Genomic DNA, 72089 nt, shown 5'->3' with positions numbered 1-72089 from the left:
TAATCTATTGTTAATGGGAAGCAAATATGCCAAAAATGGCTACAACACCAAGAGTATCTATTCTCCTGTTCTCAGATCTGACCCCCCTCTTCCTTAAAAAAATAGTAAAATGTTCTATTTATACTAGACTGGAAAAACTGGAAAAAATACCCCTGTGGGGTCAGTGCGGGCCGCACAAAATGGACCGCGGCCGCACTAGCTCTTAGGTTTCAGTTGTTTGATGACTTGAACTGGGGGATGCGGACCGCGTGGGAGTGTACCGCGGCCGCGAAGGAAACTTGCACGGTCCGTGCAGACGTGACTGCGGACCGCATGAGGACAAATGCCCCTTTGCTGAACCCTATGAACGCGGACCGCACAGAGCAGGAGTGCGACCACGAAGCTTCTCTGCGGGCCGCGTGAATCCTACCGCGGCCGCGTGACCTTATGCTCGAAAATGTCCAGTCTTTGAACCTCCTAGTGGGGCCGCGGTCATTGTTACGCGGTCCGCACTAGGCCCCTTTTTCTTCACTTCTCTTGGTCTTTGATACTTGAGCAGGTTTCACTCCTTTTGAGCCGATTTTTGACATTTCGTCACTTTGTCAATCAACCTTGCAATCAAGCACAACTTGTGAGCATTTTGGGACTGTTTTTGTATCAATTTATACTCAAAGCATAGGCAAGTAGGGACATAAACACTTTAAAATCCTAACTTATCAGTTGTCCGAAATCACCGTTTAACACCTCGTGCACCTACCCGTGCTACCACAACTCAGTCGAGCACATTAGCTCGATCAATCTGAAGATATTCTCTTTCATTCAAGCAAATAAGCTTAGAGCTCAATTCCAACATCCAGAATTCTCTGCCAGGACTGTTTCCAACATACAATCACCATATAAATCACCACACGCTGTACCCAAACATGACTGCACATTTTTTGCTGAATTCACACCTTGCACCATTTTACTCGCAAGACCATAATAACATTTTCTGATCGAATTAGTCGAAATTCCACGAATCTGATGCTCCCATTACACCTCATGACATACATAGGTCTTGCTCTAACTATTACAATGCCGCCACAACGGGTCTATACTAACTACCGAATCAACAATTCATTGGGTCTATACTCCTGACAGGAACCATCACCTCATTTTGAACCAAATAATGGTCTTTGCTCCTTAATACACTTCATATAATCAGATTGCAATGATCCGAAATCCATGATATCGTCTCACCCAGTACGAACTGCTCAGGCAACAAGCCACACCGGACATGATCAAAAAGTCTCATATGCTATCCCAATGTGCCAATAGGCTACCAATTCGAACATGATACATAAAGGAAATGACCTCTGAAAAGGAAATCCAATCACCCCGCTCACGAATCATACATGCGACGCGGTCACAATAATTGAACAGACACCCCGCTCGCGAATCATACATGCGACGCAGACACACAACTAATATGAGCTTTCCTAAGTAAAATAGGAAACAAAACACATAAAAATAGATGCGGGGAAGTGTACTCAACATCACACTGTTGCGGCGTGCAACCCGATCCAAACAATCATACCCATGGCGGCGTGCCACCCGATCCACACATAAAATTCACATAAAGAGATACACACCGAGCAAGGTTGCTCATTACATCAAAATACCGAATGTCAGTCACCAATATGTCAAGTACATAATACCATCCCTGGGGATACATATAGCGCTACAAGCTACGAACTCAAGCGCAACTGAGGTGCGATATACGATCTGAATCTCAAGAGCCATTCCGTTCATATAACATCATCACTACGTGGAACCTCAACACATAATAAATTCACCAAGCCGTATCATAACTCACACAGTGCAATTTATCATTACATGAAATAGTTGACTACGAAATAACACCCCGACTACTCTTACAAAAGGAGCGAATGGCTGAAATGAACACATCTGGCCTGATATAGAGCCTATATTCACATTTAAATCCATCCACAGACCTCAAGCTGATTCTGATCACACCAAACTAGGCCAATAACCTTTCATGGGTCCATAAGCATCCCCTTTTTCTCATAACACACAAGAACAACCGTCATAACCGGAGTGATCCTCCCCAGTCCACAACCCAATAAATCGAGTGCCCTCCAGACATCAATTCTCAATGTAGCGACATCGCTACAATCTTCATACTTGGTTTAACTTCTTCAATCAATCCAGTGACTATATGCCACACTTATACAACCTTCCCGTGGGACACGCTCCCACAGCCTTCCGTAATAGATAACAGGTCTGTAAATCCAAACCACCGGCTGCACTAACGCTGAAAAGCGATCAAGAATCCTTAACCAGGATGCAAAGCTTTTTTCACAAAACACCGATATCAGGTGACACCGAAAACAATACCAACTTTCCTTAAATATCAAAACTCCTTTCCTGCTTATCCGAGCTCGTGACATCCTTGTCAACACCGAACTGCAACCTTGATCCTCACTTCAAATTCCATACCACTCACTGCACCCAACATGCCAATATACGATAGAACACGTTTTTCATCATAACTTCGGAACCACAAATATATTAACACTTCATCATATAAAAACTTTTCACTTAACTCACTTCAGCAGAACCATAGCAACACATAGGTGAATTCTCATAACCGTGGAATATGCAAATCTCTAAGTAGTGGTCTAAGCCACCATAGCCCTTCCGGGATCCGCCTACACAAAACAAGCCATAACAGTAGAATACTTCTAAATAATATCAATTACCGCGGCCGACCTGCCTCACATGTACCGTCACAAATCACTTGCATAACTTGGTCCCGCTGCAGAAACTGATCACTACCACCAATATGCCAATTCAACTATGACTAATCAATCTATCTTCTTCCAGTTTATCCTTGATTGCCTTAGAAATAATAATAACTCTATTTAACACATTACACACCCCAACTGCACTCATCCCGAGTGACCTTGAATCACGAGACCACGCTGTCTCCAATCCCACAAACTGTTTCATACCTCCCTTGTGCGCACATTCGCATCCTCAACTGGTACGCCCATTCTGATAATCTCTCTACGAGTCCGAAGTCCTTTCTCATTTTCCTCCAAAATGCAGCACTGCAAGTCAAAACATCATAGAACATTTGGGCCTCTTCTCATAAGCTGCTACAAAGCTTGATCCCTAACCGTACCTATAAGCTCGAAATCATTAGGTGCCACAATTTACCCCTTTGAATCCACTAGGACCGTTGTTGAGAGTCATCCGTTCTGACTTGGCCCTGAATATAATCCACTCCATGAATCTTCTAGCACATGAATACCCTCTCGACAAAGCACCCGGCAGAATCACTTCCCTTGAAATCCGCATCTATACAAGGCATAAATTCTGAATCCTTCCCCAAGTCTGAACATGAGCCAATAAGGCCAACCATAGTACACCTTTAAAAATCCCTTTGCTCAAATTACCACTTATATTCTTTTCCCATAGCTGAAATAACCCATCAATGTGCTAATAACCAGAAACCTCGCAAGTAGTTAACCATGCAACCCAATCATAGGCTATGGGACTCTCCCACTTAGCTTGATGCCATTATTACACACCTTGGAATTCACCAAGATTCTTTATCTCTTATTGACGTGACCTCACACAATTAAACCACCAGATTCCTTAAAATCCTTCCATTAGCACTTTATGAACACCCTAAATTTCCATCAACATTCACATATTCGACCTTTTATCGGAATGGCCAGTAAAATCCTCCGTAGAAGCTTTGCCAACCACGTGACCGCTAACCTGCTCACAGGGAATAACCTACCTGTGGAAATCACTTTCCGACACCTTCCAACGCTGCTGCATGGGGTACAATCACTACAACATTAATAACTCATCCTGAGTCCGAGCTCACTCTCTAGATGCACAAGTCCATTCACCCCTCGTGGACATCAATTAAATGTGCGACAATATCCTTCCAATTCAAAATTATGTTGTATCCTTCTTCATATCAAGAAACTCATTTCCGTTATATCAAATCTCCTGCCGCATAATAACCCATGCTCCAAATTAAATCCGTAGGCCCCAATCACCAATCTCTAAAATTCCCAAATCATTCCAAACTCTCCTCAAGGTGCGTGGTAGTCCTACCACAAAGCCCATATGCAACTCCGCCACTTTCCCACTTTGGCGGAACTCACCCCTTTAATCGACTACTCGACCTTTGCTTCTTATACTTGGCCTTCTAGAAATTTTAACCACCGCTTGGCACTCCCCACATGTCCTTACTCATCCTTTGCCACTCAGTTGTTTCCTTGAATAAAAATCTATCTTCGTAACACTTGAACCCACAAATTGCTACTAACTTTAAATCTCCCTGAGGTCATCTTTCTTGGGCCATCGACACTAGATATACCGATTCAATCCTGAACCACCACACGTCGCAATCTCTAACAGTCGCCTTTCCGTTATTATTTCACAATATCCTACCCAAAGGCGAATTGAAGAAAACCATAACACCGGCGAACTCAACATATTCAATCGAGGACAACGATACCACGTCACAGATGAAAATTCCACCACGCTCAAAAATACCAAGTCTCGTTACTCCATCAAACAAAACTTGAACATTTATAGCCCGATTGCCTCTCTTCCGCCGGGAAATAAAATTTTGAATCTCTGAATCTTACATTGAGTAAACATCCTTCCAAGTCATTCACTGCTTCAATGCTAAGACAAACACTCTACCATTACACCAATATTGTGCGATAACAACGCACGAATTATCATAACAATTAGTACTAAATCTCAAAACCTTAGTAATATTGAAACTGAGCTGAAACGATAGAATGGCCTTCCATAAGGCGACGACAATAGCCCGATCAAATACGTAGGGAGGAACATCCCGCACAACATCTGTATTACCATTACATTTTCTCAATTTCCAATTTATAATAAGCGTTTCACATCATGTAAGATTGAGTAGGAAAGAAACAAAGGCATAAGGCTCAAAAGAATCAAACCGCACGATGAGGAATCAGGAAGGGAAGTGCTCCTAACAACCCTGTAGCCTCTTGAAGATAAGTACAGATGTCTCCGTACCGATCCGCAAGACTCTACTAGACTCGCTCATGACTCGTGAACCTAAGGGAACCTAATGCTCTGATACCATATTGTCACGACCCAAAATCCACTAAGGGTCGTGATAGTGCCGGACACCATTGTCAGGAAAGTCAACAACAAATAATTAGTAACTTCTTGTTTTAAATATTTCTGAAATCACTTCTTTTATACGTTTAAACAATAAGGAATAAATTTCCACTGAATAAATAATGATATCTTTAACAATTTCAAAATACTCACTACTTCCATAGACATCCCAGAACCTAGTGTCACAAGTGCATGAGCATTTACTAGGGAATGAAATAAAATACAGTAACTTCCAGAATATAAGTGGACAGAAATGAAAATACGGTACAATACTCTGAAGGGGAATCTGCTGGCTGCGGTCGTCTCGATAATTACAGCTCACCTATGTCTCCGTATCATGCATGCCGCTATGCCACTAAGCCACTAGCCACATATGAACCCATGCAACAAAAATGCACATCAAGTGTATTATGAGTAGGAAAACAATGTGTACCCAATGAGTATCCCGTCTAATCTCGAATAAGTAGAGACGAGAGGTCGACTTCGACACTTACTAGTGATCTAATGATAATATAGTAAAAATATGATGAGATCAGGGAATTTTATTAAAACAACAATTATAATTCATAAAGCCAGATAGCAGGTAAACAACTTTCCAAATAATAATTTCTATACCCAATGAATTGTTGATTCGGCAGTTAGTTATGAATTTCTATACTCCGAATCATCACCATTATTTAGTCATAACTAACTGCCAAATAAACAATTCATTGGGTCTATACTCCTAACAGGAACCATCACCTCATTCTGAACCAAATAATAGTCTTTGCTCCTTAAAACACTTCATATAATCATATTGCAATGATTCGAAATCCATGATCTCGTCTCACCCAGTACGAACTGCTCAGGCAACAAGTCACCGTGGACATGATGAAAAAGTCTCATATGCTATCCCAATGTGCCAATAGGCTACCAATTCGAACATGATACATAAAGGAAATGACCTCTGAAAAGGAAATCCAATTACCCCGCTCGCGAATCATACATGCGTTGCGGTCAACATAATTAAACAGACACCCCGCTCGCGAATCATACATGCGACGCAGACACACAGCTAATATGAGCTTTCCTCAGAAAAATAGGAAACAAAACACATAAAAATAGATACGGGGAACTGTACTCAACATCACACTGTTGCGGCGCGCAACCCGATCCAAACAATCATACCCATGGCGGCGTGCCACCCGATCCACACATAAAATTCACATAAAGAGATACACACCGAGCAAGGTTGCTCATTACATCAAAATACCGAATGTCAGTCACCAGCTTGTCAAGTACATAATACCATCCCTGGGGATACATATAGCGTTACAAGCTACGAACTCATGCGCAACTGAGGTGCGATATACGATCTGAATCTCAAGAGCCATTCCGTTCATATAACATCATCACTACGCGGAACCTCAACACATAATAAATTCACCAAGCCGTCTCATAACTCACATGGCGCAAGTTATCATTACCTGAAATAGCTGACTACAAAATAACACCCCGACTACTCTTCCGTAAGGAGCGCATGGCTGAAATGAACACATCTGGCCTGATATAGAGCCTATATTCACATTTAAATCCATCCACAGACCTCAAGCTGATTCTGATCACACTGAACTAGGCCAATAACCTTTCATGGGTCCATAAGCACCCCCTTTTTCTCATAACACACAAGAACAACCGTAATAACCGGAGTGATCCTCCCCAGTCCACAACCCAATAAATCGAGTCCCCTCCAGACATCAATTCTCAATGTAGCGACATCGCTACAATCTTCATACTTGGTTTAACTTCTTCAATCAATCCAGTGACTATATGCCACACTTATACAACCTTCCCGTGGGACACACTCCCTCTGTAAATCCAAACCACCGGCTGCACTAACGCTGAAAAGCGATCAAGAATCCTTAACCAGGATGCAAAGCCTTTTTCACAAAATACCGATCTCAGGTGACACCGAAAACAATACCAACTTTCCTTAAACATCAAAACTCCTTTCCTGCTTATCCGAGCTCGTGACATCCTTGTCAACACCGAACTGCAACCTTAATCCTCACTTCAAATTCCATACCACTCACTGCACCCAACATGCCAATATACGATAGAACACGTTTTTCATCATAACTTCGGAACCACTAATAAATTAACACTTCATCATATAAAAACTTTACACTTAACTCACTTCAGGAGAACCATAGCAACACATAGGTGAATTCTCATAACCGTGGAATATGCAAATCTCTAAGTATTGGTCTAAGCCACCATAGTCCTTCTGGGATCCGCCTACACATAACAAGTCATAACAGTAGAATACTTCTGAATAACATCAATTACCGCGGCCGACCGGCCTCACACGTACCGTCATAAATCACTTGCATAACTTGGTCCCGCTGCAGAAACTGATCACTACCACCAATATGCCAATTCAACTATGGCTAATCAATCTATCTTCTTCCAGTTTATCCTTGATTGCCTTAGAAATAATAATAACTCTATTTAACACATTACACACCCCAACCGCACTCATCCCGAGTGACCTTGAATCACGAGACCACGCTGTCTCCAATCCCACGAACTGTTTTATACCTCCCTTGTACGCACATTCGCATCCTCAATTGGTACGCCCATTCTGATAATCTCTCTACGAATCCGAAGTCCTTTCTCATTTTCCTCCCAAATGCAGCATTGCAAGTCAAAACATCATAGAATATTCTGGGCCTCTTCTCATAAGCTGCTACAAAGCTTGATCCTTAACCGTACCTATAAGCTCGAAATCATTAGGTGCCACAATTTACCCTTTTGAATCTACCAGGACCGTTGTTGAGAGCCACCCATTCTGACTTGGCCCCGAATATAATATACTCCATGAATCTTCTAGCACATGAATACCCTCTCGAAGAAGCACCCGGCAGAATCACTTCCCTTGAAACTCGTATCTATACAAGGCATAAATTATGAATCCTTCCCCAAGTCTGAACATGAGCCAATAAGGCCAATCATAGTACACCTTTAAAAATGCCTTTGCTCAAATTACCACTTATATTCTTTTCCCGTAGCTGAAATAACCCATCAATGTGCTAATAACTAGAAACCTCGCAAGTAGTTAACCATGCAACCCAATCATAGGCTGTGGGACTCTCCCACTTAGATTGAAGCCACTATGACACACCTTGGAATTCACCAAGATTCTTTATCTCTTATTGACGTGACCTCGCACAATTAAACCGCCAGATTCCTTAAAATCCTTCCATTAGCACTTCATGAACACCTTAAATTTCCATCAACATTCACATATTCAACCTTTTACCGGAATGGCCAGTAAAATCCTCTGTAAAAGCTTTGCCAACCACGCGACCGCTAACCTGCTCACAGGGAATAACCTACCTGTGGAAATCACTTTCCGACACCTTCCAACGCTGCTGTATGGGGTACAATCACTACGACATTAATAACCCATCCTGAGTCCAAGCTCACTCTATAGATGCACAAGTCCATTCACCCCTCGTGGATATCAATTAAATGTGCGACAATATCCTTTCAATTCAAAATTATGTTGTACCCTTCTTCATATCAAGAAACTCCTTTCCGTTATATCAAATCTCCTGCCGCATAATAACCCATGCTCCAAATTAAATCCGTAGGCCCCAATCACCAATCTCTAAAATTACCAAATAATTCCAAACTCTCCTCAAGGTGCGTGATCATCCTACCACCAAGCCCATATGCAACTCCGCCACTCTCCCACTTTGGCGGAACTCACCCCTTTAATCGACTACTTGACCTTTGCTTCTTATACTTGGCCTTCTAGAAATTTTATGTGACGACCCAAAGGGTCATCACCTGTTTCTAATTGAATTTTTTTGTCTTCGAGGCCTTGAAAACCTCATTTAGGGTTTCCGCGATTTACGTGCACAGTTCGGGCGCGTAGACAGAAAACTTAAATATGAAATTTTGTGAAAAAATGCTAAGTTTTGATATTAAAATGAGTAAATTTGACTTCGGTCAACGTTTTTGGGTAAACAGACCCGGACCGGTGATTCGACGGTCCCGGAGGGTCCGTAGGAAAATATGGGGCGTGGACGTATTCCCGGAATCAAATTCCGAGGTCCCAAGCTCTAGTTATGAAGTTTTAAGTGAAATTGTTTTATGAAAATGTTTAAAGAAAATTGAAATGAAATCTGATTGAAAGTAATAGTATCGGGCCCGTATTTTGGTTTCGGCACCCGGTACAAGTCTTATATATGTTTTTAATCACTCCTATACAGTTTGGTTAAAACCGGATGTCATTTGACGGGATCCGGGCCCTAATTGGGAAATTGATGTTTAAAAGGAAATATGAGGAATTTCATTGATTTCGAGGCTTAATTCAATGTTCATGATGTTATATTGATGATTTGATCACACGAATATGTTCGTAGAGTGTTTTTGAGGTAGTGTGCATACTGGGTTTAGGGTTCTGAGGGCTCGGGTGAGTTCCGAGTAGGTTCCGGATTGCTGTAGGCTTGAAAGATCAGATGTTGCAGGTTCAGAAAAATATTGCAGGCCTCTGAACCCTTTGGCGCGGCCCGCAAGGAAATGCGTGCGGCCACGGTCGCCTTTGCGTGGTCCGCGGTGGGTGCTGCACGACCGCGGTTGGCCTTGCACGGTCCGCGCGGGGCATAATTCCGCAGTCCTTCAGGAGGCCGGTGCGGCCGCGGTTCTTCTTGCGCGGTCCGCGGTGGGGACTTCGGAGGGGTATAAATACACGTGAATTTCAGTTATTTTACACTTTTCAAAACCCCAAAACATAAGAGGCGATTTTCCAAACAACTTTTCTTCTCCAAAACGATTGGTTAGTGATTTCTAACTTATTTTCCTCACTTCTTAACATCTTTTAACATGATTTCAACTTCAAATCAAAGATTTTCATGGGGAAATTGGGTGATTTGGGTAGAACCTAGGTTTTTCAAAAATTGGTGATTTGGACCTCAATTTGAGGTCCGATTTCGAAACAAACCATATATTTGAATTTGTGAGGGAATGGGTAATCGGGTTTTGGTCCGAACCTCGGGTTTCGACCACGTGGGCCCGGGGGTCATTTTTGACTTTTGGATAAAACTTTGGAAAACTCATTTTCATGCATTGGGGTTGATTCATTTAGCATTTATTAATGTGATTAAGTAACTTATGACTAGATTCGAGCGGATTGGTGGTGGAATCAAGAGGTAAAGCTATAATTGAGACTTGAGTGGTGTTCAAGGCATCGAGGTAAGTGTTTGGTTTAACCCTAGCTTGAGGGATTAGGAGTTGGGTCATAATTGCTACTTGCTTCTTGTTGAGTACGACGTATAGGCATGGTGACGAGTATCTATATGTTGGTGTCAAGCATGACCGTGGGTCTTAACTTGAAAATTGTTGTGTTTTTGAATGACACCTTGTATACTTCAATTAATGATCCTCTATGATCAAGTATATCCATTAATGAACTGAGTACTAGTAAAGTGAGATTTGGTTATAGCTGATTCTCCCTTGCCGGGAAGTTATTATATTATTTATGTTCCCTTGCCGGGATTTCTTGTGATTGTGTGGTGAATTGATATGGGAGCGGGTGGTACGCCTACCACAAAATATTATGAAATGGAAGCGGGTGGTACGCCTACCACGAGATATAATGAAATGGGAGCGGGTGGTATGCCTACCACAAGATATTATAAAATGGGAGCGGGTGGTACGCCTACCACAAGATATTATGAAATGGGAGCGGGTGGTACGCCTACCACAAGATTGATGAAATGGGAGCGGGTGGTACGCCTACCACGAGATAGAATGAAATGGGAGTGGGTGGTACGCCTACCACGAGATATGAGAAATGGGATCGGGTTGCACGCCTGCAACAAAAGGAAAACAGAAAGTGAAAGTTGCCTTTATTTTCTTCATTTGTGATAGAAGTTATAGTGCTAGCTTCCTTATTATTCCCTGTTATTCCCCTTAACTGCTATCCCTGAAGCATGTTCCCCTTCCCCAGCTTTAACTGCTTATTACTTGTTTACTTTTCTGCCATATATTATATAACTGTACAGGTTTATCTGGAGTCTAGTCCTAGCCTCGTCACTACCTCGCCGGGTTAGGCCAGACACTTACCAGCACATGGGGCCGGTTGTGCTGATACTACGCTTTGTGCTCTTTTGCACAGATACATGTATTGGATAGCAGCAGTAGCGTGGGAGCCAGTCTTCAGTCCAAAGAGACACTGAGGTAGCCCTACATGCATTCGTAGGCCCGGTGTCTCCTCTATCTTTTATTTCCGTCTGTTATCTCATATATTCGAGACAAACAATTTATATTTTCTTTCAAACAATTGTATTTAGCACTCTTAGAAGTTCGTGAGCAATGTGACACCAGTTCTTGGGTGGAGGCATATGTTGATTCTCGCATTATTCTTCAGTTTTCTTTAAATTTAAGTCTTCCGTATATTTATTTAATTCCGTTGCGTTCACGCTATCGCCGATAATTGTTAAAAGAAGTAATTGTTAACGATGTAAGCAGTTAAGGATTGGCTTGCCTAGCTCTCATTAGTAGGCACCATCACGACTCCCGAGGGTGGGAAATCCGGGTCGTGACAAGTTGGTATCAGAGCTCTAGGTTACATAGGTCTCACAACTCACGGACAAGCTCAGTAGAGTCTGAGGGATTGGTACGGAGACGTCTGTATTTATCCCCCAGAGGCTACAAAGTTAGGAAAATCTCACATTTGTTCTTTCTTATCGTGCAGATTTGTTCCTCAAATGCTAATTGAACTTCTACTTTGTTCTTTGCAGATGGCGAGAACACACGCTTCCTTATCTATCGCTCAGCAGCCCGAGCCCCCTGCAGTAGCTTCCACTAGGGGAAAAGGGCGAGGGCGAGGCCGTACTAGAGGCCGAGGTAGGGGCAGAGCTCAGCCCCGAGCAGTAGCACCAGTGGCGGAGCCTTAGGTTGATTTTGAGGAGGAGGTTCCAGCCCCAACAGTTCCGGTGGGTCCAGCTCAGGTCCCAGAGGGGTTTATCACTACCCCAGTTCTTCAGGATGCTCTAGTTCTATTGGTGGGCCTTATGGAGAGTGTCACCTGAGCAGGTTTGCTTTCAGTAGCACCAACTACTTCTCAGGCTGGAAAAGGGGCTCAGACTCCCGCTACTCGCACTCCGGAGCAGGTACTCCCCAGATTCAGGTTCCAGCGGTTCAAGCAGTGGTGGCAGTTCATCCGGGTGTAGTGGCTCAGACCGGCAATGGAGCGGCTATGTCCGCCGATGCTTTGTGGAGGCTGGACAGATTCACCAAGCTCTTCACTACTACTTTCAGCGGAGCTCCTTCTGAGGATCCCCAGGATTTCCTATACAGCTACCACGAGGTTCTCAGGAACATGGGCATTGTTGAGACCAATGGGGTCGATTTTGCTGCATTTTGCTTATCTGGATCCGCCAAGACTTTGTGGAGGGATTATTGCTTAGCGAGACCAGTCAGATCGCCATCCTTGACATGGGAGCAGTTTTTAGTGTTGTTTCTGGAGAAGTTTCTCCCCGTGACGCAGAGAGAAGCCTATCGGAGGCAGTTTGGGCGCCTTCAGCAGGGTTTCATGACGGTCACTCAGTATGAGACTAGGTTCATCGATCTAGCTCGCCATGCTCTTGTCATACTTCCTACCGAGAGAGAGAGGGTGAGGAGGTTTATCGATGGTCTTATTCAGCTGATTCGTCTTCAGATGGCCAAGGAGGCGGGGAGTGAGATTACATTTCAAGAGGCGGCCAATATGGCCCGCAGAGTTGAGATTGTTCTGTCACAGGGAGGTGGTCATGGGTCGGATAAGAGTCCCCGTCATTCGGGCAGATTCAGTGGTACCTCATTTGGAGGTAGAGATTCATATGGTGGAGGCCATCCTCCTAGGCCCTTTCAGTCAGCTCTTTAGGTCTCCCATGGTACTTCAGGTGGTCGTGGTTCTCAGACACACTATTCTGATCAGCAGCCTTACAGTGCACCATCAGCACCTATCAGTGCACCGCCGCTTCAGAGTTTCCAGGGTCGTCAGCCCCAGCAACCGAGGGCTTATTTTACTTGTGGCAACATGAGGCACATTGCTAGGTATTGACCTCGAGCTTCGAGCAGTTCTCTGCATCAGGGTTCTCGTGCTATGGTACAAGCGCCAGATGTCCCACAGCCTGCCCAGCCAGCTAGAGGCAGGGGAAGAGGTGTTAGAGGTGGAGCTCAAACCGCCAGAGGTGGAGGCGAACCAGCAGCAAGCCGTCCCAAAGAGGTAGTTCAGGGTGGTGGGGCCCAGCCCCGATGTTATGCACTTCCAGCCAGGCCCGAGGCTGAGTCTTCAGATGCAGTCATTACAGGTACTATACTGGTTTGTGATAGAGATGCTTAAGTGCTATTTGATCTAGGGTCTACGTATTCGTACAGGTCATCTTATTTTGCCCCGTAGCTGGTCATGCCGAGTGATTCATTGAGTATTCCTATTTATGTGTCTATACCGGTGGGTGATTCTATTATGGTCGATCGGGTTCATCGTTCTTGTATTGTAGTGTTTGGGGGTCTTGAGACCCGTGCCGATTTGTTGCTTTTAGACATGGTCGATTTCGATGTTATATTGGGAATGGATTTGTTATCCCTGTACCATGCTATCTTGGATTGTCATGCCAAGACCGTGACCTTAGTCCTGCCGGGTTTGCCCCGTTTAGAGTGGAGAGGGACCCCTGGTCATTCTACCCATAGTGTTATCTCTTATGTGAAGGCTCGGCATATGTTCGAGAAGGGGTGTTTGGCCTATTTGGCTTATGTTTGCAATTCTAGTGTGGAGGTCCCTTTTATTGATTTTGTACCCATTGTTCGGGAGTTTCCTGAGGTTTTTCCTTCAGACCTGCCGGGTATGCCGCCCGACAGGGATATCGACTTTTGCATTGATTTGACTCCGGACACCCAGCCCATTTCTATCCCGCCGTATCGTAAGGCTCTGCCGGAGTTGAAAGAGTTAAAGGAGCAGTTGCAGGATTTGCTTGAGAAGGATTTCATTAGACCCAGCGTTTCGCCTTAGGGTGCGCTGGTGTTGTTTGTGAACAAAAAGGATGGGTCGATGAGAATGTGCATTGATTACCGGCAATTAAATAAGGTTATCAAGAATAAGTATCCACTGCCGAGGATTGATGATCTGTTTGATCAGCTTCAGGGTGCCAAGGTATTTTCAAAGATCAACTTGAGATCTGGCAACCATCAGTTGAGGATTAGGGCATCCGACGTCCCTAAAATAGCTTTTCGCACTCGGTACGGGCATTATGAGTTCTTGGTGATGTCATTCGGGTTGACCAATGCCCCAGTAGCGTTTATGGAGTTGATGAACCGAGTGTTCAGGTCTTATTTGGACTTGTTCATAGTAGTCTTTATTGATGGCATCCTGATATATTCCCGCAGCCAGGAGGAGCACGAGCAACACCTCAGAATGGTTCTTCAGACTCTGAAGGATAGTTAGTTATATGCTAAGTTCTCTAAGTGTGAGTTCTGGTTGAGTTCGGTGGCATTCCTGGGTCACGTTGTATCAGCAGATGGTATTCAGGTTGATCCAAAGAAGATTGAGGCAGTCAAGAACTAGCCTAGACCAGCATCAGCTACAGAGATTCGGAGTTTCTTGGGATTGGCAGGCTACTATCGTCGGTTCGTGGAGGGGTTCTCATCTATTGCAGCCCCGATGACTAGGTTGACCCAGAAGGGTGCCTAGTTCAGATGGTCGGACGAGTGTGAGGCGAGCTTTCAGAGTCTCAAGACAGCCCTGACTACAGTGCCGATGTTAGTTTTGCCCACAGGTTCAGGGCCTTATACAGTCTATTGTGATGCATCTCGTATTGGACTTGGTGCAGTGTTGATGCAGGATGGCAAGGTCATTGCCTATGCTTCGAGACAGTTGAAGGTTCATGAGAAGAACTATCCAGTGCATGACTTGGAGCTGGCAGCCATTGTTCACGCATTGAAGATTTGGAGGCACTATCTGTATGGCGTGGCGTGTGAGGTGTTCACGGACCATAAGAGTCTTCAGTATTTGTTCAAGCAAAAGGAGTTGAATTTGAGGCAGAGGAGGTGGTTGGAGTTGTTGAAAGATTATGACATCACTATCATATATCACCCGGAAAAGGCCAACGTGGTGGCCGATGCTTTGAGTAGAAAGTCAGCCAGTATGGGCAGTCTTGCTTATATTCCAGTCGGTGAGAGGCCGCTTGCTTTAGATGTTCAGGCTTTGGACAATCGATTTGTGAGGTTGGATATTTCTGAGCCCAGTCGAGTATTAGCTTGCACGGTCGCTCGTTCTTCGTTATTGGAGCGTATCCGTGATCGGCAGTTTAATGATCCCCACTTGTGTGTCCTTAGAGATATGGTGTAGAGTGGGGGTGCCAAGCAGGTTACCTTAGGTGATGATGGAGTTCTGAGATTGTAGGGTCGAGTTTGCGTGCCTAATGTGGATGGGCTTCGAGAGTTGATTTTAGAGGAGGCCCATAGTTCCCGGTACTCTATCCATCCGGGCGCTGCGAAGATGTATCAGGATTTGCGGCAACATTATTGGTGGCGTAGAATGAAGAAGGATATCGTTGCCTATGTGGCTCGATGTTTGAATTGTCAGCAGGTTAAGTATGAGCATCAGAGGCGTGGTGGTTTATTTCAGAGGACTGAGCTTCCCGAGTGGAAGTGGGAGAGAATCACTATGGACTTCGTTACTGGACTTCCGTTGACCCGGAAGAAGTTTGATGCAGTTTGGGTCATTGTTGATAGGCTAACCAAGTCAGCGCATTTCATTCCTGTGGCAGTTTCCTATTCATCCGTGAGGTTAGCTGAGATCTATATCCGGGAGATCGTTCGCCTTCATGGTGTGTCGGTATCTATCATTTCGAACCGAGGTACGCAGTTTTCCTCGCATTTCTGGAGAGAAGTTCAGCGAGAGTTAGGCACCCAGGTTGAGTTGAGTACAACATTTTATCCTCAGACGGACGGACAGTCCGAGCGGACTATTCAGATATTGGAGGATATGCTCCGAGCTTGTGTCATTGACTTTGGAGGTTCGTGGGATCAGTCCTTGCCTTTAGCAGAGTTTGCCTACAACAATAGCTACCAGTCGAGTATCCAGATGGCTCCTTACGAGGCTTTGTATGGTAGGCGATGTCGATCTCCGGTTGGATGGTTTGAGCCGGGGGAGGCTCGGTTGTTGGGTACGGATCTGGTTTAGGAGGCCTTGGACAAGGTCATGATCATTCAGGATAGGTTTCGTACAGCTCAGTCCAGACAAAAGAGCTATGCAGATCGTAAGGTTCGAGATGTGGTTTTCATGGTTGGTGAGCGGGTATTGCTCCTGGTGTCGCCTATGAAGGGCGTGATGAGATTTGGGAAGAAGGGCAAGCTTAGCCCTAGGTTCATTGGTCCATTTGAGATTCTTGACCGAGTAGGAGAGGTGGCTTATAGACTTGCATTGCCGCCGAGCTTATCAGCCGTGCATCCAGTGTTCCATGTGTCCATGCTTTAAAAATATCACGATGATCCATCCCACGTGTTAGATTTCAACACTATCCAGTTGGACAAGGACTTATCTTATGAGGAGGAGCCGGTAGCTATTCTAGATCGGCAGGTTCGCCAGCTGAGGTCGAAGAGTTTTCCTTCGGTTCGTGTTCAGTGGAGAGGTCAGCCTCCTGAGGCATCGACCTGGGAGTCCGAGTCCGACATGCGGGACCGTTATCCCCAACTTTTCCCTGACTTAGGTACTTTATTCTTTTGTCCGTTCGAGGACGAACGGTTGTTTTAGAGGTGGAGAATATGACGACCCAAAGGGTCATCACTTGTTTCTAATTGAATTTTTGTGTCTCCGAGGCCTTGAAAATCTCATTTAGGGTTGTCTCGATTTGCGTGCACAGTCCGGGCACGTAGTCGAAAAACTTAAATATGAAATTCTGTGAAACGATGCTAAGTTTTGATATTAAAATGAGTAAATTTGACTTCGGTCAACTTTTTTGGGTAAACGGACCCAGACTTGTGATTCGACGGTCCCGGAGGGTCTGTAGGAAAATATGGGGCGTGGGCGTATGCCCGGAATCGAATTTCGAGGTCCCAAGCCCTAGTTATGAAGTGTTAAGTGAAATTATTTTCTGAAAATGTTTAAAGAAAATTGAAATGAAATCTGATGTGAAAGTAATGGTATCGGGCCCGTATTTTGGTTCCGGCGCCCGGTACAAGTCTTATATATGTTTTGAATCACTCTTGTAAAGTTTGGTTAAAAACGGATGTCATTTGACGGGATCCAGGCCCTAATTGGGAAATTGATGTTTAAAAGGAAATCTGAGGAATTTCATTGATTTCGAGGATTAATTCGATGTTCATGATGTTATATTGATGATTTGATCACACAAATATGTTTGTAGGGTGTTTTTGAGGTAGTGTGCGTACTGGGTTTAGAGTTCCGAGGGCTCGGGTGAGTTCCGAGTAGGTTCCGGATTGTTGTAGGCTTGAAAGATCAGATGTTATAGGTTCAGAAAAATATTGCAGGCCTCTGAACCCTTAGGCGCGGCCCGCGAGGAAATGTGTGCGGCCGCGGAGGGGCCAGCGCGACCGCGGTCGCCTTTGCGCGGTCCGCGGTGGGTGCTGCGCGGCCGCGGTCGGCCTTGCGCGGTCCACGCGGGGTATAGATCCGAAGGCCTTCAGGAGGCCTGTGCGGCCGCAGTCCTTCTTGCACGGTCCGCGGTGGGGACTTCGGAGGGGTATAAATACACGTGAATTTCAGTTATTTTACACTTTTCAAAACCCCAAAACATAAGAGGCGATTTTCCAAACAACTTTTCTTCTCCAAAACGATTGATAAGAGATTTCTAACTTATTTTCCTCACTTCTTAACATCTTTTAACATGATTTCAACTTCAAATCAAAGATTTTCATGGGGAAATTGGGTGATTTGGGTAGAACCTAAGTTTTTCAAAAATTGGGGATTTGGACCTCAATTTGAGGTCCGATTTTGAAACAAACCATATATTTGAATTTGTGGGGGAATGGGTAATCGAGTTTTGATCCGAACCTCGGGTTTCGACCACGTGGGCCCGGGGGTCATTTTTGAATTTTGGGTAAAACTTTGGAAAACTCATTTTCATGCATTGGGGTTGATTCATTTAGCATTTATTAATGTGATTAAGTAACTTATGACTAGATTCGAGCGGATTGGTGGTGGAATCAAGAGGTAAAGTTATAATTGAGACTTGAGTGGTGTTCAAGGCATCGAGGTGAGTGTTTGGTTTAACCCTAGCTTGAGGGATTAGGAGTTGGGTCATAATTTCTACTTGCTTCTTGTTGAGTACGACGTATAGGCATGGTGATGAGTATCTATACGTTGGTGTCAAGCATGACCGTGGGTCTTAACTTGAAAATTGTTGTGTTTTTGAATGATACCTTGTATACTTCAATTAATGATCCTCTATGATCAAGTATATCCATTTATTGAACTGAGTACTAGTAAAGTGAGATTTGGTTATAGCTTATGTCCCCTTGCCAGGAAGTTATTATATTACTTATGTTCCCTTGCCGGGATTTCTTGTGATTGTGTGGTGAATTGAAATGGGAGCGGGTGGTACGCCTACCACAAGATATTATGAAATGGGAGCGGGTGGTACGCCTACCACGATATATAATGAAATGGGAGCGGGTGGTACGCCTACCACAAGATATTATGAAATGGGAGCGGGTGGTACGCCTACCACGGATAGAATGAAATGGGAGCGGGTGGTACGCCTACCACGAGATATGAGAAATGGGATCGGGTTGCACGCCTGCAACAAGAGGAAAACTGAAAGTGAAAGTTGCCTTTATTTTCTTCATTTGTGATAGAAGTTATAGTGCTAGCTTCCTTATTATTCCCTGTTATTCCTCTTAACTGCTATCCCCGAAGCATGTTCCCCTTCCCCAACTTTAACTGCTTATTACTTGTTTACTTTTCCGCCATATATTATATAACTGTACAGGTTTATCTTGAGTCTGGTCCTAGCCTCGTCACTACCTCGTCGGGGATAGGCCAGGCACTTACCAGCACATGGGGCCGGTTGTGCTGATACTATGCTTTGTGCTCTTTTGCACAGATCTAGGTATTGGACAACAGCAGTAGTGCGGGAGCCATCCTTCAGTCCAGAGAGACACTGAGGTAGCCCTGCAGGCGTTCGCAGGCCCGGTGTCTCCTCTATCTTTTATTTCCGTCTGTTATCTCATATATTCGAGACAAACATTTTATATTTTCTTTCAAACGGTTGTATTTAGCACTCTTAGAAGTTTGTGAGCAATGTGACACCAGTTCTTGGGTGGAGGCATATGTTGATTCTCGCATTATTGTTCAGTTTTCTTTAAATTTAAGTCTTCCGCATATTTATTTAATTCCGTTGCGTTCACGCTATCGCCGATAATTGTTAAAAGAAGTAATTGTTAACGATGTAAGCAGTTAAGGATTGGCTTGCCTAGCTCTCATTAGTAGGCGCCATAACGACTCCCGAGGGTAGGAAATCCAGGTCGTGACATTTTAACCACCGCCTGGCACTCCCCACATGTCCTTCCTCATCCTTTGCCACTCAGTTGTTTCCTTGAATAAAAATCTATCTTCGTAACACTTGAACCCACAAATTGCTACTAACTTTAAATCTCCCCGAGGTCATCTTTCTTGGGCCATTGACACTAGATATACCGATTCAATCCTGAACCACCACACGTCGCAATCTCTAACAGTCGCCTTTCCATTATTATTTCACAATATCCTACCCCAAAGGCGAATTGAAGAAAACCATAACACCGGCGAACTCAACATATTCAATCGAGGACAACGATACCACGTCACAGATGAAAATTCCACCATGCTCGAAAATACCAAGTCTCGTTACTCCATCAAACAAACTTGAACATTTATAGCCCGATTGCCTCTTTTCCTCCGGGAAATAAAATTCTGAATCTCTGAATCTTGCATTGAGTAAACATCCTTCCAAGTCATTCACTGCTTCAATGCATAGACAAACACTCTACTATTACATCAATATTATGCGATAACAACGCACGAATTGTCATAACAATTAGTGCTAAATCTCAAAACCTTAGGTAATACTCAAACTGAGCTGAAATGACAGAACGACCTTCCATAAGGCGATGACAATAGCCCGATCAAATACGTAGGGAGGAACATCCCGCACAACATCTATATTACCATTACATTTTTCTCAATTCCTAATTTATAATAAGCATTTCACATCGCATAAGATTGAGTAGGAAAGAAACAAAGGCATAAGCCTCAAATGAATCAAACCACACGATGAGGAATCAGGAAGGGAAGTGCTCCTAACAGCCCTGTAGCCTCTCCGTACCGATCTGCAAGACTCTACTAGACTCGCTCATGACTCGTGAGACCTAAGGGAACCTAGTGCTCTGATACCATATTGTCACGACCCAAAATCCACTAAGGGTCGTGATAGTGCCGGACACCATTGTTAGGAAAGCCAACAACAAATAATTAGTAACTTCTTGTTTTAAATATTTCTGAAATTGCTTCTTTTATACGTTTAAACAATAAGGAATAAATTTTCACTGAATAAATAATGATATCTTTAACAATTTCAAAATACTGACTACTTCCATAGACATCCCAGAACCCGGTGTCACAAGTGCATGAGCATTTACTAGGGAATGAAATAAAATACAGTAACTGTCCGGAATACAAATGGACAGAAATGAAAATACGGTACAATACTCTGAAGGGGACTCTGCTGGCTGCGGTCGTCTCGATAATTGCAGCTCACCTATGTCTCCATATCAACCATGCCACTAAGCCACTAGCCATATATGAACCCATGCAACCAAAATGCACAACAAGTGTAATATGAGTACGAAAACAATGTGTACCAATGAGTATCCCGTCTAATCTAGAATAAGTAGAGACGAGAGGTCGACTTCGACACTTACTAGTGGTCCAATGATAATATAGTAAAAATGTGAGGAGATCAGGGAATTTTATTAAAACAACAATTATAATTCATAAAGCCAGATAACAGGTAAACAACTTCCCAAATAATAATAGATTTCCAAAGATTTACTTTTCATTATCTTTATCAATTTATCTCCAGCCAGGAAAAGCAAATGTCAACATTTATAAATCTCAAGCAACAATACAATCATGCGCATATCATGTCGAGGTCATACGGCCCGATCCAACATAAATGTAAAATGTGCACTGCCTAGGGTCGAACGATGCGAACCATAGATGCATCTATTACCCCGCTCGCGAATCATCCATGCGACACGGTCAACATAAAATAAACAAACACCCTGCTCGCGAATCATACATACGACGCATGTACACATAGAATCACATATTCAAACAATTAATCAAGACTTCATCAGGGAACAACTATCCAAGGAACATCCAATTCTCTTTTTTTTTTACAATTCAAGAAAATGAAGCTCAATCTTTTAGAAATTCACTTACTAATCTGATGTGATTTAAGCAATTCAAAATGTCAATAGGATTACAATTATTTCCAAGTACATCATGCTTTTGGGTCGTAGACTACCCGGACAATAGCATATTAGTAGCTACGCACGGACCCTCGTCACCTTGTGCGTACGTAGCCCCCACAAATAGGAGCACATAACCAATTAACTCACCTATGGAGACAATTCTCTTTTACAAGGTTAGAAAGGAGACTCACCTCGCTCCGAAGCTTATATTCCGATTGAAGAACGCGCTCAAACCTCCAATTCGGAGCCGAACGATCCAAAACTATTCAAATAGGGTAAGAACGAGTCAATACATGCCCAAAAGTTCATATTCTAATTATTAAACCAGTTTTCCAACCCTAGATGCAAGGTTCCTAAAATTCATCCCCGGGCCCACGTGCTCGGATTCCAAAAAATTTCGAAGAAAGTTATTCTTTATAACCCAAGGATCAATAATATATGATTTCTAATTCATTTCATGACAAATTTTGTAGTTAAATCTAACTTCTATCAAAACCCTAGGTTTTCACTCAAATCCCATGATTTTCACTAATTTTAATGTGTTAATCTACCCAAAACCCAAGTATTAAACTCACATTAAGTAGGAATAACTTACCTCACAATGCTAGGTTGGAATCTTCTCTTTGAAAGCTCCCAAATCTCCCAAGTAGGAATAACCAACATACGGGCCCGATACCAACATGATCAAGCATTATTCCTTTTCATTAAATCCATAGAATTTCAATTTAACAATTTTTAATAAATATTCATTGCTCGGACTAGGGACCTCGGAATTCGATTCCGGGCATACGCCTAGGTCCCATATTTTCCCACGGACCCTCCGGAACCATTGAAACACGAATCCGGGTCCGTTTACTAAAAATATTGACCAAAGTCAAATTTAGCCTTTTAAGAAAATCTTAAGGAATCAAATGAGCATATTTCAACCCAAACTTATGAGATTCTTCCAAAATGCTAACTTCCACAATAGGCGCCGCAACGTTCCTGGATCTTCCAAAACCCAATCCGGACATACGCCGAGTCCGAAATCATCATACGAACCTGCTGAAACCTTCGAATCCCGATTCCGAGGTTGTTTACTCAAAGATCCAATCTTAGTCCATTCTTTCAACTTAAAGCTTCCGAAATGAGAATTCTCTTTCTAAATCAACTTCGAACTTCCCGAATTCTAATTCCGGCGATGCGTACAAGTCATAATACCTAAAGTGAAGTTGTTCATGGCCTCAAATCGTCGAAGAACGCGCTAAAGCTCAAAACGACCGGTCGGGTCATTATATATCAAATGGTTTCATTCAATAGTTCCCAGTTTCCTTAGTCCTTGGATAAGTTCTGCTCAATTTTTATGAGTGAAACAGTTGACTGTACGGGCTCTTTATAAAAATAGCCGGAAATAATGATTAAAATATATAAACTTTATACAATTTATAAAGTTAATATTTTACTTTTCTTAATGTAGGTTACTCCATCAAATGAACACTTGTATACAGTCGTACATGATAGGAGGCGATTTGTGGTGTGCATGCGGGAAAGAAAATGTAGTTGCAGAAGGTTCCAACTGGATGTGATACCATGTGAGCATGCATTGGCGATTGTGGCAAAATACCACATGGATGAATACCAATATTGCTCGGCATACTGTAGCAAGGATTACATGATGAAGACCTATGAATTTTCGGTTTATCCAATTCCTGACGAAAGTCAATGAGAAATCCCTGGAGATGTATTAGGGGATGTGGTTAAGCCACCAAAAGTAAAAGTGAAGCCTGGAAGGCCAAAGAAGATGAGAATCAAAGGTGCCGGTGAGTCCGAGGCTAAAAGGTGTGACTGTACATGTGGTTTGTGTGGACAACAAGGTCACAACAGGAAAACCTGCAGGAATCCTCCAAAATAGTGTTTAGCTCTTATGCTAGTCTGCTTATGATATCTTTAAGGAAAAGCTTTGTTCAAGTTGAAACAGTAGTTTAATAAAAATGCATTATGTATTATGACAGATCTATTGGGTTCATATAAATGTTGTTATTTCCGTATTTACTTCTTATGTCTTTTGTCAGTTGATTGAATATTATTGAACATTGCCCTTGCGCAAAAAGTGAAATAGATGGCAAAGACTAAATTTGAGGGCACAAGCACATATTTCAATTTTATCCACATCAGTATTTTTTAGTTCTAGATACTGACTTCTCTGTATCATTAATTCTTGTTTATAGAAGTCTGAATGATATTTTTATAAATATACCTAACAAAAAACTTGCCTATTAGGTTTAGATCAAAAAGGAAAGAAAGATATAGATCGAAACTCAGCTGCAGTAGTGCAGGTTTCAAGAAGAAAAGTGGAGCAAATCATCCTAGGCCAGAAACAATAACTGGTTGTCCTGCAATGCTAGTAATTAAGCTTGTGGACTCAAAACTATGGAGAATTGTTGAAATTGAGCTTCAGCACAATAATCCAGTAAGCCCAAAGGTCAGGCGGTTCTATAAGGCGCATAAGAAAATGATTCTCGCTGACAAAAAGCAGAAGGAATCCATACCTATTACATAAGTACATACCATTAAGTTATACTGCACATCTATTGATGCTGCATGTAATGGATTGCAAGAATGGCAAGTTGTAGTTTGTTAAGGTTTATATGTTGATATATTTTCGAATACAGTATCAAGATTGAGTGGCATAAGCTGCCATGGGATTACAGTGGAATATGAGTGTGAGATAATTTTGAAAGAAATGCTTTTGTGTGACTGATCTTCCATGTATATATGGGGAGTAAGACACATTTGCTAACAAGTTAAATGGAAAAAATTGCCAGTGCATGAGGGGAAGAATGTACGAGGATTGTGAGTTCAAGGTTGATAATGTTTATTATTGTGATGTAAATCGTAGGTTTGTGGGACAACACAAGCTAAAAGGTTCACACATGCAACAGATGTAATAGAGTGAAGAGACAGCTTATCTGTTGGCAAAGACTTTTTTAACTTACTTCCGTCAAAGTGCTGCTGTTGTAGATTAACGATTCTACACGGTAGAATATCACTGATTTACTTCAAACAAAGCTCATATTAATGTATGTTTGAAAATTCTTTTTCATATATAGGCTTGTTTTTGTTTGGTATGAAGATTTGCAATATCTGCAATCAGGTGAAATTTGGTTTAGCTACAACATGTTATTGAGGGTATAATTTATCCGTAGATCTGTGAAATATTTCAAAAAGTTACACCATAAAAAAACACTCCTTATTAAGGGTATAAAATATACATGTTATACATCATACATAAGTATACATGAAAGAAATCTATATTACCATACCTATTGCTTTGTTGGTAGACAGAGTTATCACAATTTATCCAATACCATGTATCAGCATATACTCTAGATGCCAATAAGTGATTAATCTAATGGTTGGGAAGTGCTGTAGCACTAGCACAATATAAATCTTTATTTCATCAAGGATCCAAAGCTGCTAACACAAGTAAAAAGACATCATGAAAGTATCATATTCTTCTGCAATTACTAATACTAGTCTGTTATATGGATAAAACATAAATTCCAGTCATATCTTGACAGCATAATTGCACTTGTACATTATTCAACTTCCAAAAACGTAATACTTAAAGATAGTTATATCCAAAGTACAGCTCCACTTGTTTAGTAAAAGAAAACATTATATGAAATGCATCTGAAACAAACTAAAGCAGTACTACATAAGGTAGTAAAGCTACTAATTATTCATATCCACACGACCCTTTTATTTAATTTTCATAGGGACTTCTGCTTAGGTGACGACTAGCTATTCTTGCTTCATTCTTCCGTAACTCCACAACAACGATGCAAACCTTATGCGTTGAGCAGTTATATCACACACATTTTTGCTCGCGCTTTGACCACATATGAAGGACTCCGCAAAAATCGCCACAAGCACACCTGATTCTCTTCATTTTAAGCATACCAAATATTTTCTTTAAAAAATTTTATTGCACACTAAAATATTATGTTGTGCTCTAAAAGTATAATATACAAATATATTACTCATATGACTTACGTGTCTTGCTGCATTGGCAAACCATCAATCATAACAACATCAAATGGTTCTTCCTTTGTCTTATCCTTATATGATCCCTTCTTCAATTCAATATCATTCCTTTTGCCATAAAAGCCAAGAGCGCACAAAAAGTATGGGATAATAACAGCATATGCGTCTTCTGCTTTGCGAATTTTGGATTTGTGAGATGCATCTTCCTTTGAGTCAAAAAGAAATATACATTTTTCTTTGAAAGACATTACTGCCAGTACCCAGTAATCATTGTATACAACATTTATGGGGAATAAGATGTGGTCGACGATGTGCCACGGGCTGTCACAAAGCATTTCATCACCAAGAATGTAACGGGCAATATCGTGCTCATGTTTCAAAATAATGCTGTTATTATTGTGTGCAATGAACTTCTTATACAGAGCCTTAATCTTCAAATCAAATAAATAATCTGTACTCGTGAGCTTGATGTCAACATTAGGATCATATTTGCCCCTTTTCCTCAAATAGTAAAATAAGACGTCCGCATGCTGTCAATAATACAAAAAGAATGATTATAACATCATGTATAATCACAACATATACTTCATTTATGCGCCAAAAACAAAACTGTTGTTCTGTTACATTCATTCTATCCGGTTAATACTCCTAAATTGGGAACAATTATATCTAAATATTCGATGTATTTTACTTTAACGTACCGAATCACTTATAGATTGACTTTTATAGGCAAGCTTGTGGAACCACTCCTTCTTGCCAACATGCAATACACCAAATTCAAACATAGGTTGTAATGTATTATCCTTTTTGGCGTAAACACAAGTTCTGTAAAAATATCATGATTAACCAACGTCAACATAATAAACTTCAAAAGAAGAATATGTATCATAACTAAAACGAGTACTCACTTCCTTTTTGTCCTCAAACCTGGAGCAACCCGTGTCTTGAACTCGCTCGTAATCTTGTTGTAATCATCATCACTAGTAAAACATACAAATGGGTGCCCTCTAGTGACAATAGTCTTCATTGATGATCCTCGAACAGAACTAGCGCCTGACGAAAAATCAGTCAAGAAAGGTGACTTATAGACCGATGCAGGGCGCCTCTCTCTTTTAGAATATTCTGGGGTATGTTCAGATGCCACAGGATTTGTATATTTAAAAATCCGAGATTCGGGGACGTTAACATAACATTCATCCGTGGGATCTTTGGCTGAATATCAAGCACAATATTAGCATATTGATTAACTTAAAAAAAGTAATACACATTTTAGGGAATATTTCCACATGTTGAATGTGTATAATAAGTTACACGTATTCAGACAAAGTATAACATGGATATAATGTGTAGTAAAAAATACACCTGTGATTATAAGTAAAAATTTAACAAAATTGATACTACATAATTACTAAAATGTTACAATATATCAAGCATACTTACCAGCTATTGCAGGGTTTCTGTATTTAACGATTTGGGATTCGGGGACGTTAATATAATATGCCTCCATGGGATCTATTGCAGTTTCTCCGGCACCAAAATCAGCATCTTGATATACTTTACGTACATAATAAACAGTTAAAAAATCAAATAAATGCAAAAATTAGAACAATTAGCTATAACTATCACAAATAATGAAAAAGATAGCTCTGTATGTTCATGATATAGCTAAGATATATTAAATTATTATAAAGATAATTTATAGTAGTTGAAATAAAAAGTGGGGATATCAGTTAAATACTAACTTAAATGATTACTGTATAAGTGAATGTACAAATACAAGGTATATCATTGTGTATAAACATGTCAGTAATTAAGTTTCATTTGCTTATACTAGGAATATAACATTGATCTGCAAGTGTCAAATAAACAAAGTGTAAGAATACATGGTATGACCGAGACAAAGTGTAAAAAAATATGGTATAATCGTAAATTATATATTGTATAAACGTTGTTTTGGTTAAAATATAATTGATATAAAATGAAAAACATATATACATATGCAACCAATATATAAGACAGAGGAAATGTAATATTTATTACCACCAAGCTCATCGTTAGGAGCTTCATTCTTTTCAATATTGTTGTCGAAGCGATATGTTTCATTGTATCCACAATCCACATTTTCCTTGTCATGTAAACCATCAAAGTCACTGCCAACATACATGCCTCGTTTGCAAAGTCTTCCCTCATGCTAGTTTAAAAAAGAGTAATTAAAAATTTTAAACCAAAAATATGAAAGAATTAATAAAATATTTCCATCGTAGGTCAAACATTGACAAAATTAACAGTTGATGTGATAAATACCTCAGAAGCACTAGAAATATCCACTTTCTTTGACAATGACTCAACATCGTTAACTAATTTGGAATTAGATTCCACAATGAACACATTCAGCATCTGAAGTTCCTTTTTAATCTATTGAAGCAAACAAAAATATTAAAAGTATATTTGAAAATAATAATTTAAAGGTTAAACCAATCAGATGGACATACCATCTGAAATTCTTCCTTTAATTCCTTCTGACTGTTAGATAGACATTTGACCTCAGCTAACAAATCCATACTACCAGGTGCATCCTCTAAATTTGGTTTTATGTATACCTTAGGTGGTAGATGCGGAGGAGATTGGAAGTCATCGTCGCCACGTTCATGTACACAATCATCCCTAACTGTTGCATTTTCTTTCAATTTGTCGTAAAAAAACTCAAGGACATCCATACTTGATTTCTCAAGTGTAGTTGGGAAAATATTCCTCACCTTCAACTAAGAAGTAATGTAGATTAACATTTTAATCAATATACAAATGTTTAATGTTTATTAACATGAAAGCAGTATAACTCAAATTATCTTTTTGTCAGAAAGTAACTTTGACGCTTCACTTGAATTAGGATTACTGATCACTTTCCAGCTAAGTATGCGAAGAATTCTATGCTGAACAAACACAGCTATTTGATCCTTAGCTCGAGGATAGCATTCATAAAACCATATTTGTAATGACAATGGAAGTCCATATAACCTAGAATACTTTTTTGATCTCTTCCCTCGAAAAGCTCTTCTCAACGAGCTATATGTATCGTTAAAAACCAATTTACCTCATGGGTAATTCTCAAATTCACCGGACTCAACCAATTCAAAATGACCAATTGAGACGGGACTATCATGAAGTGATGAAAATAAAAAAGAAAGTATGAAGTACAACACAACAATCTTCACTGCATCATGATCAGATGACCATCTCTTTCCTTCAAAACAATCGATTATAGCTTGACTATTAAGCTTCTTATATCCTTGAAAACAACGATCAATCAAACTACAACTTTTGTTGTCATCATAATGTTTATGCGCTACACGGTACATTTTAGACCGGTAACGAGTGCAAACTCACCAATACCAAACGTATTTTACTACCATTCAAGGAGAGCCACAGTTTATCTCCATTATCATGAACAACCTCCCTCAACAATAGAGAGTGAATCAAACGGGGTTGCATACCTACAATTGAAAAATCAAGGAAGTACCCAAAACAAGTTTCTCTGCACATTGCAAATTGTCTCGAATTCAGATGTTTCATCAATGTTTGAATAATGCAAATATTACTGTTGGCACCAATCTTCAATTTATAATGATCTTGTTGTTTGAAATAAAATTCCAAACCTGAAATCAATAATAATATAAAATTATTGATTTAATAAGCATATAAGTGTTTTATAGGTTAAACAAATATATATTAGAGAAACTATTATACCGAATTATAGGCATAACAAATGAATATCCAACGTGAAATTCACTAAGATATGCTTATATCCAATGTTTTGGTTTAAATTGGGTTTAGTATGAAGGTTTCTAATATCTGTAGTCATGTGAAATATATGTAAAGCTGTTATACAATGTTTTTAAGTGTATCATTTATCTGCATTCATATGAAATGTAGGTAAAGCTGTTATACCATCAAAATAATCTGATTATTTAGGGTGTAATTTATAAATGTTATAAATCATGTATAAATTATACATGAAATAAATCTATATTACCATACTTATTTCTATGTTGGTAGACAGAGTAATCAAAATCTAACCAAAAACATGTACCAACATATACTCTAGATGCCAATAAGTGATTACTCTCTGTGGTTGTGAACAACATAGAAGTACAACCAATATACAAGCATGCCAAGTGCGAACCTACTAGAAATTCGTTTGATAAATATAACAAGTATAAAAAATATTTTGTCACGACCCAAGTTCGTCCTCCGTGAACTGTCATGACGGCACCTAGTCTCTATGACTAGGTAAGCCTAATAATTGCAGAAAAAGGGAAAACAACAGAATCAACAAATAAAAATTGCGGAATAAACAAAATGAAGGTTTAAAGATGCCGCTCGACATATACAATATAACTCTCAAACTAAACAACTTCCCAAAACCCAGAATCTCATGAAATCACAAGCTGTTGAATAACTACAAGTGTCTAACTCCAAAATGTCTAAACAAAAGTAAATACAGAAGGGCTAATACTATGAGAGAGAATAGATTTGGGCCATTTGGATTCGAAACACACTCGAGGCCCTCGGGACCTCAACCAAACATGCCAACAAATCCTAAAACATCATTCAAACTTGTTCCAACCTTCGGAACGCTCAAAACAATATCAAAACACCAAATTAACATCAGATTCAAGCCTAAGAACTCCAAAAACTCTCAAATTACGTTTACGATCAAAAATTCTATCAAACCTCGTCCGAATGACCTGAAATTTTGCAAGCACGTCACATTCAACACTACAGAGCTACTCCAACTTTTGAAATTCCATTCCGACCCCGATATCAAAATCTCACTATCGAACCGGAAACTTCAAAAATTCAATTTTCGGTATTTCAAGCCTAAATAAGCTATGGACCTCCAAAACACAATCCGAACATGCCTCTAAGCCCAAAATCACCCAACGGAGATAACAGAACCGAAGGAACTCCGTTCCGAGGCCGTCTTCATACTACTCCGACTACGGTCCAAGTTCTAAAGCTTAAGCTCTCTTTTAGGGACTAAGTGTTCCAAAACACTTTGAAACTCAAAACCAAATATCCTGGCAAATCAAAATAGCAGAAACAAATATGGGGAAAGCAGTTAATAGGGGATCGAGGCGTAAATTCTTAAAACGACCGGCCGGGTCGTTACATCCTCCTACACTTAAACATTCGTTCATCCTCGAACGAGCATAGAGACATAGATGAAGTAGTGAAAAGATGAGAGTAACGGTTGCGCAGATCCTGCTCGGTCTCCCAGGTTGCCTCATCGACCAGCTAACCCGCCACTGAACCTTCACTGATGCAATGTTCTTTGACCTCAACTTTCGAACCTTCCTGTCCAATATCGCCACTGGCTCCTCAACATAAGATAGGTCATTGTCCAACTGGACTGAACTGAAATCCAACAAGTGCGACAGATCACCGTAATACTTCCGGAGCATTGAAACATAAAACACCGGATGAACAACTGTCAACCTGGGAGGTAAGGCAAGCTCATAAGCAACCTCCCCAACACGTCTCAATATCTCAAACGGATTGGACTGAATTTCCCTTTCTTCCCAAATCTCATAACGCTCTTCATAGGCGAAACCCGAAGCAAAACCCGCTCTCCAACCATATAGGAAACATCATAAACCTTCCGGTCCGTGTAACTCTTCTGTCTGGACTGGGCTATACGGAGTCTATCCTGAATCACCTTAACCTTCTCCAAAGCATCCTGAACCAAGTCTATGCCCAATAATCTATCCTTACCCGGCTCAAACCAACCCACGTGGGATCTACATCTCCTACCATACAGGCCTCATACGTTGCCATCTGAATGCTGGACTGATAGTTGTTGTTGTAGGCAAACTCTGCCAGTGGCAAGAGCTGGTCCCAAAAACCTCGAAAATCTATCACACACGCATGAAGCATCTCCTCAAGAAGCTGAATAGTGCGCTCAGATTGTCTGTCCGTCTGGGGGTGAAATGTTGTACTCAACTCTACCCGAGTACCCAACTCATGTTGTACGGCCCTCCAAAACTGTGATGTGAACTGAGTACCTCTATCTGAGATGATGGAAACTAGAATACCATGCAGACGAACAATCTACCGGATATAAATCTCCGCTAATCGCTCTGAATATTAGGTAGTACACAGAGGAATGAAGTGCGCGGACTTGGTCAGCTGATCCACAATCACCCAAATGCCATCAAACTTTCTCAAAGTTCGTGGGAGCCCAACTACGAAGTCCATGGTAATCCGCTCCCACTTCTACTCCGAAATCTCTATCTGCTAAAGCAACCCACCCGGTCACTAGTGCTCGTACTTCACCTACTAGTAATTGAGGCACCGAGCTATACACCCAATTATATCTTTCTTCATCCGCGTCCACCAATAGTGCTGACTCAAATTCTAGTACATCTTCACAACATTCAGATGAATGGAAAACCGCGAACTATGGGCTTCTTCTAGAATCAACTCCCGAAGCCCATCAACATTGGGTACACATACCCGACCCTGCATCTTCAATACCCCGTCATCACCAATGGTCACATCTCTGGCATCACTATACAGAACCTTGTCCTTGAGGATAAGAAAATGAGGGTCATCAAACCGACACTCCCGGATATGATCAAACAAGGAAGACCGAGAAACTACGCAAGCTAGAACCCGACTAGGCTCTGAAAGATCTAATCTCACAAACTGGCTGGCTAAGGCCTGAACATCCATCTCTATAGGCCTCTCCGCTGCTGGTAAATAACCCAAACTCCCCAAACTCTCTGCCCGGCGACTCAAAGCATCGGCCACCACATTGGCCTTGCCCGAGTGATACAAGATAGTGATATCATAGTCCTTCAGCAACTCTAACCACCTCCTCTGACGCAAATTAAGGTCCTTCTGCTTGAACAGATGCTGCAAAATCCGGTGATCAGTATAAATCTCACAAAGCACACCGTACAAGTAATGACGCCAAATCTTCAAGGCGTGAACAATAGCAGCTAACTCGAGATCATGGACAGGATAATTCTTCTCATGTATCTTCAACTGTCTGGATGCGTAGGAAATTACCCTACCGTCCTGCATCAATACCGTTCCAAGGCCAATCCTCGAGGAATCACAATAGACAGTATAAAACCTCGAACCTGTAGGCAATATCAAAAATGGGGTTGTAGTCAAAGTTATCTTGAGCTTTTGAAAGCTCGCCTCACACTCTTCTGCCTATTGGAACGGAGCACCCTTTTGGGTCAACCTGGTCATAGGGGCTGCAATAGATGAAAATCCCTCAACAAATTGATGATAATAACCTGCCAAGCCAAGGAAACTACGGATCTCTGTAGCTGAGGACGGTCTGGACCAACTCTGCACTGTCTCCACTTTCTTCGGATCCACCTGAATACCCTTACTTGATACCACGTGGCTTAAGAATGCCACAAAATCCAACCAAAACTCACATTTCGAGAACTTTGCAGATAACTTCTTTTCCCTCAAAGTCTGAAGTACTGTCCTCAGATGCTGCTCATGATCTTCCTGACTACGGGAGTATACCGGAATATCATCAATAAAGACAATGGCGAACGAGTCAAGATATGACCAGAACACACTGTGCATTAAATGCATGAAGGCTGCTGGGGCATTAGTCAGCCCAAATGACATAACAAGGAACTCGTAATGACCACACCAAGTCCTGAAAGCAGTCTTCGGGATATCTGGCTCCAGAATCTTTAACAGATGGTAACCTGAACGCAAGTCAATCTTTGAAAACACTCGTGCACCCTATAGATGGCCAAACAAATCATCAATACGGGGCAAAAGATACTGGTTCTTTACTGTAACTTTGTTCAACTGGCGATAATCAATGCACATACGCATAGAACCATCCTTTTTATTCACAAACAAGATAGGAGCACCCCAAGGTGATACACTGGGCCGAATAAAACCCTTATCAAGAAATTCATGTAACCGATCCTTCAACTCCTTCAACTCATGAGGGGCCATACGACACGGAGGAATAGAAATGGGCTGAGTGCCCGGCAATAGATCAATGCCAAAATCAATATCTCTATCGGGCGGCAATCAACTGGGAACACATAAGAAAAATCCCGTACTACTGGGACTGAATAACCTATAGGGGTATCAATACCGACATCTCTCACATAAGCTAGATACGCGTCATACCCCTTCTCAACCATATGCTGAGCCTTAAGGAATGAAATAACTCTACCAAAAGTGTGATCTAAAGCACCCCTCCACTCAACTCGCGGTACACCTGGCATGGCCAGCGTCACGATTTTGGGTGTGACAATCAACAATAGCATAGTGGGGTGATAACTAGTTCATGCCCAAGATAACATCAAAATCTACCATGCTGAGCAATAATAAATTGGCTCTGGTCTCAAAACCACTAAGAGCAACCACACACAAGCGATAAACGAGGTCCACAACAAGAGAATCTCCCACATGAGTAGAAACATAAATAAGGGAACTCAAAGAATCCCGAGATACGCCTAAATACGGGGCAAAATAAGAAGACACATAAGAATAAGTGCAGTCTGGATCGAATAAACCGATGCATCTCTATGACAAACCAGGACAATACCTGTGATGACAGAATTGGAGGCGACAACCTCGGTATGGGCAGGAAGGGCATAATATCTGGCCTGGCCTCCCCCTCTAGGGCGACCTCTACCTTCCCAACCTCCACCTCTAGCTGGATGAGCAGGTGGGATAGCAACTGGAGTTGTAACCATAGCCTGAGAACTCTGCGGGGCACGCTGTGGCTGAGAAGTCTGTAGAGGTGCACCCCTCCTAAGTCTGGGTCAATCCCTCACCATATGGCGTGTGTCACCACACTCAAAACAACCTCATGGCTGATGTGGAAGTGGGAACTGTGCGGTACGGGTACTCTAAGACCCTTGAACACCTGAAACACTGTGTGGAGCCTGAGACGCAAACTGAGCTGGCTGACCCACAAAACCTCTACCATGCCGTACTCTTCCTCCAAAATAAGGACCAGTGGGTCTCTCCGGACTACGAGGTCATCTCGCTTCCCTATACTCTCTCTCTCTCCTGACCTTGTCTGTCCTCTCTCTCCTGGACCCACCTATCCTCTACTCGGTGAGAGATACTCACCACCTGTTGAACTAGGACCACAGGCTGTGTCGCCATGACACCTGGAACCTGACCAATGCGAACTCGCTGCTCTAGAGTGGGGGCGGCGGAAGTCTGGGTCCCTTCCCCAATCTGTGAAGTTGTTGGTACAACCTGAATTAATCCCGCCTGAACCAAAGTACCAAACATGCTCAGGAACTATTTTAAGGTCTCTTGAAGTGCTGGAGTAGTAGTAGCAGTAGGCGTATCTGAAGCCTGGGCTCTAGATGGAACTACTGGTGGCTCCTTTGTAGCAGCTCGCGTGGGTGCTCTGGCTGCACCGTGTGTGCGTTCTCGACCTCTACCCCGGCCCCCACCTCTGACGGCTCTCGCATGGGGCGCGGGTGTCTGGTCACCTCCAGTAGCACATGTCCTCACCATATGTGAGAAACTGGAACACAGAGATTTAGGATTGTGATGTCAAAAATCTCGCACGACAAGGAAATCAATTGAAGTGAAATTTTCCTAACAGTTACATAGCCTCTCGTAGATAAGTACAAACATCTCCTTACAGATCCGCAAGACTCTAATAAACCGGCTTGTGATTCATGACTCCTATGAACCTAGAGCTATGATACCAACTTGTCAAGACCCAAGTTTGCCCTCCGTGAACTGTCATGATGACACCTAGTCTCTACGACTAGGTAAGCCTAACAATTGCAGAAAAGTGAAAACAACAGAATCAACAAATAAAAACTACGGATAAACAAAATGAAGGTTTAAAGATGCCACCGAGTCTACGGACGCGGCAGATATACCTCGAAGTCTCTGGAGAATCGCCTCACCTTAAGGGTAGTAGGACTAAGTCAAAGTACCTGGATCTGCACATGAAAAGCATGCACAGAAAGGGCGAGAGTACACCACATCGGTACTCAGTAAGTGTCAAGCCTAAACTCGGTCGAGTAGTGACGAGGAAGGTCAGGGCCCTACTGATTATAGCTAAAAATGAGGTAAAACAGCATAGAATACGACAATATAATTAAATGCTAACAGTATGAAGTAACACAGGATAATAAGAATAACAATGACTATAACAGAGACAAAATAATCACAGAAGGAATACAACTCATCTCAGAGATAACAACCGGGGATCTCTCAGTATCCCGAGGATCTCTTAGTATCCTCAATATATGCGCTGGGGATCTCTCGATATCCCGAGGATCTCTTAGTATCCGCAATATATGCGTTGGGGATCTCTCGGTATCCCGAGGATCTCTTAGTATCCTCAATATACGTGCTGCGGATCTCCTGATATCCCGCACTACAGTCCAAATCAATATATATGTGCAGGGGATCTCCTGGAATACAAATCCGTAGTCCCAAAGTAAATAGGCACGGTGATATTTCCCAAAGTAAACACACAGCAGCAACACGAAGAATACTCAATTCAATTCAAATTTCATACCAAGGCAAAACAGGTATTTCTAACCTAGCATGCTACATATAATCCAAATAAGGAATTTGGAACAAGTAAAGAAATTAAGTCAATTAGACATGCTTCCATAAGCTAACAACAGGCTTAAATTGCAAGCAATATAAACAGGAAAGGAAACACAATTATAGCTACTTAATGAAAACATGATTTTCAACAATTAGCACAAGTATGCACTCGTCACCTCACGTACAAGACATTTCAAATATCAACAATACCAAATTCTAAGGGGAGTTCCTCCACACAAGGTTAGGCAAGCCACTTACCTCGAACCGGCTCAAAAATTAACCCGAAACCATGCTCTTGCCATGAGTACTCGACTTCAAATGGCCCAAATCTATTCAAATCAATTGCATAATGTAAATATAACTTCAAGCAACTGATTCCACTAATTAATTCAAAGCTAATATGCGAAATTAGGAAACATGGCCAAAATGCCCCCCGGGCCCATGTCTCGGAATTGGGTAAAAGTTACGTATTATGAACCCCCATTCACTCATGAGTCTAACCATATCAAAGTTATCCAAATCCGATGTCAAATCCCTAATCAAAACTCGAAAATTAGGTCTAAGAACTTTTTCAAATTTTCCCCCAATTTCTCACCCCAAATCCGAAATTAGATGATGAATTCACGTTTAGATTAATGGGTTATAAGCAAAAAGGAGTTAAAAATCATTAACCAATCAATATCTCTGAAAATCCCTCAAAATCTTGTTCAAATCCGAGCTCCCAAGCTCTAGTTTTGATAAAAATGGCTTAACCCTCAACTTTGAAATTTTATATTCTACCCAGATAAATCCTTCTTCGCGAATGCGGAAGGACCCTTGCATTCACGAAGCATAACTTCGCTTGGTCCAGTTTTCCTTCATCGCGAACGCGATGTCCCTGTTGCGAACGCGTTGACCATCTTCCCCCTCCTACAAGAATGTGATACCCCACTCGCGAACGCGAAGAAGGAAACCAACTGACCTGTTGCAATTTTCTACAAATTCTCTAAGTCCAAAAATGACCCGTTGAGCATCCGAAACACACCCGAGGCCTGCGGGACCTCAACCAAACATGCCAACCAATCCTAAAACATCATTCAAACTTGTTCCAACCTTCGAAAAGCTCAAAACAACATCAAAACACCAAATTAACATCAGATTCAAGCCTAAGAACTCCAAAAACTCTCAAATTACGCTTTCGATCAAAAAGTCTATCAAACTTCGTCCGAATGACCTGAAATTTTGCAAGCACGTCACATTCAACACTACGGAGTTATTTAAACTTTCGGAATTCCATTCCGACCCAGATATCAAAATCTCACTATCGAAACGGAAACTTCCAAAATTTAATTTTCGGCATTTCAGGCCTAAATAAGCTACGGACCTCCAAATCACAATCCGAACACGCCCCTAAGCCCAAAATCACCCAACGGAGCTAACGGAACTCCGTTCTGAGGCCGTCTTCACACTGCTCCGACTATGGTCTAAGTTCTAAAGCTTAAGCTCTTTTTTAGGGACTAAGTGTTCCAAAACACTCTGAAAATCAAAACCAAACATCCCGGAAAATCAAAATAGCAGAAAGAAATACGGGGAAAGCAGTTAATAGGGGGTCAGGGCGTAAATTCTTAAAACGACCAGTCGGATCATTACATATTTAATCAAATTGTAAAACAAACATACAATACCTTAAGATTCGCTGTTTGTTCTCTAGCCTCATCAACCTTTCTCCTTTTTTGTGCTTCACAGAATCGGATAGTATATCCTCAAATACATCTTCTACATCTTTTTCCCATTTTTTCTCCTTAAACTTTCTTATCCTTTTATGCTTCTTTGTATCCAATACAACAACATTTTCTTTTGCAACTTGATTATAATTTTTTGAAGTGAAATCTAGCACCTAATCCTCCCGTCTCTCAATAATTTTCTCAAATGAACACTCTGTTCGCAGCCGCCTCTGGTTCAGCCGCCTCTGGTTCGTATTCCTTGCAGGAGTATCATGCAACAACTCAAAAGTGGGATGAGTAAGAGGTATGATATTCTAAGATTCCCTAATTTCCAATGCCTTTTAGTCACCTTAAACTTTTGTTATTACCCTTTTCACCCCTAATTTCCGTGTTCCACTATATTTTAAACTCCCTTACCGTATTCCCTCTTTATTGGCCATTGACTGAAGCAAACTGGGCTAAAATTAACCTCAAGGTGATCATTCAAAAACCCAGAGAATGGCCGATTTCAAACAATAGGCAGCTTTAACCAATTAGCAATTGAACTATTAAATAGGCACATGCTAATCCTAAATCAAATTGATTATTTAAATAATAGAATCTGTTGTAAGAGGTAATGCAAAGTAATTTAAACACCTAATTCTCAAACTAAAATAAGAAAAAGAAAACAAGAACTAGAATCAAAAATGAAAGAGAAGAGGGGGGTGAATATGAAGAAAAAAACTGAAATTAAAGAGAAACAATGATGAGAGTTATACCTGCCGAATTGGAAAAAGAAACGGGTCGACCAACAAAACTCGAACGGATTCTGGTGGCTTTGAAATGAACCAAAACCAACATTAATCAATTGTTCTTGGTAAGAACAATTGACCAATGTAAGTTTTAGGTCAAAACATGTGAATTTGTCAAAGAAATCAGAAAAGGAAAAATTTGGGTTTCTAGGGTTTCTGAGGTTTAAACTTTAGGGAGTTCTAGTGAGGATTGGGGAATGAGGCTAGGATGTTTGGAAAGAGGAGAATATAGGGATTGTAGGGTGAAGTTTTGGGGTTATTTGGAGCGGTGTCGCCGTCGTATGGCGATTTTCGGCGACGGAAACGAAGAGAGGTAAGAAAGAGGGGTCTATGAAGGGTTTTGGGGGTTTGGGGGGGGGGTGTTCGGACATTTTTATGTGGGAGAGTTGAGGAGTTCCGAACCGTTAGATCATATATGATCAACAATGGAGATCATTGGTCGTCAAAATGGTATTGTCACTACAAGAAAACAGTTACTTTGTGGCAGTTTTTTGGTCAAATTGTGACGGTTTTTGACTCCCACAAAAAGAATTGTGGCGGTTTCTAGAAGTGCCACAGTTACCTTTGCCACGAGCATTATTGCGGCGGATTTTTAAAACCTCCATGACAACCGCCACAAAATGAATTTTTAATTTGTGGGGGGTTTGAAAGATAATTAATGTTAGTTTAAAACCCCCGCAATATGATTTTGATGTGCCAAAGAAAAAATATTGCGAGGGTTCATAAACCCCCTCTATATGATCATAGTGGTTCAAAAAAGATATTGTGGGGGTTTAAAAACCCCTAAAAATGATTTAAATATTTTTTTAAGAAAAAGTAATGAAGGGGTTTTGAAAGATAATTAGTGCTAGTTTAAAACCCTCGCAATATGATTTTGATGTGTCAAAAAAAAATACTGTGAGGGTTTATAAACCCCTCAATATGATCATAATGGTTCAAAAAAGATATTGTGGGGGGTTTATAAACCCCCAAAATATGATTCAAATATTTTTTTAAAAAAACATTATGTGGGGTTTATAACCTCTACAATATAATATTACTGTTTTTTTAAAAAAATAGTGGCAGTTTATTTCCGCCACAATATTTTGTTGTTGAAAACTCTTTTCTATTTGAATATTTTTATTTGTAGGATTAAAGAAACAATTCTATCCAATAAGTTACAACATAAATCAAATTTCATAAAAAAATAACCATAGTGACAAATATTACAAATTCAAATCCTCATGCAACTAAATAAATTTTTATCATGAGCAATGATATATGAAATAATCACCAACCAGCTAGGATAGTAAAAATGTATCCATTAAAAGATTGAGCTTTACTAATTTCATTCGCAATTATAATGGAGCACTTTTTTCTAGCTAAGTCTCCACAAACTCTGCCAAAATAACACTGTCATGCAAGGGCTAAACTTTCTACAGGCAACTAATTCTTGGCAAGTGCATGGTAAGGATACAAAAGGAAATTGATAGGTTGTTGTAAAAACCTGAACTTGACTGAAAACAGTGAGTTCTCATTGTTCTTGTAATAATCTGCTAAGAAATTCACCTATCTTGTGACCATATTCTCTATGTTGCTCTGCATCCATGGACTTCAAATGAGTAAAACAGCTAGCTTAATAAACCTTGAGGGTTCCACGGTAAGAGTAGGGAATCTCCATGTTTGAATCTTCATCACTATCATGGCAAATCCTACACTTTCATCTTCCTTGATGTAGGCTCTAGGAAAGAAATCTGTCTCAAATTCAAAAGAAATTCAATATGGAATAATCAAGGAAAGAGTATTCTTACATTCCCCATAAAGTGTCTCAATCCAAAACAGAGCAACAACTCAAATTTAAAACTACTTCAACGACAAAAGCTAGAACATTTAAAAGCTCAACAGACAGTTTTTGTGGACTCCTCTGAATACATTTATCTCATCTGGCTTCCGAGCATTGAATTCATTGAAAACCTGCAGTTTCGAGTAATTAGCATTTAGCAGTGGATTCAGCGATTAAATCTCAGTAGACAGGCAAATATCTAAAGCTAATGTGGCTCATTGCAAACAACAGTATGAAATTTCAGTTTCAGACTTTTTGCCCCCATTGCCCGAACAAAACCAAAAATGAGGAAAAGGTTAGGAACACAGGGAAATTGAAGGAGCTCAAGAGAAAAAGCTGCCTCATATTTAATTTGAGAATCATTTCCAAAAACACAACCAAGATCCTAAAAGAATGCAGAGATTACTACCGCCTCCATCCGAATTGGGTTGTCCACCCTTGATGGCACGATTAAGGGAAGATTTGAAACTATGAATTGTTTAATATTTGTTGAGAAAACACATGGATGCTTTGACTTTTTTATGGCCAATAAAGGAAAAATAACAAGGTGGAGAAGCGAGGCGGCTAAAAAATTTATGGTATTAAACGTATTAGACATTTAGATCTGCTGATTCAAGGAAAATGGACAATTTCTACAATCCAAAAATGTAACTAAGACAAAATTCCTAGGGGAGAGGAAGTGCTTGAATTAGCACTAGGTACAAACAAGATATCTTTCTTATGTAAGAAAGGAAAAATATACTATGGGGAGTGCAAAAGCCAATCATAGCATGTTTCTTTATCAGCTATTCTTACCTGACACAGGACAAAAGCATTGAAAATCAAGGTATTCTTCACTTTAACAGCATGCTCCCTCGTATCATGCTCCAAATGAAGAATTTGTTCACCTCGGAAATTGAGGATTAGGAGGACTGTAACTTGATACAGAGCCTGCAGATGTTCAAGCAGGAGATATCAACCTCGAAAACTAATGTAAAATGAATATTTCTCACTTTGGAACATCAGCCATCAAATTATTTTTACCTGTATTAATAGGTTTCTCCACATTATATTGGTGACGAGAGGTCCCCTAAGATAGAATTAAACAAAAAAATCAATTGATGCTGCGCACGAGGAACATTATAACTATGAGGACATAGGTTAGCAATACAGAAAGAAGCTGAAAATAAGTTGATACATTTGGGGAATCATTGGCTAGAGCTGCAACAGAACATATTCCACCACTAAATGTTATTAATACAAGTAGGATGCACATCAGTACCGAAGCATGAAAATGAATGGCAGAAGATATTGAGGCAATATGGAAGTCTCTATAATCTAGTAACATAAGTGGAAAGAGTCAGAAACGTATAGAATCCAGCTTACGGTATAATCACGTTAACATTAAGAATGTAGTGAGAATGTTCAAACCAACTAAAAGAATAATGTGCGGCTATGTTGCTCGGACTCTCCAACTGAAAGAATAATGTGCGGCTATAATAGGGGTAGATGTCTTATAAAAGTATCTCACGGCTTCAAAACAAGTTCACTTCCTACACATTATGCAAAATGACATGAAAGAAAAAAAATCTAACAGAGCAATAATACTTCCTTATAAGAAATCAACTGCACAGCCACATGATGGATTAGTTATCTCTAAAAGCCAACCCCATCTGTCAAACTACAAATACACAGAAATGGTAGTGCAGCCAAGCTAATGTTACTTGACGAAACAAACAATATCTTTGCCATTAAAATGTTGAAACAAGCTTCTTTTTTTTTCAGAGATTGATCTACAAACTAACCTTCGACCAACAGGAGCTCGACGTATTAGATGATCAGTTGGTGGTTCTGTGGCTAGTGCAAGCACACCCAAGGTGACCATAATAAGATTTACCCAAAGTAGCTGCACAGGTGAACGACAAAACCTAAATGATTAACATCAGAACATAGAGGTCGAACACATAAAGAGTACATCCACTAATCACACTGATCAATGATAAGAGAGCAGTGAAACTAAACCTGAATAGCATTCAATGGGACATCACCAGCAGAAACTGCAGCAACAACATTAATTATAAGAGCAGCAACGTTAACAGTTAGCTGAAACTGGATGAATTTCTGGATGTTAGCATATACGGATCTGCCCCATCGGACAACCTGTATTTGATGGGATAAAAAATCAATAAAAATAAGTATTGTCGTGCACTGGTCTGAAAAATATTGGAACTTCAGTCACTGCAACTAGAAAAGATACTAATTGGTTTGCAAAATATATCAGGTAAAATAGATCCGACTTCTGAGCTGCTGAAGGAAATTTAAACGTGACAAAACTTGCATTCTGAGATAGGAACTTGTTAGCAATAAAGAACTTTTCAGAAAGTAAGAGCCTATCCCAAGCATTTCAGTCACTCCAGAAGATTCAAAATTCCCAGCAGGAAAGTTCATTCCCCGCCATTAAAAAGTAATACTAAGCACCTTCTTTTAGGTTCCAAAATATATAAACACCACTGTTGGGATATCTTCAAGGAAATAAAATTAGAAAAAGATTGTTCATGTTCCGTAAGTCAAGCATGCAAGACAAGTTTGGCTTTACTAAGATAATAAGAGTGAGAACTTCCTGCTAAAGCTGTCAGCATGATAAACAGACTTTCACAACAGAAGCAAAATTGTCATCCAGGATGATGATATCTAAACTTTCTTTGGCAACTTCTGTTCCTTGAATACAAGAAAGTTTAACGAGCAAATAAAAGAGTAGAACGCAAGAGAAAGACTTCATTTCTCAATGGTTCAGCAAGTAACCATATAGCAATAGAAGGAAAATCCTCTCGGGCAGAAGGGACAGTGAACAGGATAAAACAATTCAACAAGAGAATACATAACTAACATGCAAGCAAGTCAATACTCCAATACTTTGAAAGTAGCTCATACTAACACCACCTGTAACTGCAACTTATCGCGGAGAGATCCAAAGACAGTAGAAGTAGGTACCATCTTGATTCACATGGTTTCTACTCACAATCTCATATGCTTTCATTTAGAAGAAGAAATGTACAACAGTGATGCACTAGAATTGTCCAAAAGGTAAGTAATAGAGATAGGAAGATTTAAAATGGAAAATGTGGTAGGACTTTGTGTAGATTTAAATTGCCAAACTTTGGTACAGACTATTGATATTCTAAATTGGGCGTGCAGCACACTTCAGAATCTTGATTGAGTTGACATAAAATAACAGAAATATATAACATAAAAAAGATGTCATGATGTTTAGCTTCTCATAGTGAACCATCATAACAGATATAATATGTGTTCCAGGCTTAACCATATAGCATAAGGAAAAGAACCTAAAAGGAAAAAACATAGTTAGAAGATACAGTAGAGGTAATACTAAAAGATTATTTCACTTACCTACTGGTTCTGGAATACTTAAAACTTTTTGCAAGCCATCAATCCCAGCCATAGTTAAAGAAGCAAAACCCAGGTACAGGTTTGCACATGCATCAAATGCTTTAATTTCAAACTGGCTTACAAGATCATCTACAACTCCAGGAGGGCTAGCAGTTCTCAATTGTGCCTCTGTATTTTCTTTCCTACAACAGAGGTAAGCTGCATTTCGTGTCTTAGGTAGGATTCGCTCATAAATAAGAGCATAGCAACACGAATCAAATATGATTATCACTTTTAAATATGCCTTCAAACCAAATATGAATACCATTTTTAAACTTACTTATACATCAAATAAATAAAATAAACACTACTTAGTTATGCAATACTATTACCTTCAGATAAAGCAACATATTAAACAAATTTTCTATTCAAACATGTATGTATCTGCTGCTAGTTAGTAGCAACATTTGTCTCTACTACATCATCAATTATATGATCCGTAGCTAGTTGTACATACTCATCACCATCACCAAAAAACTGTTCGAGTTCTTGCTCTTGGTATGGTTCATTCTCATATACTTCATCTTCCACTACTTCTTCTCCCATATCATACAGATCTCTTGGCTTTAGATGCATAGCAACACTCCACCCTTTATTGGCACCATCATCCACATAGTATACCATTTGTGCTTGAGATGCTTCGATGTAAGGCTCATTTTCTTCACGTTCACTGGTATGAATCAATCTATCAAAATTAACACAATTTAAGTTCCAACGATCCTTTTTATACCCTTTATCTAGAGCAGTATCGGCCCATCTAACATTTGAAAAGAACAACCTTGAATCGACCATAATAATTAATCTCAAGAATATCTTCTAACTTCCCATAATATGGTAACTCTGCTTGCCTTAAATTTTCGTCAATACTACTTGCAACACATGATGTTTTAGAGGTTAAAAAAACTCCACTATTCTGTGTTCTCAGACCTTCTTCTCGAGCCAAAGTTCGAAATTTGGACCTATTGATGTTATATGTAGTAAAACTTCTTGCAACTACTGATGGACCTCGTGCAAGAAACTTTAGATCAATAGACATTGTATCTATTGTGTCTGGATTCATAATCTAAATCAAAAAAATATTGTCTTAGTGAAGTTAGTTCATTCAAACCAAATGTAAACAATAACTAATGATTACTTACTCACCCTCTTTTGGAACCAATCAACAAACTCTTTATTAACTTTCCTCTCTATCTCTGTAGGTGAAGGTCTTTTTCTTGAACTCCTCCTTATGTACTGTCTAAATTCGCTATATGAAATAACTTCATTAATGTTAAAGAACAAAACTAGCCGGATCAAACATTACAATGATAAAGAATATAAAGATTATATGAGTTACTCACTCCACAAATGGCATGACTATTGCACAATTCAGAAGCACATATCGATGAGCTTGTAGTTTCTGCATATCAGTTAAAGGGAATATAATCGAAGCTGATGCAGGTTTACCAAATTGAGGAAATATAGAGGATGTTCCAGAAGGCTCAGTGACATTTGGTTCATCACGAACACGCCTAGGTCTATTGAATCTTGTCTCAATATCCTCAATATATCGAGAACAAAAGGTAAGAGACTCTTCAACTAAATAACCCTCAGCTATAGAACCCTCTGGTTGTGCTTTATTCTGTACAAAGGACTTAAAATGGCCTAATTCCCTATAAAAATAATAGGCCATAAGTGTACAAACAATTTCAAGAGACCAGAATACAAGTATCTTCAAATTAGAAATTACAATGTTTTACCTCTCAACGGGATACATGTTTCGATGATGCACTGGACCTCCGAGTTTTGCTTCCCCTGCTAGATGGACAGACAAATGTACCATTACTGTAAAGAATGCTAGAGGAAATAGTATCTCTAGGTGGAAAAGTGTGCTTTCAATGCGCTCTTGGAGCTTATCAAGCTCCGAAACATTCAAGGTTTTGCTAGAAAGGGCTCTGAAAAATGAGCAGAAATCCACCAAAACTGCAACTACATGGTCGGGCAACACATTGCGGATCGCCAATGGTAGCAATTGCTCTAAAATAATATGGCAATCAATGCTTTTCAACCCAAAAATCTTTTTTTGTACCAAATCAACACAGCTAGAAATGTTACTTGAGTAGCCATCTGGTACTTTAATATTCTTCAAAGTTGTAATGAACAACTTTTTAGTGTCCAGCTTCTTTTGTTATCAGTCATAAGTGAAAACACAGCAAGGTGATATTTCCCACTATCATCCGGTCAAAGATCACGCCATATGCCCATTTCTCTTAGATCCTTTCGGGCATTAATATTATCTTTTGATTTTGATTTATCATGGAGCAACGTATATATGATATTATCACATATATTTTTTCGATATGCATAAAGTCTAGATTATGACGCAACAAGTTAGATTTCCAATAAGGAAGTTCAAAGAATATACTTCTCTTGTTCCATTGCTTAGTTGCTCGTCTAGATATTTTCCCTGTACAATTCAACCCTGCTCCTCTACCTTCTTCGATTTGTCTCAAAATGGCAGACCCTGATAATTTTAATGGTGGATTCCGCTCCTCTGTACTTCTATTAAAGCGTACTCGATTCAACCTAAACCTGTGATTTCTTCTCAGAAAACTTCGATGACCCATAAAGCACCACTCTTTACTATGACAAAGACGATAAGGTTCTGTGTCAAAGTTACAAGTTGGGCAGGCAAAACCAGTATGAGTGTTCCAGCCAGATAGGATACCTAATCCCGGAAAGTCACTGATTGTCCACATAAGAGCTGCATGCATTCTAAAATTTTCTTTCAATGATGAGTCAAACGTTTCAACTCCATCATTCTATAACTCACATAATTCCTTAACGAGGGGTTGTAAGTACACGTCTATATTATTTCCAGGCATGTGCTTGCCTGGAATAATCATTGATAAGATGAAGGAGGTGTGCTTCATACACATCCAAGGAGGAAGATTATATGGAATCAAGAAGACTGGACAAATACTATAGGTAGTACTCATTGTTCCAAAAGGATTGAAATCATCACTAGCAAGGCCCAAGCGAATGTTTCGAGGATCCGAAACAAATCCAGAATGAGTCTGATCAAATGTCTTCCATGCTTCACCATCCCTTGGATGCCTCATCAACCCACCAGCATTATTGCCTGAAGCATGCCATCTCATATGTTCTGCAGTCTTACCACACATAAATAATCGTTGCAACCTTGGTTTCAGTGGAAAATAACGCAAAACCTTTGCAACTTGCTTTTTTTTCTTATTAGGATTCCATTTAGATGTACCACAATGCTTACATGCTTCCAATTCTGAATCGCCTTCCCAGTATAGCATACAATTATTTGGACATGCAGGTATCTTGATATAGTCAAGGCCAAGTTTGCTAATGGTTTTTTTGGCCTCATAAAAGGAAGGCGGTAACTTTGCATCTTCAAATGCATCTCTCAACAAATCTAGTATCATAGTCATAGCCTTGTCACTTAATCCACAATAGACCTTTATATGATACAATTTTATTAAAAACTCTAGCTTTGTATACTTGCTCCCTTCATGCAGTGTCTCACTTCCATCTTTGATTAAATCATGAAAGTCGCCAGTATCCTCCCTATGCGCCTCATTTGATATTTCATTTGAGTCCAATGGTTGAGATATCCCTCCATCAGCCGTTTGGTGCCTATCGTACCCAAATGCATCATTAAGCATTATTTCTATTGGATTTTCTGAGTGAAACATCTCTTGCATAACGTCTCTATCTCCAGAAGATGCTACTACCTTTTCTCACCGTGAAGATTCCAAATAACATAATTTTGAGGGAATGGCTTGCAAATCAAATGATCCTGCACTATCTCTCTAGTGTGCCACTTGCCAAAGCCACATTTAGGACATGGGCATCTAATTGTATCTTTCACAGCCGCATTCTTAAACGCAAAATCAAGAAATTTATCCAAACCAAACCAGTATTCGCTTGTGTTCCGTGGCTTTCCAATCCATGATTTATCCATTAAAAAATGATAAATAAATTAACATGAACCCTTTTAGAATATACCTCCAAAAGCAATCCTCCAGTCCACGGGTACCTTCAGATTTGACTATCCATCCAATCTACTCCAACAATTTCAAATGCTCTTTCAAACAAAGTTAATTCCAGAAACTGACAAAGGACAGAAAAAACCAATGAAGAATTCCCACAAAGGACTCCTTATGTATCATTTTGTTCATATAGCAAAGGATAACAAGCAGTAGAAAAAAGAGGGTCAGAACTACAAACAAAGAAAACCTAACAATTTCGATATTTCCCTGTTGCTTTCCTTGCTTAAAATAAACCGTAGGTTTTTTCTTTCATGTAAACTTTTAGAAATGGAAAATAACATTTAGGGTTAAGAAAGAATAACTTTGGGGCACTAAATAGCTTGTGCTCTATTCATTTATTTTAATTCTTACTAATTTTAGGAGTCTATATAATTAATTATAAAATTAAAATTAAATAATAGATTTAAATTATAACCTAAAAATTTTAAAAAAATATAAGCTCTTGAAAATAATTACTATTGATATATTTAGCAAGATCATAGGAAGAATCTTGTCAAATATCTCTAACAAATGAATGATTAAAGTTTTATTCATCTATATGAAGATTGAGAATAACTCAAAATAATGAGTCAAAGTATCACATATTTACTAATTGGGAACATAAAAAAATGAGTATCATTGGAATAGCCAAAATTTACATCTCTTAGGAACATCTAACATTTTTTTCATATTTTAGTTATATGTCTCTCAAAATTATCAAACTTTTATTATTTTGCTATTTGAAAGCAATTTTATATTTACTCATGAGGAGTAATATTTCGAATTACATTATTGATGGAGTTTATTGATTATTAATTTTTAGAGAGGTAAACCGTGCAATTTGATAATATTTTTAAAAAATATTATGTTCTTTTAATCGTTTGAAAGATAAAATGTTAAAGTTGAATTTTGTCTCATAGTAACTTTAATTGATAAGATTTTTAAATTTGAATTTGAATACTATCTAAATATTTAACAATACGTAAGCAAGTAGGAGCTATCAAGGGGGCACCAGGACATTGCAATCACACCTGAATGGAAAATTAAGTGCATATAAATATTGTTGGAATGTACTTCATAGATAAACTAAAACTGTATCTTTTCCTTTAAGATCAAATTATCTTATAACTTAATTTTTGAGGTATGTCACACCAATATGCTGCCGTTATTGGTTGCTTAAGGACTTTGAATATAAGATCCAATGAACCATCTTCTGGTATGATATTGAAGCAAGTTCAGCTTCAAGTGTCAATTTAACAGCATCCCTAAATGCAGTTGTTGACATATTGAGTGTCTGAATCAATCTGGTGATATCCATGGATATATCTACTGGAGATTTAATACCGCGGTTAACCTAGAAAGTTCAGATAACACACGCATGTTAGGTACACGGTTTGAACACAAAAGCATTAGTGATAATTTCTTATGTGACACAACAGGGAGAAAACAACAGTGAGAGCAGATTGAAAGCTCATATAACATTAGGTAAAAATAAAATGGACTGCATATTGAAGTGATTAGATGAAACTTTCACAATGCCCTGTGAGGCTGAAAGATACAGAAAATTAAAGTTCCTACCCTTTAACTCATAATCTTGGTTAGCTCATAACCAAATTAACTAGCAAAGAAAGGCATGAAATATACAGAGCAACTGGGAGGTTCATTGTGCGGCAACAAATTAAGGTATAATAACATGCTACCTGACTCACTGTACAGACAAAAATGTTGATTTAACACAAGGATCAAAAGAAACCATTTCGGATCAACAAGGGGAACACTAGAAGAAAATAGCATGTGTGTCGAGGATTAAGATTGCTAGTACCTTTTCTGTTGCAACCACAGCCATAAGGCGTCCAAGGATCTCTTGGTCAAATAATCTTGCAAATCGGACCAGGGCACATATACTTTGAATCAAACGCTCAATATACCTATCATCTGATGCATTTAGCTCCAAAACAGCCTCTTTATAGTTTGGTCCTAAAAGCTCATGAGCAAGAGCCAATATACTAGTGTTTTTCCGGTACCAGGAGGACCCTGCAGAAAGTTTTACATAGAACTGAATATCCCTTTGCCAATTCAATGTGACACTAAAGGGACAAATATTTCAGAGTCTGGAAATCCTAAATTAGATATGCATTTGAGTAAAAATGGTCAACTTCCAGGAAAACTACTTTGTTTTTATACATTCTCATCAATCAACACATTAAAACTCAATGTTACTCAAGGATACAACTCAGGAATCATAAAAAGATGGTATGTGAAACCAAAAGTCCATTCTTCCAAAAATAGAGTACGCACAAGAGGTAAAAGAATCAGTATCCAACTCTGGTATAACCTAACACAAAAGACCATAGTTCTTTGCAAATATGTGTACATATAACTTTGAAATTCCAAGTACTATTGAGCAAGGACCATCAAGATCTACACAAGAAAAGGAATAAGGAATGCTTCATATTTAGGACTTATTGACCTCAAGAGAATAAAATTGAGGTTGCAGTAGCAGAACTATAATCCAGAAAAGTCAAACACATTGTGTGGAGCTTTTGGGCAATGTATAAACTTCAATGGCCACTTCTGAAACACTAAATTTCCCACTGACAATTTCTTATAGCATGACCTACCGGAAAAAAGCCTCCTTTCCCGACAGGCTCCCAAGCAATAAACTCCTTTCAACGGTTTTACAACATTGTTGATATCTCAATCAGAACAACTTTGTTTGAGGATTAAACTCCAATTGTAACCAGATTTACATTGTAGAATAGTGACTTGCAGTAAGAGCAAAGATCTCAGAATTCTGCTTCTTAGAGGGATGTGCGCAAACAAAGTCAAGCCAAATTTTAATCTTTTCCCAATTTACCACTTTTTATTTGTACTGTTTCTGAGAAATCAGGCCAGTGATTCCTAATGCACTTACTGATCCTACACCATACATGGAACTTACTGATTGTGCACCAGAATGTCAGCTCCCTATACTTCACTTGTACCAGCTTTATCCAATGCTACTGTTCTTCTTTGAATATCTCCATAACCATTTCATTAGTAGAATTTCACTATAGTTCAAGCTTGTAAACAATAGCAGAACAAAAATTTATACAACGGGATACAAAAAAATCTACAACGTCATAGTTGGAATTTGAACCTAAGGCCTATAGTAATTTTGAACCTCCTTCACAACTACATTTGATTTTTTTTCATAACAGTGCACATATAACAAAAAGAAGACCGTTTTCATTCTTTTATATTGTGTAATTTTTCGATGAAGGGGGTTCGATCCCTTCACTCTACCTAGTATCCATAATAGTAAAAGTCAGAAATTGAAATATTGTACAATAAACTAAGCAATATAAACACAAGTCTAGATAGCAACAAAAACATTAAGCATTAGCTGAAGTAAAATGAACACAAGTCTAGACAACCATTACAAATTTAAATTCCTAGAAAGCAAAAGTAGTCCACAACGAAAACATTAAGCACTAACTAAATCAATATAAACACAAGTCTAGACAACCACTAATTTAAATTCCTAGAAAGAAAACATAGTCCACAACGAAAGCATTAAGCATTTGATTAGTGATTTGCGTTGTTATCTGCCGATGATCCTCTTACATCAACTGGTGAAGTAAGTTCATTCTCTGCATCATTAGGCTGAAACAATAAAAATGATATTTGGTGAGAAAGTTATATAGATTAATTCCAAACGAGATCGGGAAACAAGATTGAATCAAATGTATCCCTTATCCTAAAGCTTCGAATCAAAGCCTTAGCTTCTGCAAGGAGATGGAAATTCCTTGCCACCACCTCCATCTTTAGCAAAGTTAGCAACAAGTTTTACTAGAATTAGATGATACTGAACTGTATATTGTACTAACTTTAGATGATATTGGTCAATGAATCTGGTCAAAAAGACAAAAAGTATCTACTTATTAAAGAAAAATGAAAAACTTTGGATATAAGACATGCTTCTCAATTGAATCAGGAACACACTTATATTTCTGTTGTTAGGCCAATTTGAAAAAGCTGAAAATCAACCAAGAACTGCAGGTTTAACATTGGCGGTTACTAATGTATTGAGTGCATCTGGTAATCGACTTACTTATGTAGCTGTCAACACTACTGGTGCACAGGGTGTTCTAGCTGAAAAACAAACAGATTTAACATATAATGTTGTGCAAGATGAGGGTCAAGAAAATAAAGATTTTGCTGCTTTGGGGAGTGCAAATGGGTCAGAAGCATTAGCAGTAGTTGAACAACCTAATCACCAATGGCAACGTGCATCTGCACAAGCAGAACATAGGGCTTGGACAGTTGTAAATCACTCACCTAACAATAGAAATTCTCAAGGTTCTAAAAACCAGACTACAGCATCAATGAACACCATTATTTCAAACTCATTTGATGTATTGGTTGAGGATCATGTTAGTGTTGCGAAGAAGGATGACGAGAATGTGCAACAAATGGTGGATGAGACAACATCAACAACTGGGACATCTAAAAATACTAAAGAATCAGCAGTATGTTCATTGTGAGAGCAATATTTAGACATAGTGAATCTCTTCCACAAAAGAGCTTGATCTAATAAACTATGTTTAACAATTTTTGTTGATTTCATGTTTTTATCACATAAAAGTACAATGCTATATATTGAACTGATCAGAAGTTGTAACAGAAGAAATACAAGCTATATTTACTCCTTACCTGTGGTTGAAGAGCAAACATACCCGCAAATTCTTCTGGAACCGAACCTTCCTTTGACATCACGTAAACCTTCAGCGCATTTAAGGTGCCTTCTAGTTGGGATTCCACACGCATAAGCTTTTGTTGAAAATGGTTATATGTTGCAGATGATGCACTGTAGCTAGATGAAGAAGCACTCGGATCACTAAGTCGTCCTTTGCTATTCCTGAATGTGTTTGAAGGAGCAACTCTCATACCCATACATCGTACTCTCCCGGAGTGCTCTGCCCCTAACATCGTGCCAATAACATCATTTGGGGAAACTTCACACTCATTAGTATCGCATTGAGTCATATTCAATTCAATTTGTTCCTACAAGCAGATAAAATATCAATTAGTAGTACAAGATAGTGAAAGTTGAGATGCAAAATGTTATACAAAAATAATAAAAATAATGTTATAAAAATGCACCAAAGCTATGCTTACCCCTATAATCCTTGCCGCATCATTTACAAACGATCCATTGCTTCTCTTATGAGTTTCAATAAATATTTTTCCGCGACTAGGAGTTTTTCCAGTTTCCAAAAACTAAGAAAGAGTATTAAAAAGTTATTACAAAACATTTTAATTAGAGAAATAGTAAAATTATTAAGTTAATGTGCATACCAGCTCATGTCATCTTCTCGAGATAGCTTTTGATCCACCAGTATGCGGCATTTTTTGCTTCTTTTGATTTTCTTTATTTCTTCTACAAAGCTCCTATCAACAAAACAAATACAAATTAAAAAAATTCATCTTCATTTAATTATGATGAAACTTGTTAAAATAATTTGAATCTTACCATTGTTGATGATTTTTGGCGGTAAGCAACAAAACTAGCCCATTGATCTTTATTTATACCTGCTGGTACATTACTTAGAATTTCATTTTTGCTTTTGGCTGGGTCAAAATATTCATTCCACAACTTCTGCCTATATGTAGCCCACTTCTTTGAAAGACTAGCATTGCAGTATCTATATGCAATGGACTCACTTACCCGAAAATCAAATCGAGGCTTCAAACAAAAAATGAAAGTTAGTTTTTTCATGTGTATAAAAATATAGGTGCAATAAGTACATATATTTGTATAACACTTGTACCTTCAATATTGTTTCAAAGCAGTCTTCCATGTACTTCTTAGGCATGCCCGATGGCCCTGACCACTTCTCAAAACTAATCGGAAACAAATTACAATCAATTGCCAGCGATCCACAATATCCAGCAAGTAATCCTTGCGCTTCACCATATGCGTGTTGTAGTCATCAAAATTCACAATGATGCGCTCCCCAACAGTCAGGTTGTTAACTTCATTGACCTTGACTCTAATTTGCTTGATAGAATTTTCCGAGTCTTTAACAAGAAAACAAGTTACTCAACCAAAAAGGAACAAAAAAAAAAATAAGATTCTCATAAATTGAAGTACAAATACATGTAAGGCATATACCTTTAGCCTCTACTGTCCAATACTTTGTAGATTCACGTCCTGCATGGCGAGATGCTGCACTTGAATTAGAAGGCAGAATTGGAGCTTGTTCTTGCTGCGGGACTTCATGAACATGTGGGAGGGCTTGTACTATTGTTGCGGGCTCTATAGCATGTGATTGGACTGGAGTTGCTGATGATGAAGAATGTCCATGAGCATCATGTGGTTCACGAGCTGATTTTAGTGGATTCCGAAAACGTTTAATCTTTGGCATGGCTGTATATTAATAAGAAAAAGAGAGAGGTGAATCAAATATGAAGAGAGAGTAACATCAGACAAAAGATGATACAAAAAATTGTCCACAAACTACCCAACAAATCCAATCTAGAGCCCCAAAAGATCTGCTTTTTTAACTCCAAAATAAAACAAAATAATATATACTCTACAAACAGTCAAACCCAAATTATTGGCAAAGAGGAACACAGAAAATCAACGAACTACATAATGTCATGATTTTGGTAAACCTAAGCAGTGAAATAAACTACATATGTGCATCATAAATATAAAGCACAAATGCGTGTCCAACAATCATATTGATGAAACTAAAATGAACAAACTTAAAAGAATTAAAATACAAAAAGAAAAGAGAGAACTGACCTAATGCTCACCAGGAATTTCATCTCTCCAAGAGGAACTATATGGTGAATATATAGCTCTGAAAATGGAAGTTTCTTACGCAGATAATGGGAGAAGAGGGGTCGAGGAAAAGGTGGGAATATGGAGGGAAACAATGGCGGGAATAAAGAGAAGTTATATGAGTAGTTGAGTTAAAAAACGAGGGAAATTAAAAATGAAAATAGTAAAGTGGTTTCTTTAACTTTCCTCGATTTAATTTTCATTATTACAATTACAAGAGAATTCTAAATTTGCTGCAGTACCACGTTTTGAGCTACAGATTTTTCCCATCAAATAATAGTGAAGATCACTTAATCTCAAGGAGCGTGACTTTGACTTCAAATATACTAGCTAGTATATGACACTAAATCGACTTCTAATCATAGCATGATACAAATCCGATTTGAATTTATCTTTAATTGAAGAATTTGATTCCTTGTAAGTATCCACGGTAAAATTTAAATATTATCATTTTATTTAATTTGGAATAATCTCTTTTTAAGAAATAATGTAATTTTCAAGGGTATAAAAATCTATCAATATTTCAGGGATATTTGTGTTGTCCAATATTTTAGCGTAGAACATTCATGCTTTTATAATAACTAGTCTCTATGTACGTGATTTGCACGTATATCCCTTGCTACGATTAAAGGATAAATTGAGAAGAAATTTCTTCCTATAATTTCATATAAAGTACGTTTTTCATGTTCTTACGTCTGAAAGGTGTCACTTTACCCATTCGATTGTTAAGTTATTATCTTATGACAAGGGACTTCTATAGTGAAGGGTTATGTATTGCTAAGTATTTAAGTATTCGTCCTAGTAATAGTTGTTGGTATCATCTTTAGCGAAGTCAAAACTAAAATACATTTTACTTTTATTAGGGAACTTGACAATCAATATCTCATTTAGAACCTGATTCCGTGTTTGAGGCCTTAAAACCCTTATTTTATCTCTTCTCGCTTTGCGTGCGTAATCCGGACGTATTTTCGGAAAGCCTTTATGTGGAAAAATTGATGAAATAATGATTTTTGGCCTAAAAAGTTGATCTTTGTTGACTTCGGTGAAGATTTTGGGTAAACGGACTAGGACCCGTATTTTGACGATTCCGGTAGGTCCGTAGTAAAATATGGGACCTGGACGTATGCCCGGAATCGAAATCCGAGGTCCCAAGAAATTGATTAATGTTTGATCTCATTGGTATCGGACCCATATTTTGGTTCCGGAGCCCGGTACATGTTTAATATAATATTTAAGTCATGTCTGTAAATGCGCCTTCTTGTGTTGAACACTCGTATGAGTTTATTTGAATATAAATGTGCCTTCTTGTATTTTTCTGTTGATAATTGATATTTTTTCTGTTGGGCCGATCGCCTTGGGAGAAATAGATACATCTATAGTTCATGCCATTCGACCCTCTGGCAGTGCACAGTTTCTTTTATGTTGGATCAGGCCATCGACCTCGGCATAAGGTGCGCATGATATATATCTATGTGAATTTATTATTGATGACCTGCCTGATACATGGTTTAAATTGTAAAGGATTAACTGGGGTATTAAAATGACATGACTTAGAAATACTTATTTCAACTGTTATATATAGTGACCATCATACCTGGCATAATATCATATTATATTATTTGGCCCTAGTAGGTATCAAGTTGACCTCTCGTCTCTACTTCTTCGAGATTAGACGGGATACTTACTGGGTACATAATATTTATGTACTCATGCTACGCTTCTGTACTTAATTGTACATGCTCTGAGACAGGTTCATCTGGCTATCAGACTGGTGCGCATCCCTGATCATAGTCCGAGACTTCCACAGTGAGCTGCTTTCCCTTCTTGTGCCAATCAGCAGCTGGATGGAGTCTTCCTTACTTTAGACTGTCTATTATGTTTTAGACAGTAGGATAGATATATTATTTTGTATATTCTACTAGTTACCCACAGCTTGTGACACACACATTAGTAGACGTTTCTTTTGGATTGTATAATTATTATTGAATGCTGCATATTATCACATGCTTTTACTTGCAAATTAAGAACAATGTTGTAATTATTTTGGGTAAGTAAAATAAGAATTCACTAATACTTCCGCGTTGGCTTGCCTGACAACGGTGTTGGGCGTCATCATGACCTATTATGGAAATGGGTCGTGACAATTCAAAAAGTCCCGAAGAATATGTGTGGAGCTTAGTTATGTGAGCTTACGCTCTAAAGCATCCGAGTGTGCAACCAAAACACGCATAACACATCAGACTTCTCTATAACATCATCTCTATATAACAACCATTTACTATAAAAAGTCAAGTTTTTTCGGAATTGATTTTTATGTTATGTTATAATATATGTGTTTATAACAACACCTCACTATAGCAGCCAAAATATATCGGAATAAACGAGGTTGTTATAGAGAAGTTTGACTGTAGTTCCTACTTAAATCGTGTGTCAAATTCTCTAATTGACACCATTAATGCTCATGAATTCTTTAACAAAGTTATGATTAAACTTTTATTTGAGAATAACTCAAATAACGAGCCACGTAATTGCATATTTACTATTTGAGAATATCGTGAGTGTGAAAATCATTAGACTATTTTTTCTAAATTAGATAGTAAAAATTGTATCTTATTGCCATTGGTCTTCATGTCTTAAATTATCAGACTTTTATTGTTTTGCTCTTTGAAAGTAATTTTGTATATACATGAACGAGTAATCTTTTAAATTATAGTATTTATGAATTTTCTTGATTAATTACTTTTAGGGAGGTAAAATGTATAACTTGATACGTTTTTAAAGAAATTATAATTTTTTAATTGCTTGACAGTTAAGACGTTATAGTTGTATCTCACAGTAACTTTAACACTATTGTATTATTTATACTTGTAAAAACATACACGATATTTTATTTTTTATGAGTTTATTTTTTTTTAATTTCTTAAACTATAATATACCTTTTTCTGGTTTATTATGCGTCATTAATAAATTAAACAATTTAAAGGTATCGGGCTTACGCCTCGTCCCGTAGTAAAATAGCTTGCCTCACACCCTCCTTTAAAAATACTATTTGAACATAGAACACCTACTATAATAAAAATAAAGAAAATCTACATGCTAATTCTTGCAATTATTTATATCCCTTTAAATTTTAAATTATCTCAAACAAAATAAAAAAAATCAAATGTTTGTGTAGATAATTACAACACTTGGATGTCTCTCCTGCATCTGTTGTTTATTGGATGTATAGTCGTTACTTATGAATGCAGATATTATTTATGATTAATCTAAAGCATATTTTTTCGTTTATAATAGACCTCGTCGACCATATTTGTTCAGTGAGATTCACTGAATACCTGATGCATTCAATTCTCTGTATTATTGTCTTTTTCTTTGGAGACAAGTATCGCTTGTGACGGTGAGACCAAATTGAATCAACGGTCATTTCTTGCTTTTGTTGAGCCACATTTCAACTTTTGTGATGGCTCATTTTGCATTATTATTTTGTTACCTAATATTGTGGTCCAATGTTAGATAAATTTCTTTTTTTTTTGCACCTAAAGATTCACGATACTCACGGGGTTAGCAATTATATATGTTTCGTATTTATGGGTAGACATTTCGTATAAATCTAGAAATAAGAAACCTAAGAGGAAGAAATGAAATAGAAGTCATTGTTATTTTTTGATAAATATAGAGAGATGAATTAAAGAAATTCACAAAGACAATCAAAGAAAAACTAGCGAGTAAGACATAGAGAAATAATGGAAAACCTTTCTTTTTGTAGTTGAAGAAAATGTAGAGATAAAAATTACAAACTAGAAGGTATAGATATTGACGTAAATTGCATTAATTCGCAAAGTTTTAACTAAAATATGTATTTTGATTTAATTTTAAAGAAATAAGGTGGAAAAAATAACTATTTTTTTTTAATAATAACAATTTCTCAAACACCTGGAATTGATATATTTGTGGAGGTTATCAAAAACCTTCACAAAAAAACCGCCATAATAAGAAATTTTTTGAGGAGGTCGGAACAAACGCCACAAATTGAATGTATAGAGGGGGTCTTTTACGACCCCCACACTTAAACCGCCACAATAAGAATTATTTTGTGGGGGTTGGCTCAAACGCCACAAAACAAACGTATAGTGGGAGTTTTTTATGACCACCATGAATAAACCGCCACAATTTACCAAATTTTTAGTAGTGCGTTTTGAGTTAATAGTAGGGCTGGACCGATTTGGAGTGGGACTGAGGCGGATAGAAGTGGGGATTTGGGCCACTGAGATTTGTTTTGGCCCAGACTCGGATAAAACTCTTTCTTTCCATTTTTTCTTTTCTTTGATTTCAAATTCTAACTAATTAAATCCTAATTAAAACCTAACTTAGATCTAATTAGCAAAATTAATTCTATTTATCTATTAACAAATGCATGTAGAATTAAAAAAATATTTTGTTTGATTTTTATGTATTAATTCTAACAATTAAAGAGGAATTAATTCTTAAAAATGCAAATTAAACCTAAGATGGCATGAAATTAAGATGTGACAGTTTTTATGATTTTTCTATAATTTTAAAATATTAAAGATGCATAAAAATGCAGCTAAATTCAAACAAACAATTTAAAAGAAAATCCTAAAATTCTATAAATTCAAAAACAATTAGGGAAAAATTATTTTTTGTGGATTTTGTAGGAATATTTTCTGTAGGGCAAAAATTACATGCTCACAATAGAGTTTAAGTTTTATGCATCGGCTTTCATAAAAAATATTTACATAATCACTTATAGAATAATTATAAGTGAAATTCTATGATAAACATTAAGTGGTAACCCGAATAAAACGGTAGCTAGTTAATCTACTATATATATCACATATTAAAACTGCACTTATAATGTAAAAATGTTTATTGTACATTTTGAACTGCATCGAGCTGCACGATTGACAGATCTAGTCTGCAACAGAGTACTTTGGTTTCTAATTATAGTAATCCTAACACCTCAGAAATTTCCAAAATTGGAATTATGGGTGCAAATCATCTTTATATATACTCTCAAATGACTTCTCAGATCTTACGGTCACTAATTGTCTGTAAATTAAGTATGGTGGAGTTCACTTTATATACTCTGAGCGGTGTGCCCATCCTCCTCCATCAGAATATCACTTAAAACAATTAACGTACTTTATAATCTTTCCCTATTGTTTACACACAATTTAGGAAAGTTTCTAACAAAGATAAGCCCATATTTCAAGATTAGTGTCTTAGGATTACCCTAAATGAAAAAAGCAATAGATTCCCTGGCAATATGTTTACTTATATTTTGAATTTTTGCAAAAAAAATAAATAAATGTGTGTCAACTTGCTTAGTTGGGACCACATGCAAAAACTAATTCAAGGATTTCATCTGATAATTTTATAGTGGAGAGGAAAAGGCTTGGATTAATTTAAGTACTTATTATGTAGGGCAAATATCACTTTTAGCCTGCGGCCACCATATTTATATTCAAGCCGTAAAAGTGTATAAAATTTGTATTTTTTTATATATAATATACAGTAAATGTGTGTATATATATATATATATATATATATATATATATAAGAAATATAAAAAAAATTGGCTATTATTTTTCAGAGCAGCTATACAATATCATTTTCCATATCAGGTAAGCTGAACAACAAATCATGGACCAATTCGAAGAGCACCAGTCAGGTGTGAAAGAGAACTGACATGATAGCATAAAATACATATCACTAACTCCTCCACATCTAAGAGCATACATTTAATTTCCTATATGGAAGATAAGATTAATTAGAAAAGTGTTTGATAAAGCTAAGATATGTTAGTACCAGTTTGTAGTATCCAGTTGAAATTTTAGTGTCAACTTAAGGATAATTTTACTATGATTAGAAGACAGTTATACATTCACAAAGTTTCTGAAAGGAACTTATAAGTCTTCTTTTTATTGTACTTACATTTGTCAAGTCATATATAGTACATATGACCCCTCCTAAAGGAAAAGAAAGTAGGGAAAGTACCAAGCTAGGGCATATTTAAAGGAAAATAAAATGGCAATTTTAAGATGTTAGAGTAAGGGCAGGGGTAGGCCAAAGAAGTATTGGGGAGAAGTGATTAGACAAGACATGCCACTGCTTCACCTAACCGCGGACATAACTAGCGATAGGAAGATGTGGAGGTCGAGAATTAAGGTTGTGAGTTGACAGGTAGTTATGAGTTTACTAGTAATACTAGTACTATTCTTGTATTCTTTTATTCTTAGTTTTTTATTACTTTGTTATGTCACTCGCTTCCATTACTAGTTATCTGTTGTTATTGCTTGTTGCTTTATTTTTACCATTTTTTTAGCCGAGGGTCTATCAAAAACAGTCTCTCTGCCTTTATAGGATAGGGGTAAGGCTGCGTACACACTACCCTTTCCAGACCCCACGTATGGGATTAATCCGAGTTTGTTGTTGTTGTTGTTGTTGATGTTGTTGTTGTTGAAAAGGAAACGTTTATAATTAAGTACATGTATTAAGATTTCATTATTTTCGGGGAAGAATTTCGAATGTATTTAAACCATAAAACGTCATTCTCCTGCAAGTATTTTTGGTGATCAAGATAAGTATAGTTAAAAATTGAGCAATCTTCTTTGCCTACGATGTCCTGTATAAAACTAACAAAGAAAAAATTCAGTTTATTTTTCAGGGGTAGGGTTACTTTTTTTTTAAAAAATATTCTATTTGAAGTTCCATAAAATCCCATTTTTTATTTGCAACTATATTGAGTAGATGTTCCGAGACAGCAACTATAAGTGAGGCTCTATTTCACTGTTCAACCAAAATCTCTCACAAGCTAAGTTCCTTGCAATCCAAAAGATCTCTCTCTCTCTCTCTCTCTCTAATGGCAAGGAATGTAGAGCCTCTAGTAGTAGGGAGAGTAGTAGGGGATGTTCTTGATTCATTTAGTCCCACAGTTAAAATGACAGTCACTTACAACAATAAACAAGTTTGCAATGGCCAAGAGCTCTTCCCTTCTGCAGTCACTATTAGACCTAGGGTTGAAGTTCAAGGTGGTGATATGAGAACTTTCTTCACATTGGTAACTTTTCTAATTTTCCTTCAGGTTATTAACTTTTCATTGCTATATAGACATCTTTCAAACCTGTCTAGAAGATTCTTTTCTTGAGCTGAGGGTTCGGAGACAGCCTCTCTATCCCACACAAGATAAGGTTAACGTCTGCATATACCTTGCCGTCCCCTGACACCACATATGGGATTATACTGCGTATGTTGTTGTTGTTGTATTGCTATATAGACATCTTTGATAAATCACTAATCATGCATGATATTATTCTTCTTATTGTAGGTCATCACAGATCCTGATGTACCTGGCCCTAGTGATCCGTATCTGAGAGAACATGTTCACTGGTATGTACTACATTCAAGAAAATCTATGGAAAAAAAATAACTAGAAGAGATGAGTCCAAAAGAAAGGAGATTAATTATTGTTTGATTTGTATTTTTTATTTGCATTAGATTAAGTCATGCAATTACCTAGTAATAAATTCGTTATAAGGACATACACAAAAGGTATGCTCAACATAATTAAAGAAAGAAAAGCATAAGCATTATATTCTTATATGCAAGCTCCCAATCTGATTGTGGCGAAGCTAAGAATTTCTTCGGGTGTTTAAATTTAAAAGAAGTGAAAAAAAATCCGATAAAAAATTTATGTGTTATATACCTCTAAAACTTAATATTGTACCTATATACATATTGTAATTTTTCGACGAATGACCACTCTTATTGCCCATGCTGCCAATGCCAATATGTAAAATACTTCGCCAATAGACAAATATGTATCACATTAATTAGTTACCTAAATAGGTAATTATCCATAATAAGTGGGACTCGTAACTTGAAAAATATGGTTAGTAATTTGCTACAACATGTTAAGATACAGTGAGAATGTAAATGTATATATGTCCTTTCACGCCGTCGTAAGTTTATATAAGTTAAATCTGGTTAACAATGTAGGTCATCATAACACTCACAATTGGGAATAATAACTCTTAATCATACTTCTTTACATTCATATTTGCAGGATAGTGACTGATATTCCAGGAACTACAGATGCCACCTTTGGTAAATTGGCTATTTTGGTTTCTTTTATTAAGCTGGTGTTTGACATGCTAGAATTAATGTACTTTAATTTTGAGCAGGAAAAGAGTTGGTTAGCTATGAGATCCCAAGGCCTAATATTGGAATACATAGGTTTGTGTTTGTTCTCTTTAAGCAGAAATGCAGACAATCAGTCAGCCCACCTACTTCAAGGGATCATTTCAACACTCGCAACTTTGCCAACGTAAATGACCTTGGTCCGCCTGTCGCCGCCGTCTTCTTCAATGCACAACGAGAGACCGCCGCCAGGAGGCGCTAACAGTTGCTTCAGTACCCATCTTTCCTTGCCGTGTATTATTTAAGCAGTGATTGATAATGAAAAATTTGTTACTATGCGGTAATTAGGGATGTATGGATTATTATGCGTTCATTAATAATGAAAGTATTGTTATGCAGAGATTACTTACTTTAATTTTTTATCGAGAAACTCATGCAAAAATTATTTTTTCTTCCACAACCAATTAGATGTACGTTGCATAAGTACTTAGTATTATTTTGCTAATCCCTCTAACCAAACATAGTATACGTGATTATTTTTTCTAATCCTTCCAACGTACCAAATGAGGATTTTACCAGAATCAGATTTTCTAAATTTTCTTAGTGCTATTATTTGTAATGATTTCTATAGGCGATATGAAATAGTTAGAATATTTTCTATTCAAGTTAATATATAAACTTTAGGTCCTATGCTTACATGAGTTTTTGGTCCTATTAGGTATTTTTATGTCAGTAGGAAATATATAAATCTTATACGTATAGTTTTAATTTTTATTTTGTATAATATTGGTCTGAGGTAAATTTAGATAAGGAATATGGACAGTAAGAATTTACACAGTCGAACCCAACTTATTTAAGAGTGAGACATAATTATTGTTGTTGCAAACATTTTTTTGTAAAATTTAAAAATAAAAAAATTCTTTATTTTTGTGAGCACTTAGAAATTAAGGTTGCAAACTCAAAAACTCTAAAGTTTCAAAGAATTGCCTTCGTTAATTACATCAGGGTAGGAGAACGGAAAAAAGGGAAGAAAATTTTACGTTATTGATAGAGTTTAAACACTTCGCCTCAACAATGAAAGACATGAAGTTCACTAAATGAGCTATGTATTTATTGGGTTTTATTCATTAAATAAAAGAGGCGTGAATAGAAAATAGTGGGAAAAGAATTGCAGGGAAATAAAAAGTTTGAATTGTTCCTTTTTACTAAGGCATTTTGTGCCTCAATGGATGGGAAGAGGAGATTTTTGTTCTTATATGTAGAACTATTGCTTTTAGCTCTTAAAGAGTTGAGAAGAGAGCAAGCCTTGCACGGTTGCTCGACTTCGGCTTCAGATTTGGTCAATTGATGATTGATAAATATTTTGGACCAAATTCATTTTCCTTTCCATAATTTATCTTCCTTTTCTAATATTATTTGTGCGACATTTTAATAACTTCGTGGGTTAAATAATTAATTCCCAACGGTAAGATCCTTAATAGAAAATTGAAAATTTTCACCCCAAACAAACACCTATTTCTGAATAGGTACCTCAGCACCTATTGAAGCTCCAACTGGTTGGCTACAAATTCATAGGCTTGGCCTTATTTTCAACAACAACAACAACAACAACAATATACCCAGTATAATCCTATAAGTGAGGTCTGGAGAGGGTAGTGTGTACACAGACCTTACCCCTACCTGGCGAGGTAGAGAGACTATTTCCAATGGACCCTCGGGTCAAGAAAAGGTGAAAAGAGAGAAAGAAAGAAGACGAAGGAGAAAGAGGAAGAAGAAAGAAAAAAATAGAGGGACGAAGGACGATAAGGAAAAGGGGGGAAAGACAACAACAACAACAACAACAACGAAACCAGTAACAGAGAATAGCATCAAACAATAGCAAACTGAAACATATGATATACAATGAAGAACTACTCGACTACCTACTAGCCAACTACCCTAATCTTCGACCTCTACACCCTTCTATCCTCGATCATGTCCTCAGTGAGCTGAAGTAGCGCCATATCTTGCCTAATCACCTCTCCCCAATACTTCCTCGGCTGTCCTCTATCCCTTCTCAGACCCTCCACGGCCAGCCTCTTACACCTCCTAACATGGGCATCCGTACTCCTCCTCTGCATGTGCTCGAACCATCTCAACCTCAACTCCCTCATCTTGTCCTCCACGGGAGCCACTCCCACTTTGTCCCGAATAACTTCGTTCCTAATCTTATCTCTCCTAGTATGCCCCCACATCCATCTTAGCATCCTCATTTCTGCTACTTTTATCCTCTGAACATGGGAGTTCTTGACTGGCCAACACTCAGCCCCATACAACATAGTAGGTCTAACCACCACTCTATAAAATTTACCCTTGAGTCTTGGTGGCACCTTCTTATGACACAAAACACCATATGTGAGCCTCCATTTCATCCACCCCGCACCGATACGGTGGGAGACCTCATCATCAATCTCCCCGTTACCCTGGATCATAGACCCGAGATACTTGAAACTACCCCTCCTTGGGATGACTTGGCCTTATTTTTAACTCACCAAAAATGTATAAGTTCTCCCCTCTCTCTTCTGCATTTCTGCATTGTTTTTTAAAACAAAAAGTAAATGTCCAGTGTGATTTTGCTCCGCCATTTGTGTTCGCTGAAATTCTACAATTCGTTTTTGCCATTATTGCAGAATAGTTATATTCCGTTCTATTCTGGATGGAGTTAAACTAATAATCTTGTACAACAGTGAGAGAGTTAAATTCCTTAAGGACACACAAAAAACTTGTGGGCACAGAATTTTCTGTTTCTGTTTTCTTAAACTAAGGTCATGTGTTTTTCTAATTTTTAACAAAGTCTATTAACAATCTTTTCGTCTGATATATTGAGCCAACTCTCCATGAGAATAATGTCAAATGGTACAAATTAAAGAAGAGATTCCATCCTTATCTGTTCCAGTCTAGCTAGCTAACAACTTTCCATTAAAGGCTAAGATGTATCTTTGAATTTGATGTCCCGACTAGTATTGCCCTACTATATGTTACAGTAATTATAGTATATGGTGAGAAATTTCTCGATCTGCCGCTTTACCAAATGTCAAGACTCTCGATCGAGTACTATATGTCAGGCTTTTACTTATTGTCAAGATGAACATTATTAAATGAACGTGTCGAAAACCCAGTTGCTTGAGCTTTTGAAAACGTTTTGAACAAATGTTTCTGCATGTGATCTTTATCCTCTTCAACAAATATAGAAAAAGCTGTGCCCTAAACTATCACATCAAAGTTACCAGTTATATACTTTGTTTTTTTCCTAAAACAAATATGTGTACATAGTTGATCAGAAGAAGAGGAAAATTCCATTGTGCACATTGTTGACAAGGTGATAGGCAGTACTTTTGCCATTCCATAAAAGCTTGAGACAATCCCCTTAAGCCCTAGCTTCTGTTGTATAAGGTTTTTTTTTTTTTTTAATTTTATTTTGGCATCATTTACCTTAACCCAGTTGAAGTATCCAGAACTACTAACAGAGATGGAGCTAGAATTTGAAACTTATAAGTTTGAGATTGTAATTCTCGTAAGTTCCTGTATTTTAAATTAATAATTTTTACGTAGTCAATTATTTTTTTAAAAATAAATATTAGTTGAACAAAACTCCGCTTTTCACACTCTGGTCCGGCCCCTGACTACTAATTACTCTACTACAACTCCATGGTCACCTTCTTACTCCAGCATAAATCATACTCTTCTGTTCCACTTTGTTTGACGTTATTCGGAATACAAGAGTCAAAATAATTTATATTCGGTTTTAATTTAGACATAAATTCTTTAGATTTTTGAAAATAAAATTTACATATGTAAAAACTATATAAAAAGTACTATAAATTAAATTATTTAATAATCTAAATTATTAAAAAAATTATTTAAAAACCTTGATAAAAAAGGAACCTCTTTATCTAAATAAAGAATATTAAAAACAATGTGAAATAGAAAAAAGCTCATCTGTCCTCTAGATAAGATATGAAACAAGGCTGACAAGATCTTAATAAGTTGATTATTGCATCTATACCTGCTTTTTGTGTCACGTTTTAACTTGTGCCCGCTTTGTAAAAACAATTGCAAGCGTACCCATTTTTTCGCATAACTTCAGCATACGGGGCTGAAGTAGCAAAGACAATCACGCAAAACTTCAGCATTCTAGTAGACAGGCCTGAAGTAGCAAGTGTGCTGAAGTTTTTGTTTGTAATTGCTTAACTTAAGCATAGTAGCTGAAATTTTGTTCTCTATTTGCTGAAGTCTTTGTTTGTAATTGTTGAAGTTTTTGTTTTTGTAACTGGCAAACTTTAGCTCTAGAGCTGAAGTTTTTGTTTTGTAACTGGCAAACTTCAGCTCTAGAGTTGAAGTTTTTGTTTTTGTAACTGGCGAAGAGCTGAAGTTTTTATTTTGTAACTGGCGAACTTCAGCTCTAGAGCTGAAGTTATTTGGTTCATTTGTAAAAATTTCAGCACTATATAAGCTTCCATATTTATTGTTGACAGAGCCTCCTACTCAAAACGCTCTTTCCATCAAGACGAATGCTCAAATACTTGTACATATCGCTTTGAATCATCAGCTTGATATCTTGAACTTTTTCAGCAGTTAATTTGTTTCCAAACAAAAAAGTTGCCTGATCAGTAAGGTTGTAGAATAGAAGAAATTGAGTATATGTAACAATAGAAAGCAAAGAAGTACAACTATGAACTTAATGACAAACGAAAGTCAACATTAACCAATATATTTTGTTTCACCAGCAAAAAGCAATATGCAACACGGCGAGGAGGAAGCATAGACAGAGTCAAGAAGGAGAAGAGGAACTGAAATCCATACAAACAAGTACATAGCCAATCATTAACATTAACTACATTGCTAATCTTCAGAAAGAAGAAGAAGAAGAAGAAGAAGAAGAAGAAGAAGAAGAAGAAGAAGAAGAAGAAGAAAAGAAGAAAGAGGAGAAAGAGGAGGAGAAATGGGGCTAAAGTTATTTAAAAAGTGGGTACAAATTAAAAGTTTAAAAAAATGAGTATAGGTTGAATGGGGGCGACCAAATAGAGCGCCCCGTGCAATTTTTACGCCAACTAGGCATTGCGAAAAGTGATAATTGTGACGAAGAGACAATCTCGGTCCTCAAATTCTCAAAGGGGCAATTGGAGAAATAGCCATTCTCAGGGATACTATTTAGATATTAGCCAATACTTATTTTATCTTGAAATTTTAAATTAAAAATTTTAATTTTAGGATAATTTAGGTCACTTTTTCCCCAAAAAATTAAACTGTAAACCTGAAATTCAGAATATACTGACTAATTCTTAAATAGTAGCCCTTTAGAATGGCTCCTTGGTGTCATTTCTACATTCTCAAAGGATTGGATTCAATTGAAACCCATATGCATGAATTAATGGGCTTACTAGAGTTAGACCAGGCTATCTCTATTGTTTAGCTCGGCCCAATTCGCAAAAGGAATAATCCACAAGGATTAGTGATGTGGAGTACTGCCTACTGAGCTGCTCTGGATGCCTTTGAATATGGTTTATGAATTACTTCAAGAACAGAATTTCTCACTTGCTTACTTGGAGTAATATATTTACGTAATATATCACGACCCAAAATCTACCAGTCGTGATAAAACCTAACCCAACCTGCTAGGTAAGCCAATTAACAATTATCCAGTTTCATTTAACTTAATAATACAATTAAACAAGAGAAGTTAACTGAATTTTATACATTCCCCAAGGACTGGTAGTACAAATCATGAGCTTCTAAGAATAGAGTTCACAAAAACGGTATGAAGAAAATACATCTTCTGTTTGAAAAATACATAAATAGAGTTTTATAAAGCTAAGGCTACCATGAACAAGAGGCCGCTACATCAAGGACACATGTACACCTTCAAATCCAACAACCATCGAACGCAGCAACATTGACATCCGGGATCTGCACGCAATGAGCAGGAAGTACAGTATGAGTACAATCGACCCCATGTACTCAAAAAGTAACAAACCTAACCTCAGGTTGAAAGCAGTGATGAGCTGGAACATAGGTCGGGTCCAACACCAATATCCAATAACATTTAATAACAATGTAAAACATATAAATAAGGAAGTAACTCAGAGATAAAGTATTCAGTTTTTTCAAAGTTTTCCCAGAATAGTTCCGCATTTCAAGAGTATCAACCAAATCTCAAATTCTTTACCGAAAACGTCGTGAAATATAAGATAGTTTTAAAAAACTGTATTTTCTTTTCCAAAACCCATTTTCACAATAAATAGATGTTTTATTTTCTTTCCAGATAGCAAGTGTGAGATACCTCTCTATGACCACATATCAATGTATATAATAAGTCATGAATGACGTGATACTATATAGCATGAGGAAGAATGTATCTCTATGCATGTATGTCATGTATGCATGTGAATGCCATGTATCTCAGAGATGAATCATGTACTCACACTCTCAGAGTACTCAATCTCATTACCTTGCACCCTTTCTTACTAAGCTCAATACTCAGCACACTAAATCACTCAGCGTTGTATAATAACTGTTGTAGTATGCAGCCCGATCCATATATATATATAGTCGACTGCGCTCACTGGGAGTGTACAGACTCCAGAGGGGCTCCTACAGCCCAAGCACTATATCGATGCGACGTGCAGCCCGACCCAATATCGCTGCGGCATGCAACCCGATCCATATATCGCTGCGGCTTGCAGCCCGATCCATATATCGCTGCGGCGTGCAGCCCGATCTATATATATATACGGCGTGCAGTATATATTTATATCCTCACAATTAGGCCCTCGACCTCACTCAGTCATCACTCTCTCGAGTTTCGCTCACGGGCTCATAATGTCATGAAACTAGCCCGACAACAATGATATGATGCAACAACCATTGAGACTGAGATACGATATGAATGCATGAATATGACTGAGTACAAAATATCAATGGAAATCAGTAAGATGACAGCAAGAAATAACCATTATGGGTACAAACAATATCAGCACAAAGCCTAAAGATGATATTTAGCATGATTGTCAGCTCAATTACTTTATCACATGATGAAAACACAAATATCAACAAAATAGAGCCACTATACAGGGTCATGGGAACATCAGAGTCCCATTTCACAGGGTGCACGCCCACACGCCCGTTACCTAGCATGTGCGTCACCTCAATACCAATCACATAACACATAGTTCGGGGTTTCATACCTTCAGCACTAAGCTTAGAAGAGTTACTTATCTTAAACAAGCCAATTCCGACACCGAGCAAGCCAAGTGATGCTCCAAGAATCCCATCATGCACGTTCCGACCTCTGAAAGGCTCAAAACTAATCAAAAACAACTCAAATACATCAAACAATGCTAAAGGAACCAATCCTAATCGAAAAAGTTCTAATCTTTAATCAAAAGCCCAAAATCGACCAAAAAGCCCAATTCGGGACCGCACCTCAGAACCCAACAAAACTCATAAAATCCGTCAACCCATTCAATTATGAGTTCAACCATACTAGTTTCACTCAAATCCGACTCTGAATCGGTGTTCAAAACTCAAAAATTCATATTATGAAACTTTAGGCCAAAATCCCCAATTTCTTCTTTAAAATTCATCAACCAAATAAAATAGAAGATAGATTCATGAAATATAACCAAAACCTAGTAGAGAACACTTACCCCAATTCATATGCTGAAAGTACCTCGAAAAATTGCCCAATTCCGAGCTCCCCAACTCAAAATATGTTAAATGTATAAAACCCTCATTTTAACACTGTTCTGCCTCGTTTCTTGTTTCAAAAGATCTCGAAACTCACTTTTGATACCTTCAATATATTCCTTGTAAAATTCTAGTCAAGTTAGACTCTTGAATCACTCAATTTGACCTTATATTGAAGGAGATATGTTATTTCAATATTTGGAAATAGTGAAGATTTTTAAATACGCAGCAGTGGTTATTATACGACGGTGAGTGATTTAATGTGCTGAGTATTGAGATTTGTAAGAGAGGATGAAAGGTAATAAGATTGAGTACTCTGAGAGTGTGAGTACATGTTTCATCTCTGAGATACATGGCATTCACATGCATACATGACATACAGGCATAGAGATGCATTCTTTCTCATGCTATATAGTATCACGTCATGATTATTATATACATTGATATGTGGTCATAGAGAGGTATCTCACACTTACTATCTGAAAAGAAAATGAACATCTTATTTATTGTGAAAAGGGGTTTTGGAAAAGAAAATACAATTTTTTAAACTATCTCATATTTCACGACGTTTTCGGTAAAGAATTTGAGTTTTGGTTGATACTCTTGAAAGGCGGAACTATTTTGGGAAAACTGTGAAAAAAATGAACACTTTATTTCTGAGTTACTTCCTTATTTATATGCTTTACATTGTTATGAACTGTTATTGGATATTGGTGTTGGACCCGACCTATGTTCTAGCTCGTCACTGCTTTCAACCTGAGGTTAGGTTTGTTACTTTTTGAATATATGGGGTCGGTTGTACTCATACTGCACTTCCTGCACATTGCGTGCAGATCCCGGATGCCGATGTTGCTGCGTTCGATGGTGTCATGACCCAAAATCCCTGCGAATGAGTCGTGATGGCACCTAGACCCTAAACTAGGTAAGCCTAACATTCACTAAGATAACATTGATATTTGCTAACATTAATTTAAATAACTATTAACAAATTACAACTCCCAAAACCGGTGGTACAAGTCATAAGCCTTTCTAAGAGTAATTATACAAATTAAATACAACACTATTCCAGAATGAGAATGAATCAATGGAACATAATTACAATGAAAGTGACTCTGAGGCCTGCGAACGCAGTAGCAGGTTGCCTTGAGTCTCCACCGCGACGATCCACACAGCTACTATCGATCAATACCTGGATCTGTACACAAAAATATACAGAAGTGTAGTATGAGCACACCATGATGGTGCCCAGTAGGTATCAAGACTAACCTCGGCGGGGTAGTGATGAGGAACAAT

At 38.3% G+C, this 72089-nt stretch overlaps 3 protein-coding genes and 1 long non-coding RNA gene across 4 annotated transcripts; 1 reads left to right on the top strand and 3 right to left on the bottom strand.

The window, feature by feature from the left end:
- Window positions 1-40217: 40217 nt before the first annotated feature.
- Window positions 40218-41678, bottom strand: LOC107810066 (calcium-transporting ATPase 8, plasma membrane-type-like). Its single transcript, XM_075252695.1, has 3 exons — window positions 41637-41678; window positions 41409-41543; window positions 40218-40744 (listed from the first exon to the last, which is right to left on the bottom strand). The coding sequence occupies exons 1-3, from the start codon at window positions 41658-41660 to the stop codon at window positions 40661-40663; spliced, it is 243 nt and encodes an 80-aa protein (XP_075108796.1). The 5' UTR covers window positions 41661-41678; the 3' UTR covers window positions 40218-40660.
- Window positions 41679-42409: 731 nt separating this feature from the next.
- On the bottom strand, window positions 42410-48262 carry LOC142181226 (uncharacterized). The gene is made up of 2 exons (XM_075254017.1): window positions 42615-48262; window positions 42410-42498 (listed from the first exon to the last, which is right to left on the bottom strand). The coding sequence occupies exon 1, from the start codon at window positions 47750-47752 to the stop codon at window positions 46841-46843; it is 912 nt and encodes a 303-aa protein (XP_075110118.1). The 5' UTR covers window positions 47753-48262; the 3' UTR covers window positions 42410-42498; window positions 42615-46840.
- A 1593-nt stretch (window positions 48263-49855) lies between these two features.
- On the bottom strand, window positions 49856-54503 carry LOC107759338 (uncharacterized). Its single transcript, XR_012709269.1, has 7 exons — window positions 54237-54503; window positions 53893-54142; window positions 53595-53807; window positions 53420-53512; window positions 53240-53341; window positions 52775-53125; window positions 49856-51724 (listed from the first exon to the last, which is right to left on the bottom strand). It is a non-coding gene; the product is annotated as an uncharacterized LOC107759338 (long non-coding RNA).
- Window positions 54504-61700: 7197 nt separating this feature from the next.
- Window positions 61701-63465, top strand: LOC107771377 (protein TERMINAL FLOWER 1). The gene is made up of 4 exons (XM_016590731.2): window positions 61701-61992; window positions 62260-62321; window positions 62998-63038; window positions 63116-63465. Exons 1-4 carry the CDS (start codon window positions 61795-61797, stop codon window positions 63331-63333), a joined length of 519 nt encoding a protein of 172 aa, XP_016446217.1. The 5' UTR covers window positions 61701-61794; the 3' UTR covers window positions 63334-63465.
- Window positions 63466-72089: the final 8624 nt, after the last annotated feature.

This window comes from Nicotiana tabacum, chromosome 5 (genome assembly GCF_000715075.1).
Source record: "Nicotiana tabacum cultivar K326 chromosome 5, ASM71507v2, whole genome shotgun sequence".
NCBI lineage: Eukaryota > Viridiplantae > Streptophyta > Magnoliopsida > Solanales > Solanaceae > Nicotiana > Nicotiana tabacum.
Note: the sequence above shows the minus strand (reverse complement) of the source record. Positions and strands in the feature narration are given on the sequence as shown.

What these genes read in the sequence shown, in the direction of transcription:
- LOC107810066 (XM_075252695.1), bottom strand. Translation starts at nt 41,660, where the DNA reads ATGTGGAGAAACCTATTAATACAG. An exon ending in GGAGAAACCTATTAATACAG is followed by an intron (nt 41,544 to 41,636) that starts GTAAAAATAATT and finishes GAACATCTGCAG; the next exon opens with GCTCTGTATCAAGTTACAGT. An exon ending in ATGCTTTTGTCCTGTGTCAG is followed by an intron (nt 40,745 to 41,408) that starts GTAAGAATAGCT and finishes TCGAAACTGCAG; the next exon opens with GTTTTCAATGAATTCAATGC.
- LOC107771377 (XM_016590731.2), top strand. Translation starts at nt 61,795, where the DNA reads ATGGCAAGGAATGTAGAGCCTCTAGTAGTAGGGAGAGTAGTAGGGGAT. An exon ending in TGAGAACTTTCTTCACATTG is followed by an intron (nt 61,993 to 62,259) that starts GTAACTTTTCTA and finishes TTCTTATTGTAG; the next exon opens with GTCATCACAGATCCTGATGT. An exon ending in AACTACAGATGCCACCTTTG is followed by an intron (nt 63,039 to 63,115) that starts GTAAATTGGCTA and finishes AATTTTGAGCAG; the next exon opens with GAAAAGAGTTGGTTAGCTAT.
- LOC142181226 (XM_075254017.1), bottom strand. Translation starts at nt 47,752, where the DNA reads ATGCAAGAGATGTTTCACTCAGAAAATCCAATAGAAATAATGCTTAAT.